Here is a 72,089-nt window from a genome sequence, read left to right on the forward strand (position 1 = left end):
TTACCTCAGATTACTACTTGTATTTGTGGAGTTCAATCTCTAGCACTCTTTTGATCACATCCGTATGGACTATTATTGTGATCTTAGTTATTTAGTATGTCGTTAAGTATGAAGTATGTTTTAAGTATTTGGGATATTTCAGTTTGGTGCATAGTATTGCTAAAGAAAAAAAAAAGAAAAAAATTCATTATCCGCTATGAATATTGCATAATGCTAGATGCATGTTAGAAACATTGCATCTTATATGTCATGAACGGGGGCAAGTACCCTTGTGTTGCATGTCCCGATACTTCAGATGTCCGTCCGATCCCAAGCGGAATCTGGGGGGCGTCACAAACATGTATTAACAAAACCTAAAGACAATATATTTTTAACCATGTAAACATATTTAAACAAAATTCACAAACAATAATCACAATATTTTAAATCCATATCACAACATATTCACAGTATTGTCATAACAATGTTGATTGATTCATCAATGAATACTATGCATAAACTCACAAACTTTTCACAAACTATACAAACAATAATCACAATATTTATGCAATGTCACACCACATCTATCAAAACACACTACAAACAATATATCCATGTTGTTTGAATTAACAATGTCACCTTCTAGTAGTGTTATATTGTTAAACTAGAGAGAGATGGAAGATTATGTGAAACAGTTTCCTATCAGTACAGAACGAGAGAGAATGACCTTGAATAAATGTCTAAATTTTAATCTGATTACTTAACCGTCACAAACTGAATGACATTGACAACTCTCAAGGCCGGAGAGACTTTGAGAGTCGAGCAATTTGACAGACATTTCTTCAAGATTATTCTTCCTCGGGGTGTACAAGACACGAAACTTGTTCACATATTCTTTCATCTCTCTCTAGTTTAATAATATAACACAATACGAATGTGACATTGTTAATTTATGAAAAAAGTAAAAATTAATAGGTATGGAATCAAAAGTTTAGATTTCTCAACATGCAACAAAGTTTTTTATAGTGGTTTTAGATTGGTTGGGGCTATTCTATACAAAATAATTTAATTGTTATTATATATCTTAAGAGATTGTTAATTGATACCTATGTAATTTTAATTCTTATTATATAATTATTATTATAATTGTTATATATAATTTCTTCAAAGGTTATTATATAATTTTAATTATTATCATTCCTAAAGATTAAAAATAATTTTTATACTTAATTTCAAATGTTATTATATAATTTTAATTGAGTGAGTTATTTATAATTAATAAGTAATTATTAATTCTTGTTATTGTATGTATATATTATACTTTATATATAGTTAAGTTATATACCTTTTTTCTTTTTTTAAAAGCAAGTTTTATACTATAGTTATAATTTGAATAATAATCATATTATAACTAAATTAGTATGAATATATTATATATACTTATTAAATGTTAAATATTAAGTCTCATATTAAATGTATATTAAATGTTTTTAGTCTTTACTTAAATTCAGATCCTAAACTTATAATTTTCTTGTCAAAGAATAAATTTAAAAAATACAACAAAATATTATATAAAAAATTCACATAAATACTAAAAACTAAACACAATATATTTCTAACCATATAAACATATTCAATAAAAATTCACAAACAATCATCACAATATTTCAAATCCATATCACAATAACAATAACAATATTCCCACAATAATGTTTTTACACATATTAATTCATCAATGAACACCATAAACTCACAAACTATTCACAAAATTTACAAACTATTCACAATTATTTCAGGAGTAAGCATAAAATCACAACATGTATTAATATATTCCTAAACTTGAGTAAGCAATAAACATGTATTAAAAAAACCTAAAGACAATATATTTCTAACTATGTAAGCATAAAATGTATAAACATATTGCTAAAATTTAAAAATATATCTAGCACTCACAGTATCCTCCTGCAAATCAAAAGCTTCCAACTTGCCAAAACAACCAACCCTTCAAAAAATGCAACACTAACTTATTAGAAATATATATAACAAAGACACAAGACAAATATCATAAAATTCAAGAAAATACAAAAGAAAAATAATTTTTTCTTACCAAAACTCAACTCAACTCTCACTGTAACACTCTCTCACTCTAACTGTCTCTCTCTCTCTCTAATTTGGACTCAACTCTCTCTCACTCTAACTCCCGCTCTCTCTAACTTACGTCCCTCTCTCACTTCTCTCTTCGTTGCGAGCACGGGAGAAGCAGGAATGAGCCGCTACCTCCCGTGCATGTATTCATTAAGGTTTCAAATTATTAGATGGAACGTTCGAACGTTTAAGTTGTACGTTCAAACGTAATATTATCCCACCCAATTTTTAAATGAAGTTCGAACGTTAAAAAAATAGGATAATTTTTTTGCGAAGAACGTTCGATCGTTTTCTATAAACATTCGAACGTGTCTTCCTATGATAGCGCCCGAAATTTAGCGGGAAAATTCCCGCACTTTTATTTTCATGTTTGAACGTTAAGAAATTTGGCGTTCGAACATTTATAAATACCCAGGGATTTTCATCGACTAACGTTTGAATGTTCAGATTATCAGATAGATACCTAGATCGAGTGAGAAATTTCTCAGACTTTTATTTTCATGTTCGAACGTTAAAAAATTTGGCGTTCAAACGTTTATAATTTCATAGTGATTTGCATCAACTAACATTCGAATGTAAAAAATCAACGTCTGAAGGTTTAGATCATCACAAAGATACCTAAATGAAACTTTTAGTTTAATGTTCGAATGCTAGAAAATTTACGTTCGAATGTACCCTTTTAACATCCGAAAGTTTCAGCTCATCACAGAGGTGCGTAAATCGAGCAAGAACTTTCCCGCATTTTTCTCCTAGTGTTTGAACGTATTTTAATTGTACGTTCGAACATGAGAATGAACTCTCATATACCTCCATTAATGTTCGAACGTGAAGTTGAAACGTTCGAACATGTAATGATCATCACAGATAAAACATTCCAGTGGGAATACATTATTAAACTTTGAACGTTAAAAAATCATGTTCGAACGTCAATTTTATTCAATAGTTATTATTCCTTAATATAATAGTTATATATATGTATTTTTTTCTAGATACTCATAATATTTCTCTTCAATATAATTTTTTTTTTAAAGTTGAAAAAAATACTAACTTCTTGTCATTATTTTCTTCTTTCATACAACCCGGTTGTTCGAGATATTCTTTGTTACTTATTAAATTCTATATTATAAACTATATTATAGTATAGTATATATACTATATTATATATATATATATAGTATGATAGCATAATACTTTAGATGAAAACATAATAACATAGTATATGTACTATACCATATATATCAATCAATAATATATAATTAATAAAACGAACAACAAAACTTATATATTTATAATGCACCATATAAAATACTATATGGTAATGATTTTCTTGAATCACATCATCTGAGGGTCATAATTTGTATGTCTTTCAACTTCATCCAACCCAGTTCCATACCGTTCATAAATATTCTCGACTTTCAATGACTATCAGCAGAGGCCCGTACGGCTGGGGCTAGCATTTAATGGACACCTATATCGATGTCTGAAGATACGTATGGCCCACTTCATAGCCACAAACACAACAAATGAAGGTACGCAACTACAACGTGATCACCAAGCTAGCTAGCTAGTTAGTCCTCCATCTATTTATTACTTGTAACACAATCATGGAGGATGTTTGAACATTACTTTGAAAACAAAAGGGATCGATCCTCCCACTAAAGTTGCCTTCTTATTTATTGATCCAATGGCCAGCCTCGTCTTTGATCTCCCTCTATATGAAAAAAGTATTACACTTTATATATAGTTAAGTTATATACTTTTTTTTAAGACATAATTTATACTATACTTATAATTTGAATAATAATCATATTCTAACTAAATTAGTATGAATATAATATATATACTTACTCCATGTTAAATATTAATTCTTATATTATTTGTATATTAAATATTTTTAATCTTTACTTAAATTAAGATCCTAAACTTATAATTTTCTTGTTAAACATATTCAATAAAAATTTAAAAACAATAACAAAAACAATATTCCCACAACAATATTTCTACACATATTAATTCATCAATGAACACCATAAACTCACAAACTATTCACAAAATTCACAAACAATAATCACAATTATTTCAAGAGTAAGTATAAAATCACAACAACATGTATAAACATTGCTAAACTTTAGAAATATAACTAGCGCTCACAAATTCAAAAAAACCAATAATCTAATTGTCATTCATTAAGTAGAGTAATTTGATTCCAATCAATCCATTTAGGAATTTGTACACTAGAATTTTGCGTACTAGATTGTAATAATAAAGTATATCGTTTTGGGCTAATAATAAGAGCTTGTGGTTCTAATGTTGCTTTCATTAGTTTATAATGGATCATATATATAATATATTATATAATATATTATATACTATTAGATATATACTGTACTATATATATAGTACATTATATATAATATACTATTTAATACTTTATATATATAATACACAGTATATATAGATACTATAATATACTATATATTATAATATAATATTATATATAGTATGCTATATGTTATTGTATACATTCTAATATGTAACATATATTAATAATATAATATATTATAGTTAATATTCTTGAAAATAAATCGAGAAACGTTTGAACGTACTAATAATTACGTTCGAACGTTTCATGTATATAAACCCAAAACAAAATAGCGAAACATCATTTTCACCGTTATCTAACTTCGTTCCCATTTGCACGCCGCCACTACTCCGTCCCCATCACCTTCAAACTCCACCACAACCGTCACTAAAAGGTAGGCATTCATCTTTTAATCAAATAATATGTATTTTATTTGAGATTTGGGTTTAGTTTTGTTTAAAACGGGTCAAGTGGTGGTTGGATTTTAAACTCCATTTTCCAGCCACCACAGCTTGTCATTGGCCAAATAGTCACCGTAGAAAAGTTTATTTAAGTGTATACTTCATTTCTACGGTGGCATTTCGTCATTTAGAACCTTGTACACAGGTTTTCGAGATTTCAATAATGGCTGAGTCGACTCAGTCATTCTGTGTCATAACATTCGAACATTTCACCAAGACATTCAAACATACAGCTTTTCAATTACATAGTCGTTAAGTGTCACAACCCCGTCCCAATTCTAGGACGAGATCACAACGCGTGACCTGTTCTTTCCTTATTAATATTAGTATGTATTTTTTTTTTCTACGAGGGTAAAAGGGATAGGCGTGAGCATGTCATGCATGTACACTGCGTTTCTAGTTTAAAAGTAAGCACCTGATAGACAATATATTCAACATATTACCCAAAGGACTCTCAGAGTCCACCATTCATTCATTTAAAACATCGCTAGTTCCAATAAAAAGGGGACTCTGTCCCTACAACACACCCAAAAGACATTAACTATCTTATGTGGGGTTACCATCATCCCACCACAATACCTACATCATGCCCAAGGACATATTGTCTTAAAGTCAAACCAACAGAATGTCACAACATGAGACCCATCATAAAACATAAAACATAACCATTATCATCAAACCAAACCGACAGGGAATTCTAAGCATCAGCCCTTCCCTCCTCAGCAGTGTCTAGCTCCACAGCCTCATCATTCATACCTGGACATTTAAAACAAAACACAAAGTGAGTCTAATACTCAGTAAGCAGTACACCATGCCGTTAACTTATTAATCACATAATATTTTCTTTTGAAAACATGCATACATAAACATTTGCTAATTCTTGACAATGCTTTCATGCGTAACCATTTAAGAATAATTGTACTTTTCATGCATAACTGTACTTTTCATGCATAACTGTACTTTCATGCATAACTGTACTTTTCATGCATAACTGCACTTTTCATGCATAACTGTACTTTTCATGCATAACTGCACTTTTCATGCATAACTACACTTTTCATGCATAACTGCACTTTCCATGCATAACTATACTTTCATGCTTAACTTACTTTCCATGCATAACTGTACTTTCATGCTTAATTGTACTTTTATGCATAACTGTACTTTTTATGCATAACTGCACTTTTAGTGCATAACTGCCCTTTTCATGCATAGCTATACTTTCATGCTTAACTGTACTTTCCATGCATAACTGTACTTTCATGCTTAACTATACTTTTCATGCATAAATATTCCTAAGAAATAACTTTACTTTATGTTTCACTTTCTTGGGCCAGTACACACACTATTACGCCCCATGTGTTGGGGTTAGCGGTCTTTTGGACCTAGATTCTGCCTGCGGCCGCAGGTTGGGAACCCCTTTCATGGGGGGTAGCACTGGGTGCACTACCAGTACTACTTACCCAGCATTGCAATATGCCCATTCCTTTGGTACCCTTTTCATACATGTGGCCGTAACGTACATTCATACATTCATTTTCCTTTCATTTCTTTAGAAAAAATAACGTTTTTATTATCTTCATTTAGTGCCAATGCGTATGCGTTTCTTTGAAAGGAATGTTTCATGTCATGCTACATATAGGTAAGGCATAATTATTTGAGAGAGAGCATGCATAAAATCTCATGATGCATTACCTTACATACACACAATGGTAATTAATAAGGTACTTAATAGGAGTTACCAAGAAAGGCTAATACATATTATACATGCATTTATTCTTTCATAAGAGAAACATTTGAAAGGAGAGAGAGAGAGACTTTTTTATAAGAGAGCTTTGTGTGTAAGGAGTATGGTCATAGCTACTTACCTCGTGGCTTTACAAGTAAGTTCATTGAATCTTGAAAATAAACTCTTATTCAATGAAATGAAATAAACATATTAATATTCATTTCACTTAAGACTTTACTATCCAATACCCATATGTGCTCACTTAAATTCCAAGTAGAATTAAGGCGTCTTCCTTAATCCATTTAGCTACAAACATGGCACTAAGTCAACTCTTAGTATCCTCATTACAATATTTAAGAAAACCTCGTATATTTTGTGAAACATAGCACAAATAGAAAGATACAACTCTTGGCAACTTAAAATTTCTAAGTAAGCTTACTAGTTTAGGTTTAAAACTCTTAGTGGCTTACTTTGGCCATAAACTTGAGGAAAGCATGTTTAAAAATCATAAACTTTAACTCCATTAATTAACAAATAAAAGCATAACTAAAAACATGGCTTAACTCAAGGTAACACAAGAAAGGAACCACAAAATCAGCCTTGGGACACACACAGCTGGAACACACACCAAAACAAGACACACACACATAACTAGAACCATAAAACAAAACACACACACACGACTAGGTCCATAAAACATAGGATAGACACACAGCTAGAACATACCAAAACAAGACTTATATTCATAGCTTCTTCATGTACATATATACACCATAGATAAAATAATCATCACTTGTGACTAACAACTTAAACCAGAAATATGCCATCACAAATGACAAGAAACACACGGCTTCTTGGTCCACATACATACATATATATATATATATATAAATATATTTATCAACAACCAATTAATCAACACCTGAGGCTAACCAAGTTAAACAAGAAATATATCATTTTCGAAGGGTAGCAGAATGCATGGCAAACCATCTCAAAACACTCGGTTTTGACTAGAAAGCAGGGCTCTTAATTACTACCCAATAGAGCAACTAATAGAGGAAACAAAATGAGAAATTTGTCTAGAGGCTACCACAAGATACTCGGCTAACACAAAAATCCGAACACCCCCAATTATAGGACACAGATTTGCTTAGCAATAATCTCCATCGCAAGAAATCTCAGGGAGAGAGCATCACCTAATTTGATCCCCTTTTCAAGCAACGGAAACACAGCAATGAGAAGAGGAAGAGAAAAATCTGAAATCTCAAAGGAGGTTGATTTTCCCCTGGAGATTTACGGTGGGAGACTTGGGCTTACGAAATGGAAGAATCGGCTTGAGGAGAAGAAGAGGTCGCGCGGTTGGGGAAGAGCCAAGCGGTTTCTCATGTGAAGGAACACTTGAGGAGATTTTCTCTCCTTCGGGTGCCTTGGAATTGACGGATGAAGAGAGGTGGGGAAGAAATTGACTGGTTTTTGTCTTGGAGGCCATCGGTGGTGCAAGGGAAAATGAGAGGATTGTGTTTCTCTTTTCCTTGGATCCGACGAGTGGGGGAAGAAAGAGGAATCCACTTAGCTTCTTGAGGAAGCTGACGGGTGAAGAGAGGGATGAGAAAGTCTAATGGCTTGTTGAGGAAGCCAATGTGTAGGAGAAGGAAATGGATTCACTTGGCTTATGGGGAAAGCTACGGGTAAGGGAGAAGGAAAAGTCAATGAATATAAATCAAACTTGTCCCATAAGCTAGGGAATGAATGGTGGAGATCAAATGTTGGAGGTCAAAAAGAGTTTGGGCCATTTCATGAGTAACTAAAATTAAAAGATTTGAAAGAAATATTGTAAGGTTATAAAAATCATAGCCATGAATTATTTAATGACCCATGTAAAAATAAAAGCACACCCATCTTAAAATAATATAATAAATAATAAAAGTCTTTATCTCAAAATATTTAACTTGAAAATATTTTGATAGATGACGCAAGACCTGCGTAGTAAGGTTCGGGTATTACAACTCTCCCCACCTTAAAAATAATCTCGTCCTCGAGATTGACATACCTTAAGGGAAAAGGTGGGATATTTATCCCTCATGTCGTCCTCGTGCTCCTACGTCACCTACTGTTCCGTACTGTGGTTCCATAGTACTTTGACCATCGGGATTGTTTTGTTGCGAAGTACTCGAACCTACCGATCCAAAATTCGGATTGGCGCTTCTTCGTATGAGAAGTCCTTGTGCACCTAGAGAGGCGCATAATCCAGCACATGGGTGGGATTGTGCACATGATTCCGGAGCATTGAGACAAGCAAAACATCATGCATGGCTGAAAATTGTGGAGGTAGTGCAAGCTGATATGCTACTGCTCCAATCTTTTCAAGAATCTCGAACAGGCCAATATATCTTGGGGTTTGCTTGCCCTTCTTGCCGAACCTCATCACTCCCTTCATTGGAGCCACCCGTAGGAATACCTTATCTCATACCTCAAAGTATAGCTCTTTTCTCCTACGATCGACATATTTCTTCTGCCTCTCTTGGGCCAAAGCAAGCCTTTTTCTAATGATAGCCACCTTCTCTTGCATATTTTGAACTAAATCAGGGAGCATTCTTTTCTCACCAACCTCGTCCCAATAAAGGGGTGATCTACATTTGCGTCCATACAAAACTTCGTATGGTGCCGAGTTGATGCTCTCCTGGTGGCTGTTATTATAGGCGAACTCAACCAGTGGCAAGTATTTCATCCAACTCTCCTTAAAATCCAAGATACATGCCCGTAACATATCCTTAAGAATCTGAATTGTCCTTTCGAACTGGCCATCTGTCTGAGGGTGGAAAGCAGTGCTGTAAGCCAACTCTATTCCCAGGTTCCTTTGCCCGTTCCTCCAAAAAGCTGAAGTAAATCGCGAGTCCCTATCCGATATTGTCTTGGATGGAACTCCATGCAGCCTGACTAATTTCCAAACTTACGATTATGCTAATTTGCCCGTCGACTAGGTCATCTAAATAGGACGGAGTGAACTGTCTTGGACAACCTATCGACGATCATCCATGCCGAGTCTTGTCTGTCCAGGATTTAGGAAATCCTGTCACAAAGTCCATGCTAATCTCATCCCATGGGCAAATTGGGATTGGTAATGGTTGTAGTGTTCCTGAAGGCCTTTAATGCTCGGCCTTAACCATCGGGCACGACAGACATTGAGCTACAAAACTAGATACATCCTTCTTCATTCTGCTCCACCAGTAGTGTTGTCTTAGGTCTCGATACATCCTGGTGCTACTCGGATGCACTGTGTATAAAGACCTGTATGCCTCCCTAGGTAGTAGGTCCTGTAATTCGTTCTATGCTGGTACACAAAGTCTCCCCTTGAACCGTAGGGACCCATCTTCAAAAACAATAAGGTCAAGTTGCTTCCCTTCTGAAACCTCTGTCTTGAGCTTTTAGAGGCTAACATCTTCACTCTTAGCAACTTTAATCTGGTCTGATACTGTCGAACTAAGAACCAAGGTACTTAAACTTGCCTGTACATCCCTCACCATCTCCACTCCTAGCTTCTCCATGTCCAACAGAATAATTTCTGAGGGGTGTACATGCTCGCAAGGGTACTAGAAGAAAATTTCCTACTGAGAGCATTTGTTACAACATCAGCCTTGCCGGGATGGTAGTTGATGGTATAGTCATAATCCCTTATCAGCTCCAACAACCTACGTTGTCTCACATTTAATTCTTTCTAGCAAGGGAATATGTAAGACTTGTGGTCCGTGTAGATCTCACAGCGCTCCCCGTACAAGTAATGTCGCCAAACCTTTAAGGCAAAAATAACTGCTACTAGCTTTAGGTCATGGGTCAGGTAGTTGCGCTCGTAATGCTTGAGTTGGCGTGAGGCATATGCCACAACTCTCCCATGGTGCATCAGGACACATCCCAACTCTTGGTGTGACACGTCGCTATTACATTAAGGCTTCTACGTTCGAACATGTATTGTTTTATATTCGGACGTTATTTTTTGAATAATGTACGTCCAAACGTTTAATTATAACGTCCAAACGTAATACTTTTTAAATTTATTTATGCCTCAACATTCGGAAGTTAATCCTTTACGTTCGCACGTAAAACACATATGTTCGAACGTATAACATAAACGTCTGAACGTAAGTCATTTAAGTTTATTTACTGTATACGTTCAAACGTATATGTTATATGTTGCACGCATGTGTTTTACATGCGAACGTAAAGGATACACGTCCCAACGTTTTATCCGAACGTTCCAACGTTTATTTTTCTATGTTCGAACGTTAATGCAGAGCAGCTTAAAATTAACACAAAAAATGCATCAATGTAAATAATTTTTTTTTCTTTCTATTTTCAGGATATGGCTCATCCTCTACATACAAGGAAACGAGGGAGGGAAGGAGCTACTCTGGACACTGCTCGTATCGGCGCTCATACTGTTATGGTAGAGTAAGAGGTCCTAATTAATGAGTTCGACGAACTCACATGGGAGCAGACGAACCTGAGAGATGTTTTCCTCAGTAGAGGCTGGGGAAATATCTGCAAATTGAGAGGGCAGGTATACCCCTCAATGATTTAGGAGTTCTATATGAGGATGTATGACATGCCTCAGGATGCATCCTCGCACACCGTTACTGCCGTGGTGTTTCCATTGAGATTTCACCATATGTCATCGCCGAGCACCTCGAGATTAGTCGAGGAGTTGAGACATCTGCACACGCTACACCCTGTGAGGATGTAGGCACTTCTGCATCATCTACTGGCCGCCCATTTGAGCCAGCATTAGCCAGAGATGAAGACCGGTCAGAGGCCGATGATACTAGCCTCGAGGCTCAGGATGATGACTGAGACGCGGATTTCTACATCCTCACGGGGAAGGACCGCATGCAGATCGAGAGGAGGAACGCCTTCAACCAGAACCATACGCTACCTTTCTTTCGTATGTTGCATCTTATTGTTGCAACAAATGTGGATCCTGTGGCACATAAAACCACATTTAGTCGGCTTTGGGCACAGTTTTTGATACAAGTGGCACGTGGAGATCTCATAGATTTGCCACTGCACATCTTTGAGAGGATCCGTTATGAGGCGAGTATCGTCTCCACGGATAATCTCCCATACGGTCTCCTAATCAGCCGGCTATTACTTACACGGGTAGTGCCAACCCAGGCAGAGGAGCGGGTCAAAGGTCAGATGAGCCCCCTCGACATGACCACGCATCAACGTAGTATTGGACAGGCGAGGGGACGTCAGCCACCCCTTGTAGAAGATCTAGTTCTTCTGATGCAGCCTGAGCCAGGTCATGTGGGGAGTAGTAGTCAGTAGTCGTCGAGTACATCTGCGGGAGATGCGCGGCATGCTTGGGTTGATGAGGTGATCTCATAGCTGACTGCACATATCGATCATAAGATCAATCGATCACTAGCGGCTATAGAGGTGTCTATCTCCGAGATCGCTCATCGTGTAGGTATCCTCAATGACAAGGTTGATACCTTGACTGAGGAGGTACGGAGTTCGAATTTCGTGAACAACGCTATCATCTAAGTGTTGTTTAAGAAATTTGATCCTATTTTGTATTTTGCTTTTATTATATGTAAAGAAAAGTATTATTTAATATTTCTATAGTTTTTTAATTTCAATTCTGAATCTTCTTTAATGTTATATTTTCCATCTTTAATACTAAATCACTGCACTTCAAATATATATAAACATAAATATATATATATTTATATATTACAAATTGTGTATATATAAATATATACAAGTCAATTTTTTAGACTTGTTCACAAATTATGTACCATAAGAATCGCATAATTTTTAAATTAGAGTCATATTTAATTTAAATTTACAATTAACGTTCGAATGTTAGTAATTGACGTTCGAATGTTGGCACAAAACTTTGCACGTTTGAACGTTAATTCCTAACGTTCGAACGTTGGTGCCAAAACATTTCACGCTCGTACTAAGTAGCCACAATGTTCGAACTTATATGTGATGTTTGAATGTATAAAAAATCTCATCTGTCTTTAGTGACGGTTTCCAAAAACCGTCACAAAAAAGGCTTTTTAGTGACAGTTTGGGGACTATCATAATTTTCCAACCGTCACTAAAAAGCAATTGTGTTGTAGTGCATTCCACACAAAATATATGATCAGCCAAATCCCATTAAAAAATGAGATCAGCATTCCATGAGTATATCTTGTCTACTTAAATCATGCACATATTTAAGTATTCATCAAATTTGTAATTGCAAGTCAAACTGTGATGAGAGTTTGATATTTGGTGAAGAAAGATAGTATTCATCATCCTCTTATTCATCATCGCTTTTTGTGGCATGAATTTATTGATTGATAAGTAATGAATCATAAATGATTTTTCAATAATTTAATTTAATATTAGTAAAGGTATTATTAAAAGCTAGTTGTGAGCTCTTCCTGAGTTGAGTATATCAAATAGACTGCTCACGAGCTTAAGAAATATTTCATTCCTCTCTTGTCAACAAAATTTCCCTTTAGAGATTGGTAGTTTGAGGCTCCTTAGGACCTCCTTCGTTATATCTCTTATTTTTATTTTCATGGAAATAATGGAAAATTAGATTTTTTTTTTTAAATTTCTATTCCTAAGATTGTCTTTTAATGTTGATTTGGTGCAAAATATCTACACAAGCTGCAACCAGAGTTCATATATTTTGAAAACCGGTTTAAACCAACCGGACCTGTATATATAAATTTTTAATTTTTATATTATATATAATTTTTTCATATTATATTATATATTATATACTAAATTGCTAATTAATGTAACATGAAATTTTAATCTTATTAAAGTCTATTAATCTTATAGCATAAAATTAATGTAACATTATATATATATAAGTTACACATTACATATACTAGTATAATTAGACACTAGTTATACTATTTTAATCTTATTATATATTCAAGTTTATTAATCTCACTAATAAATTAGATACTACTTATATTATGCTAATATAATTGGACATTAATAAACTAGTAATTAAATACTAAATTCTAATAATTAGGTTTGGTATTGAAAAAAATATAATACTAAACTTATATAGTATTACACGTGTAAACGATAAATCATAAAATTGGGCTAGACTGGAACAAAACCTGAAAGACCAAAAGTTCCATTTTGGTGACGAATCAGTCCATATCAATTCTTAAATTTCCAAAAACCGGTGTACCAGTTCGGTTTTATAATTTGTTCAAAACCAAACTGAACTGGACAGGTTACACCCTTAGTAGTGAGTGATCAAGTCTTGGTCGTTTAACTTGTATTTGAATACGAGTGGATAGTTTTTCATCTAGTTGGATTTTATATTCACAAACTGCTTTATTTAATATTCAGCAAGTTCAAACTTATTCAAGAGTTACTTTATTTTTATAAAATAAATTATTCATGCTATATATTAGAAATTTATCAATAATTTATGAATTTGGTTACTATCCTTAAATTTGTATATATACCTATAAGGCCAATGATAATTTACAAATCTTATATATATAGTTTTCAAAATAAAAGGTATACTTTTGTCAAGTCACATCATCTATTTATGCATTAAATTTTTACGACTGAGTTTAGTCATTTAATTGCATGACCGAACAAGCTGGTCTCTACAATGCACCTAGGGGTGTAAATATTAACCGAGAAATCGAAAAACTAGACTGAACCGGACAAGCCCAAACAAGTGGAACCGGTCCGGTTCGGGATCGGTTCTCTTAGTTCATAAATTGGCTGGTACTGGTGCAGTTTCGGTTTTATGTTTTTTAGGACCGGATTGGACTGGTGGAGGAAAACCGTGGTTACATACCAATACCTGGAGATACAATATAAAGGTCCGAAACTAGGTATCAAAAAAACCTAGTTTTTGCCAGCCAAAAAACAAATCCTCACCTGCAAAAAAAAACCGTTAGCCCAACAAACATAGACAATAAAAGCTAACCAAACCAACACAACAACCAAACAGCACATGATTCTTAACTCTGACAGCACCGCAAAGATGGTAAACCAAGTTTATCCAATCGAGGTAAACCTCGAAGGATCCTAGGCAAATCTCCAACAAAATTCCATTCCATATTACGACCAGCTGCCCCACTCCGAGCCAACCAGTCAACAACTTTATTACCTTCCCTATAAGCGTGCCGAACTACGCAAACCATCGAATCCATAAGAACAAGTGTATCCTCCCAAAAATCTTCCAAATACCATACTCCACAACTTCGCCTATTCCACCAAGAGATTGCCACTTGAGAATCTAATTCTATTTCCACAAAAATAATCCCTAGATTTTTACATGCTTTAAGACCCTGCATCAACGCTAACAACTCTGCTCTATTATTAGAACCGAAACCAATATAAGAATTAAAAGCATGAACCAAGTGGCCTTGATAATTTCTAATAATACCAACCACCCCTGAAGATCCTGTGTTTCCTAGGTAACTACCATATCTGTATTCAATTTAAACCACCCTAGAGCAGGTTTTTGCCAAGCCACAATTTTTAAAAACTGCCTCACGGGGACTTTTGACGTAATTTGCAAAGCATGTAAAATCTGCAATTCATATGTAAAACATTTTTAACCTTTTTCATGTCTTGACTAATTGAGCTCATCCAATTTTTAATAGTATGCCAAACCACACTAACAGATTGAATACACCCCTCCATACGGGCAGTGCATCTTCTAGCCAAAGATGCCAACTAATAATCGACGGAAGTAACCCCACAAGAATCCTCACTTGAGAATCAATTGATGCACGTCTAAACCAGGCCATCACCGTCGAAGTTTTTGTCTTTAAGTATAGCTGAGGGTCAGTTTCAGTTTTTGGGTAACTTTATTTATGCAAAGTGTAATATGATGGACATGCTGGTTTTATGGGTGGACTTGAGGTGGAATAGTATGAATGAGGATCCTTGTTTGTTTGTTGGTGACTTTAACATTATTTGTACGGATTTGGAAAGGAGGGGTGGTCGTTCTTGGCCAATAGCGGCTATGGATGATTTTAACCGATGGATCCATGAGGGTGGTTTAATTGATTTAAGTTCATATGGTAGTAAATTTTCTTGGTGTAATGGTCAGAGTGGATTATTAGCTAGAGCTTGGGCTAAGCTGGATCGTGTTTTATTGGATGCTAATTTAATGTATTTTTACCCTAATGCGTCTTGTTAGTATTTACCAAGGACGACTTCGGATCATTGTCCTATGCTGATAGAATTTCTTAAGGATCCTTGTTCCTATGGTCCTCCTCCATTTCGATTTCAGCAAATGTGAGTTGAGCACCCAGAATTTATAGATTTTGTAAAGTAGGTGTGGTCTGTGCCGGTGGTTGGGACGGGGTTTGTTAATCTTGCTTGTAAGCTTAAAAAGGTTAAGGTGGCTCTTCGTGAATCGAATAAGCGGGTGTTTGGTAGGACCAATGCTCATATTGAATCTTTGGAAGTGAAGGTTGAGGGTCTTGAAGGGTGTCTGTAAAGAGAGTGGGATATAGTTGCCGAGAGGGAGCTTGTGGTGGCTTCGGCTGAGTTGTCCTCTTGGAGATGTAGGGAGGATATCAGATTAGCTCAAATGACTAAAATAAAATGGAACATGAAAGGTGATCGTAATTCTAAATTTTTTCATTTGTGGTTAGCTAATAAAAGACGTAAAAGAATTAAAGGAATGAGAACTCCGGATGGGGTTGAGTTCAATTCACCAGAAGAAATTCATAATGGTGCTGTTGAGTATTTTGCGGAATTCCTTAAAAATACTAATAATTTAAATTATAATTATATATAAGATAATTTTATTATAATTTATAACATAAAATTTTAATCTTAAACATGAAAATTTATTTGATCATATACTTTAAACATAAAATATATATATTAATAACATTTTATGGCCTAATAAATTTTCAACATATTCCTTTTGATAAATACATAATATATTAAAAAAATACATAATATATTTGTAATACTAATATAAATTAGTGTATTAATTACATTTCAGTTTTGTAGTAGTTATATTTATAGGTTTAAGCATTTTTTTTTCACAGCAGATTTCTATTTTCAGTTTTTGTTTTATAGCATATTTTTTTTACATAACATATTTATTTTATAAAGTAGATTTTTGTAAATAGTAACAGATTTTTAATAAAACATATTTTTTTTAAAGCGGTTTTTTTTTTTTTATAAACATATTTTTATGACAAATTCATATTTTATTAAAACTAAAAAACCAGAATGAACAAGACTGAACCGGACCGGAATTGGTAAAACCAGAGGTACCGGTTTAGGAGGGTAACCGGTACGTAATCGATTTTTGAAAATGCAAAACTAGTGCATTCCAATTTGGTCCTAAATTTTGTCTAAAACTAGATCGAACCGGTTACACCCCTAACTGCACCCAAGTTTTCTATAATTAATTGTGGGGGAAGTAGTTGGCTAGCATTAGGGGTGTAACAGGTCCGGTTCGGTCCGGTTTTGGATAAAATCTAGGACCGAACCGGTATGTACTGGTTTTGTATTTTTCAAAACCGATTACACACCGGTTACCCTCCTAAACCGGTACTTCCGGTTTTACCGGTTTCCGGTCCGGTTTTCTGATTTTTTTAAAATGTAAATTTCACAATTTATCATTAAAAATTTGTTTATAAAAAAAAAATTGATTTTAAAAAAATTGTTTTATACTTTTATTAATATATTAGACTATATAATAGTATTAATATTAGACTAATTGGTATAGTTATAAGTTATATATTAATATTAGTTATAAACTTTTTGTGATTTAGTATTAACATTTTATGTAATAATTTATAAATTATGATAAGAAATTATTTTATATATGAATATATATGTTATATATAAAATTTCACATAAAAATTTATAATTATACATTATATATAAAACTTATATATATTAATATTTAATATATAAAAAATATTTTCTATAAAACTTATATATAAAAATATTATTTTTTATTTTTTTAATCAACCAGTCCGGTCCGGTCCAAAAAATTCCGGAACCGGAACCGGCCGGTTTTTACATTTTAAAAACCGGTTCCGGATCGGACTGGTTCAAAACCGGTAAAACCGGTCCGGTTCGGTCCAGTCCGATTTTCCAGTTTTCTGATTTTCCGGTTTAAGTTTACACCCCTAGCTAGTATGCTACTTTCTCATGCGCATGCGTTTTTTTATTCCTTGTCTTGATTATGTTCCCACTAATTAATTGGTCCCATCATCATATTAAATATATTATTATCCTGTTTTGAGTCCTATTTCTTTCTAATATAGCCCCAGATTTGAAACTCATATAAATTAATCTCATCTTGTCATTAGAATTTTTTAAAATTTTTTCACAAAATATAATAAACAATTCAACTTTTTCAAATCCCAAAATAATAATAATATTAAAAAATAATATTCTAACAAGATTTTATTAAATTTATCTAAAACCATCTCAACTCATCTCTAAATCCAAACGATGCCTAGTCTTTGTTTGAGTATCTCTCTCTTTATCGCCTAATTTACCCAACCCATGCAATGGTATGATTGGAGTCAGTCCATCACAATATGTCCCATTATCTATCTATAATAAAAGAGCATTTAGAGCCTTTTCAATTGGAATTTACAATACAAGAAAAACGAGTATTTGTGACGGATTATTTGGGATGAAAATAAACTCATTTCAGTAAGAAATAGTCATCACAGAAAATTACTGACTATAATTAAACAGTTTTCTTGTAGTGTCACCCAGCCATGGCTTTGATCAAAGTCATGTACGTACCTCCACAAATCCTATATTAGACTCAAATGTCTGTGCCACAAATATTGATACTATCATTAAAATAATCCTACTAGAGCATAAAATATTCTTGCTCTTGATCTATATTTACTTTAAATTTCACCCGAATCATTTCGAAACAAAAATCCTTCAGCTCTAATACCATTTGTTTTGTCCAAGTGTATATTTTAATATTGTAAATTAAAGAAGAATATATAACATAAGGAAATAGAAAAGAATAATAAGAAAGACAATAACTGAGGACTAATGTTAGATAATTCTTAAGTTGTGTAAATTTTGCGCACTTTTAAAAGAAAAGTTGAATCTATTATAAAAAAAATTGATTTTTTCATGTGGGTACGTCTTAAATTTCTCATACTTTTTCAAAGAAAATGATTAAAACTTAAGCACTCTAAAATTGTATAAATCATTTTCTATAATTGAGAAAGGCATAATAGAGCATAAATTAAGTACCTATTGATATATTCTTGTCACCCACTATGCATAATGCAGCCATAGTGATTATGGCATCAACTTTTGACCAAAAGAAGATTAATGCCTATCACATATTAATATAAACTAATTAAGGCGATTGTATTGTGGAGAATGGCACTGTGGAAAGGACCATCCACTCTCGTGGAGATACCATCAAGACCAACCAAAAGCTTAAAATTATGAAAATTTAAAAAACAAAATAACATTATCAGGTACTTGGGTGAGGCTTCCTTTTGAAATAGTTCGCTAAGAGTGTTCACTTTTTATTTTTCTTGACAATTCTATGCATGTCTTTCATGTCTCTGTTTTTGCTCAGCGGCACAGCCCATCGGAATTCCACTGGGACGTATAATCTTTGTCTACAATTTTTAAATTCTGTTTAGTGGTGTAGAAACAAGATATTATCTAGGTGAAGCTAGCGTTGAGTTTATCTCCACTAATAGTGAAAATGAGTCAAGTTTGAGCGAGTAGTGAATGGTCAAATCTTGTTCGTTTAACTTTTATTTGAACACTAGTCGAGTTGGAGCTTTTCCACGAGTTGGATTTTATGTCTACAGACAGCTCATTTAATATTTGAGGCGATTTTGAGTTTGTTCGCGAGTTTCTTTATTTAGATAAAATAGATTATTTATGTGATATACTATAAATTTATCAACAGATTTTGATAAACGAATGTTGACTTTTGGTAATATCTTTCTAAATTTACGTATATGAATGATTATCATATATAATACGGAATCAAGTAACATGTTTAGTATTATGAGCATGATTTCCACTAATCTCTTTAAATATTAAAAATATTTTTCTACCATAAATATAGAGATAATACTATAAAAATAATAATACGAGGTTATTCAAGTTCATACAAGTTTTGTACGAGTCGGGCCAAATTTTATAGGACTTGTATCATTTAATAATTTATTGTAATCTTGTGTTCATGAACGCCATTTAATAAACGAATAGATCCAAATTTGAATTCGATTGAGCCGATCTCAAGTCACTTGTCCACCTGTCTTGTTTATTTAGGGCCCTATTCTCTACTCACTACAACATAATTACTTTTTAGTGACGGTTAAGAAATTGTGACAGTTCCCAAACCGTCACTAAAAAGTATTTTCTGTGACACTTTTTGGAAACGGTCACTAAAGGCAGATGAGTTTTTTTTTTTTTTTACGTTCAAACATAGAGCAAATTGACGTTCGAACGTCACATATAAGTTCGAACACTGTGGCTACCTACGTGCGAACGTGAAATGTTTTGGCGCCAACGTTCAAACGTTAGTAAGTTACATTCGAATGTTAATTGTAAATATTTAAATTAAATATGACTCTAATTTAAAAATGATGTGGTTTTTATAGTGCATAAATACATATTTATATACACACAATTTGTAAAATATAATTATATATTTATATGTATAAATATATTTATTTTTATATATATAAATATATATTTATGTTTATATATATTTGAAGTGCAGTGATTTAGTATTAAACTTGAAAAACCTAACATTAAAAAAGATTGAGAATTGAAATTAAAAAATAATAGATATATTAAATAATATTGTTCCTTACATATATTAAAAACAAAATACAAAATATGTATGAATTTCGTAAAAAACACTCACGTGAACGTGTTGTTCATGAAATTCATACTCCGTATCTCCTCAGTCAAGCTCTCAACCTTCTCGTTGAGAGTACCTACACAATGGGCTACCTTAGCGACAGACTCCTCTACAGTCGCGATCTGTCGATCGATATGTGCAATCAACTGTGAGGTCACCGCATCAACCCAAGCAGGCCGCGTATCTCCCGCAGATGTACTTGTCGGCTACTGACTACTACTCCCCACACCAGGCCCAGGTTGCGTCGGATGAACTAGATCCGCTACAGGGGTGGCTGACGTCGAGGATACCCCCTCGCCTGTAAAGTGCTACGTCGATCCGTGCTCATGTCGAGGGTGCTCATCTGATCTATGACCCGCTCCTCCGACTGGAGTGGCAAAAACTAAGGCCTGAACCGATTCAAGATCATTCTTAATTATTTACATTCATATTCGCTCTATATATTATATTTATACATATTACAATTAACATTCTTAATATATTTTCTGTAGCACTTGAGTTCTACAAATGCATAGAATAGATCCGCTCTGACTGTCCACCATCGTGCCGGTTCAAGGTCATTCCACCGTCTTGCTGAAAAAATAATAATTAAAAAATTATAGAATTCATTTATTTTTCTAATATTCATTTATTTCAGTACTAACATTATCCTTCATTCATGTCTATGTTGCTGCTCACACTAATGAGCGTAGTGAGTGGATGGATCCTATCATTGCAGATAATTATGTAAGCAGTGTTAATTTTGTTAAATAAATTATGCAACATGTGAATAGTTTATTTTTTATTTCTATTTCTTTTAATACATTACTTATTAACGATCATTACCATTCAAATTGCAGGAAAAAATGATGGAGATGCACTCGGCTTTTGGGGATTCCTCTCCTAGTGACATAGACATATTCACGCAAGTGTTCGGGTTGCAGTCTAGTGCGGCAAGAGGTTTGGGACAATCTATTAAGCATAGATGTTCATCCTCCTCAACCACATCGACTTCACAAATTAATAATTTTACCAAAGATTTAGAAGTTGCACAGCATGAGAATGAGTATATGAGGTCGATACAGCAAGAGTTAGAGTCTCTCTTAGAACAACAGTCTCATTTATAGATGCGTTTGTATGACCAACAGAGAGACCATGAGTAAAGAATACGTAGTGCAGTCTAAGAGCAAGTGCAGCGGGAGATGATGTAAGGCCTAGTTTTTGTTTGTGAGGCCGGTTCGTGCTCGAGGGCCCAACCCTTTTCCTTGGAGGTGTGCGAACGGTGTCGTTTTGGGGGTGAGTATTTCCTTCCTCAACTTCTCTTCTTTCCCCCCCGATTCTTTCTCCCCCTCTTTCTCTTTCAGTTTCTTTTATTTTTCTAGGTTTCCCTCGCTTAGACGCCTCTCTCACACATAACCCACATTCACTTCCTTCCGTTTTCATTTTATTTTCTTGTCGTTGGTTCTGTTTTGTGGTTCCGAATCTCATGCCCTAAATCTCCTCACTTTCGGTTTTTCCCACAAAATCAGTTTCTCACTCTGTCGCTTCCCTCCATTGTAGCAGACCATTATGTTTCTCTCTCCCGAGTCTGTTTTGTTCTGCAGTTGGTGTTCTCCTTTCAGACTCGGCTCTTCTCTCCGAAACTCGGGGCCCTCATTGTCGGCACTCTCTCTTTCTCTCCAGTGCAATTTTCGTTTTGATTTGCTGTGTAATTGTTGTGCTGCTTGTTCATTAATCGATGAAGCCTTGTAACCATCGAAGCCACCAGTGGTGACATTGTTTCTTGCCGGTAAACCATTTTTCTTTGTTTATCTGTTTCTCTCGCCCGTACATACGCATTCACCTCTATTAATTCATTTCACTCCAATGAAATTCTAGGTCATGTTTTTATTTAGTGTAGTCCTTGGGTTGTTCTTTGGGCATTTTCTTTGTATAAGCGAACATCATGTGTTGGAATGTTCTGAGTTTGGATTTATTTGAGTGGGACATGCAGTGTTTTTAATGGTTTCTCGGGGTTGTGTAGTGACTTTTTTTCTTTTTTATATACTATTCAGGTTTTGTACGACTGATGGAGTGGAGTGTAAATTATTTGGAGTTGCATTGTTGTTGTTTTGGTTGGTTTGTGATGATTGCTTGGAGTTAGGGGCCATTGAAGTGGGGTTGATATTTTGATTGCTTGCGTTTGACGTTGATTTTGGTGGGTGTATTGGACAATTTTGAGATTAGTATATGGTACTTTGGGTTGGAATGCGGGCTGTCCAGATTACTATATGGTTGTCATAGTGAGTTAGTTTTGCTATTATATGGTTTGGGATTATGGGTTTTATTTATTTAGATAGAAGTTGTCAATTGTCTTTTAACACTTAGTTTATATATCTTATTTTATGATTAGGTCACGAGATTGATAGAGGTCATTTTCAAGGCTTAGATAATACGCTGCAAGAGTCAAGTAAGCGGGGTTCCTATGCTGGATTTGCATAAAAAAATAAAAAAAGAAAAATGAACTGAGGTCGGTTTGTAAAATGTGCATGATATGTTTTTAAAAGAAAATGTGAAAACAACTTCAGTATATGTGTTGTGCATTTACTCATGAAAATCTATATGAAAGAGAAAAATACTTTTTGACATGAATAGTGTGGACATGAGCAACATTTGACATGTTTATGAAATGAGCAAAAGAGCGAATATGATATCTGTGAATTTTTGTACGTATGATGTAAAATAATTTAGGTTTGTTTATGATCATATGGAAATGATATGAATATGTTCAATACATGGTTGATATGATATGAATATGAAAAACTTTTGGCATACTTATATGTTTTTGCTCTGATTCTGAATATTGTTATGATATGATGATACTGGTTCACGTGATATGGTTGGTACCAACATGATATGATATGAGTGCAACCACTTTGGAAATAAAGTGGTCTGGCTTCGAGATTGAAAATTGGGAAGTTTCACAATATGATAATGTTTGGTTTGGCCACCGGGGATAGCACAACCCTACCACAGGGATTAAACATGGCATATGATATAATACGCTATGACATGATAAGACGAAGATATTCAGTTATGTTATGTCAAAGTGTTCTGGAATATGAAAATGGTTTATGAATATGAAAAGATTGAAGTGTCGCTCTTATTTTTCTGATAATACGTGTTGAGTTATGCATATGAAAATAAAATGTTTTGCTTCGACATACCAAACTTTCTAAAAAGGGCTAATGTTTGCACACTAGTATAGGTTTTCTGCTTACTGAGTTGTTAATAACTCACCTCTTATCTTCATTATTTCTCAGATGATATTGATGACCCAGCTGGAGGTCAGGAATAGAAATTGGAGTTTGGCTAGATATGGATAGGCGGTCGAGTACATAAAGGTACCATGGTTAGAAGAAGAGTTTGAAGTTCTTTTTGATGTTTAGATTTGTTAGAACTTAAGATGTATCAGTTTATTATGTTAAGATTTAATTTTATTTTGGTTTAGTTGGACCTATGTTTAGTTGGACCTATGGTTTTATCAGTTTGGTATGTTAACTTTACTAGAAGATTGTGGGCCCCTTGATTTATTATTATTGCAGTAAAGACTATGTGGAGTTTGTAATGGGTTTATTTAGAAGATATGAGATTGATTTTGCTTATGAAGTCTTTGGAGATTTTTTTTAGATGTGTTGGGAGACGTGTTTATAAAATTATAAGTGACATGTAGTATTCTCCACCCCACTCGGGTATGGGACGTTATATTTGGTATCAGAGCCTAGTTTGAGGTTCTGTAGACTTTAGTATGTAAGATTTTAGAGTGTAGATGGTGTTTAAGAAATCATTTTCAGATTTATTATGTTAGTGAAGCGAACTATAGGATTGAATATTGGAGATGTGGGAAGTCTTAGAATTCGCAGGCTCTAGAAATGGTTTTGAGGTGTGGTATTTTCACAGGTTTATGAACTAAGTTCATGTTGATTAAGGTTTAGTTTAATTACAGAGTCTTATTAAATAGTCAGATGGGGTAAGGTATTAGATTTTGGCAGATTGACTATTTCTACCGTTGTGTGTATTTTTTTTTTCTCTCTTTTATAGATATTCTTATATTTTTTAAGTATAATATATATGGTTTGTTTTATGAATCCCACTAATTATTTATGTTCATATAAAATCTATTTTTGAATTGATTATTAATGATCCAAGTTATTTTTTCAGGATGCCACCCCGTCGTCGTGAAAGAAGCATGACGGACCTGAATGCAAACGAGAATGAAACGGGTGCTTCCAAGGTACTACGAGCAGCTGCACATCAATTAATTGATGACCTTGTGCAGAATCCCTCGGGGTCGCCAGCGTAACTATAATGAAGGGAGTTGTACCGAAGAGCAATTCAATCGAATGCACCCCCCTTTATTTGATGGGAGAGGCGATCCAACTCTGGCGGAGGATTGGATTCAGGACATTGAGGAGATTTTCCGAGTCCTAACCTGTACAGATGAGCAAAAGGTGGCGTACGCCACATTCAAGCTTACCGGGGAAGCGAAGAGGTGGTGGATCTCTGAAAGAACAATCAGAGAAGCAGAGGGAACAAAGATAGTCAGTTGGCTGCATTTCAAACAAATCTTTCTTGAGCGCTTCTTCCCTAGCTTGTTCCGTGATGACAAGGCTATGGAATTTGCCACCTTGGTGCAGGGAACAATGACGGTACATCAGTATGCAGCTAGGTTTACTGAGCTATCCCAGTTTGCTACTTATTTGATTCCCGATGAGGAAAAGAAGGCGCGCAAATTTGAGCAAGGACTGAATGAGAAACTTTATGAGCGTGTAGTGGGTTTTTAGATTCGTAACTTCTCAAAAATTGTGAATAAGGGCACAGTTTTTGAAAGAACCCTCCAAAGAAGCGTTACATTGCATGAACAAAGAAAAAGGGCTACTCCTACTGGGTATCATTCTGACATGGACCAGGGATCATGGAAAAAGAGGAATGAAGGTAGTAGCACGAGTAAGAGGCTGGTTCTGGGCTCCCAACAAGCATATTAGTGTTGAACTTGCAACCAAGTACATGCCATAGTATGCAGGATGGAGGCAGGACTATGCTTCCGTTGTGGCAAACCAGGTCACTATCTCAAGGACTGCCCATTGCAATTAAACAGCAACAGGCCACCACCTCCCAGAGCAGAAGGGACAGCGCGAGGCAACTTCTAGCGTACTACTGCGCCTGCACGGGTTTTTGCTCTGACACTTGGAGAGGCTGAGGGTAGGAATGACGTGATCACCGGTATGACTCATTTGTTTTGTTTTAAAGATTTTATGTTATTACTACTTCTTTTTGGTTGGTTTTGGTTAAGGCTTTGAATATTTTGGTTCATGTATAAGACTGTTTGTGGCCAAAGGTACTCTTTCTTTGTTTTCTAATAACGCGTTTGTGTTATTTGACTCGGGAGCGACACATTCTTTTGTTTCCACAGCTTACTCTAGATTTTGCACTTTAGAAACTAAAAGGTTGAAGTGCAAGTTAGTGGTCGCGACCCCAACAGGAAATTCGGTAGTCTGTAGTGAGATTCTACCTGGATGCCCTCTATCTATAGATAGAAGACTGATGCCAGCAGATTTAATAGTGTTCCACATGGTTGGGTTTGATATGATTTTGGGTATGGATTGGCTGGCTTCTTATCATGCCAGTATTGATTGTTCTAAAAATGAGGTGGTGTTCAGACCCCCTAATGAAAGTGAGTTTCGGTTCACAGGGTCAAAAGTGAGATTGGTTCCACCCATTATTTCTGCCATTCAGGTTGGAAAACTGTTGCGTGATAGTTGTCAGGGATTCCTAGCCTGTGTGGTAGAAGCACGAAAGGAAGAGTTGAAGTTGGAACAGATACCTACTGTGAGTGACTATCCAGAGGTTTTCCCAGAAGATTTAACTGGACTTCCACCCGAGCGAGAGGTAGGGTTTGCTATTGAACTAGTCCCAGGCATGGCACCCCTTTCAAAAGCACCTTACCAAATGGCGCCGTCTGAATTAGTGGAACTCAAGGAACAGTTGCAAGATTGGTTGGATAAGGGTTTCATCAGGCCCAGTGTATCACCTTGGGGAGCTCCAGTTTTCTTTGTGAAGAAGAAGGATGGATCTACGAGAATGTGTATCGATTACATGGAACTTAATCAGGTGACCATAAAGAATAAGTACCCGCTACCCCGTATAGAAGATTTGTTTGATCAGCTTCAAGGTGCTCAGGTATTTTCAAAGATTGATCTTCGATCGGGTTACCATCAATTGAAGATCAGGGCGGAAGACTTGGCTAAGACGGCTTTCAGGACTCGATATGGCCATTATGAGTTTTTGGTCATGCCTTTTGGCTTGACTAACGCCCCAGCAGTATTCATGGATTTGATGAACCGGGTGTTTAATGAATTTTTAGGTAAATTTGTAGTGGTTTTTATTGATGATATACTGATATATTTCAAAAGCAAGACCGAGCATGAAGAACATTTGAAGTTGGTAATGGGGACACTCAGAGATAAACAGTTGTTTGCTAAGTTGAAGAAGTGCGAATTTTGGCTTGATTCAATCACGTTTCTGGGACATGTAGTTTTGAAAGATGGCATTTCAGTGGACCCAGGAAAAGTGGAAGTAGTGGTTAATTGGTTGGCACCGAAGAATGTTCACGAGGTTAGAAGCTTTTTGGGATTGGCAGGTTATTAGCGTCGATTCATTGATGGGTTTTCCAGGATAGCAGTTCCTCTCACTGCACTCACGAGGAAAAATAATAAGTTTGAATGGACAGCAAAGTATGAAGAAAGCTTCTAGGAGTTGAAACAGAGAGTAGTGACAGCTCCGGTGTTAACAGTTCCCACAACTAGAGGTGGATTTGTTGTCTATAGCGATGCATCTAGGCTTGGATTGGGGTGTGTACTGATGCAACATGGGAAGGCTATAGCTTATGCCTCATGTCAGCTAAAAGTGTATGAGCAAAATTATCCCACACATGATCTGGAACTCGCGGTTGTCATTTTTGCACTCAAGCTTTGGAGACACTACTTGTATGGGGAAAAGTGTGAAATTTATATGGACCACAAGAGTTTGAAATATTTCTTTACCCAGAAGGAATTAAATATGAGGCAGAGGAGATGACTTGAGTTGATCAAGGATTATGATTGCACCATTAATTATTGCCCAGGCAAAGCTAATGTTGTAGCCGACGCCCTAAGCAGGAAGTCAATGGGACTGATGGTTGCAGCCTTTACCACTCAGCATAGGTTGTTGATGGACTTAGAAAGAGCCGGTATTGAAGTCATTGCTAGTGATAAAAATGCTTTCATGGCCAGTTTAGTAGTTCAACCTGCCTTGATAGATAGAATCAAAGCTGCTCAGAAAGTGGACTCAGGGTTGGTAAAGCTAATGGAAGAAGTCGGGAACGGGGACAGACCTGATTTTAGCATTTCCGAGGATGGAGTTTTGAGGTTTAGAGGTAGAGTATGCATACCTGCTGATGATGAACTAAAAAGGATAATTCTTGAAGAGGCACACCGTTCTTTGTACACTGTTCACCCAAGGAGTACCAAGATGTATCGAGACTTGAGAGAGTCTTTTTGGTGGAATGGTATGAAAAGGGAAATTGCAAAATTTGTGGAACAATGTCTAACTTGCCAACAGGTGAAAGCGGAGCATCAGAGACCTACAGGATTATTACAGCCACTCCAGATTCCAGAGAGGAAGTGGGAGCACATCTCCATGGACTTTGTGACAGGTCTACCAAGGACTTTAAGGGGACAAGATGCTATATGGGTGATCGTGGATCTCTTAACGAAGACGACCTGTTTTGTGCCCATTAAAGTTTCTTATAAACTGGAGAAACTAGCTGAGCTGTATGTGCGGGAGATAGTGAGGTTGCATGGAGTACCGGTATCCATTGTGTCGGATAGAGATCCCCGTTTTACTTCTAAGTTTTGGCGAAACTTACAAGAGGCAATGGGTACTAAGTTAAGTTTCAGTACTGCTTTTCACCCTCAGACATATGGACAGTCAGAAAGAACTATTCAGATTTTAGAAGACATGTTGAGGGCATGTGTGATGGATTTTAAGGGAACTTGGATGCGACATTTACCATTGGTTGAGTTTGCATATAATAATAGTTTCCAGGCTAGCATTGGGATGGCACCCTACGAGATTTTGTATGGCAGAAGATGTAGATCTCCATTGTATTGGGATGAAGTAGGTGAAAGGAAACTTATAGGGCCAGAGATTATTCAGCAGACCACCGAGAAGATAGATACCATTCGGGCTAGAATGAAAGCAGCTCAAAGCCGACAGAAGAGTTATGCAGATAAACGCCGCTGCTAGTTAGAGTTTGAGGTTGGAGATAAGGTATTTTTGAGGATTGCACAGATGAAAGGAGTTATGAGATTCGGAAAGAAGGGTAAGTTGAGCCCTAGATATATTGGACCGTTTGAGATTCTTGATCAGATTGGATTAGTGGCGTACAGGGTGGCTCTACCACTGGCATTCTCAGGAGTGCATAACGTGTTCCATGTGTCTATGTTGAGGAAGTACATCCATGATCCCACCCACATTATAGATCATGAACCCTTTCAAATTCAAAAGGATATGACCTACACCGAGGAACCAGTGCGGATTTTGGACAAGAAAGAGCAAGTGTTACGAACTTGAACTATTCCGTTGGTTAAAGTATTGTGGAATAATCATGCTATTAGTGAAGCATCTTGGGAATTCGAGGAAGAGATGCGAGTTAAGTATCCTCACTTGTTCGAAAGGAATTTTTGTAAGGGGAGGAGGATGTAAGGCCCAGTTTTTGTTTGTGAGGCCGGTTCGTGCTCGAGGGCCCAGCCCTTTTCCTTGGAGGTGTGCGAACGGCGTCATTTTGGGGTTGAGTATTTCCTTCCTCAACTTCTCTTCTTTCCCCCCCGATTCTTTCTCCCCCTCTTTCTCTTTCAGTTTCTTTTATTTTTCTGGGTTTCCCTCGCTCAGACGCCTCTCTCACACGTAACCCACATTCACTTCCTTCCGTTTTAATTTTATTTTCTTGTTGTTGATTTTGTTTTGTGGTTCCAAATCTCATGCCCTAAATCTCCTCCCTTTCGATTTTTCCCTCAAAATCAGTTTCTCACTCTGTCGCTTCCCTCCATTACAGCAGACCACTGTGTTTCTCTCTCCCGAGTCTGTTTTGTTATGCAGTTGGTGTTCTCCTTTCAGACTCGGCTCTTCTCTCCTCTTGTGCTGTGTTTCATCTTCAGCTATATCTTTTTCTCCCTCTCTCTCTCATTTTATACCTTAATTTTGAAACTCAGGACCCTCATTGTCGGCACTCTCTCTTTCTCTCCAATGTAGTTTTCCTTTTGGTTTGCTATGTAATTGTTGTGCTGCTTGTTCATTCATCCCTGAAGCCTTGTAACCATCGAAGCCACCACTGGTGACATTTTTTCTTGCTGGTAACCCATTTTTCTTTGGTTCTCTGTTTCTCTCGCCCGTACATACGCATTCACCTCTATTAATTCATTTCACTCCAATGAAATTCTAGGTCATGTTTTTATTTAGTGTAGTTCGTGGGTTGTTCTTTGGGCATTTTCTTTGTATAAGCGAACATCATGTGTTGGAATGTTCTGAGTTTGGATTTACTTGAGTGCGACATGCAGTGTTTTTAATGGGTTCTCGGGGTTGTGTAGTGACTTTTTCTTTTTATATACTATTCAAGTTTTGTACGACTGATGGAGTGGAGTGTAAATTATTTGGAGTTGCATTGTTGTTGTTTTGGTTTGTCTGTGATGATTGCTTGGAGTTAGGGGCCATTGAAGTGGGGTTGATATTTTGATTGCTTGCGTTTGACGTTGATTTTAGTGGGTGTATTGGACAATTTTGAGATTAGTATATGGTACTTAGGGTTGGAATGCGAGCTTTCCAGGTTACTATATGGTTGTCATAGTGAGTTGTTTTTGCTATTATATGGTTTGGGATTATTGGTTTTATTTATTTAGATAGAAGTTGTGTCAATTGTCTTTTAACACTTGGTTTATATATCTTATTTTATGAATTGGTGACGAGACTGATAGAGGTCATTTTCAAGGCTTAGATAGCTGCAAGAGTCAAGTAAGCGGGATTCCTATGCTAGATTTGCTTAAAAAAAAAATGAACTGGGGTTGATTTGTAAAATGTGCATGATATGTTTTTAACAGAAATGTGCATGATATGAATAGTGTGGACATGTTTATGAAATGAGCAAAAGAGCGAATATGATATCTGTGAATTTTTGTACGTATGATATAAAATAATTTGGGTTTGTTTATGATCAAATGGAAATGATATGAATATGAAAAGCCTTTGGCATACTTATCTGTTTTTACTCTGATTCTGAATATGGTTATGATATGATGATACTGGTTCACGTGATATGGTTGGTACCAACATGATATGATATGAGTGCAACCACTTTGGAAACAAAGTGGTCTTTTATGTGTTCTTTCCTGTGTGCACACTTAGGGCTCCGAGGTTGAAAAGGGGAAGTTTCACAATATGATACTGCCTGGTTTGGCCATCAGGGATAGCACAACCCTACCACAGGGGGTTAAACATGGTATATGATATGATACGTTATGATATGATAAGATGAAGATATTCAGTTATGTTATGCCAATGTGTTCTGGAATATGAAAATGGTTTATGAATATGAAAAGATTGAAGTGTCGCTCTTATTTTTTTGATAATACGTGTTGAGTTATGCATATGAAAATAAAATGTTTTGCTTCTTCATATCAAACTTTCTAAAAAGGGCTCATGTTTGTACACTTGTATAGGTTTTCTGCTTACTGAATTGTTGATAACTCACCCATTATCTTCATTATTTTTCAGATGATATTGATGACCCAGCTGAGGGTCAGGAATAGAAATTGGAGTTTGGCCAGATATGGATAGGCGGTCTTAGGTACCATGGTTAGAAGAAGAGTTTGAAGTTCTTTTTGATGTTTAGATTTATTAGAACTTAAGATGTATAAGTTTATTATGTTAAGATTTAATTTTATTTTGGTTTAGTAGGACCTATGGTTTTATCAGTTTGGTATGTTATCATTACCGGAAAAATGTGGATCCCTTGATTTATTATTATTGCAGTAAAGACTGTATAGAGTTTGTAATGGGTTTATTTAGAAGAAATGAGATTGATTTTGCTTATGAAGTCTTTGGAAATTTTTTTTAGATGTGTTGGGAGACATGTTTATAAGTGACATGTAGTATTCTCCACCCCACTCGGGTATGGGGCGTTACAGATGATGGTGCAAATGGAGCGTATTATACCGTTGCAACAGAATCGCGGTGGGCGGGGAAAAAAGAAGAAATAAATTTTATTAGGGTGTATAACTAATTTTAATATCTAATTTTGAAATTTTATAAGACATTGTTAGTTGTTAACTGATGGTGTGTAATATGATACAATTGGTATGTTTTTAAATTTTATGAAATTAATATTTATGATCTGTACATTAGAATGTAAATTGAAAACGTTCGAACATTGGTTCACATTCGAACCAACGTTCAAACGTACTCACCCTTAAATGAACAAAACGTTCGAACAAACCTCCGAACGTACCACTTGCATTCGAACGCTTCTTCGTTAACATTCGAAATAACGTCTGAACGTTAAACTCGTTACGTTTGAACATTGGTCCGTTAAATTGTAATTAACATTTGGACACATAAACATTCGAACGTAAATATGATACGTTCGAACTACAATCAACGAACGTCAACTTCTGTCATTTGAACGCCAATCAGTCGGGTTGCCATTCGAAGGTTCAATTAGACGTCTGAACGTGACTTTCTATGACAGATCTCAACAGTCACAAAAAAGGGAACATTCGAACGTTAAACCAAATGGAACACCTCCAACCGTCACTAAAAATATTCTTAGTGACGGTTCAATAGTAAACCGTCACCAATTGTTTTATGTGACGCACATTAGGTGACGGTCGTGATTCAAACCGTCACCAAATATCTTTAGTGACGTTTTGGTAATTTTTGGTGACGGTTTCCTTTGTCACAAAAGACAAATTGTGTTGTAGTGACTTGGAGAGGTTGACTGCATCTTATTCTTTCGAGACTTCAAAGGAAAATTATGAAAAAGGTTCGTTTAGAGCATTTGCATCCGGTTCCCAAAACATTTTCCTAAAATTTATCTAAAAAAATACTCCCTAAAATTTTTTCTAAATTTTATTCATCTTTCAAAAACCTCCTACATCTCATTTCCTATTATTTCTCTATTTTTTTATTACTTTTTTTTCTCTTACTTCCATTTACAAACTTAACTACTCAATATTTTATATTTTTTCTTATGTTTTGAATTATTACTCTCTAGCGAATATTTTAAACAAAAATTTAACTTACTTTTTTGTGGCTACGATAATATTTTTAAAATTAATTTTTTTTTTTTACATTTTTGTAATTATTTAAATTATTTTTAAAATTATTATTTAAAATTATAACAAATGTGAGCATGAGAAAAGTATGAATGATTAGAAGAATAATTTATTTTATTTATTATAATAGATAAAAAAATTATTTAAGGGATGAATAATGATTCTCTATATTTAGGCAACCATTGTTCACATCCCAAAAGCTTTCCCTAAAATAGGGATCTAGATGGAGGGAAGTTTTGGGTGCAAACCCTAAACTTTCCCCCAAAATATAAAGATAAATGACATATGGAGAAATGGATGAGAATGCTCTTAAAGCTATTTTAGCTAGCTATATTAGCTATCGGCACTGAAACAAAAAGCACAAATTGTTGGAAATGTTTTTAAATAGTTTCAATAGTATTAGTTTTAATTTGTCAACAATAACAAGAAAAGGTTGACAAAAAATTCTATAACGAAATCATGGACTTCATAGAGTTTGAACAATCTGTCAAGTATATGTTTGGTGGGTCATTATAACCATGCGCCTTATCTTCCTCTCTGCTCATTGAGCTTCATGCTAAGAAAGCAGCATACCCTACTATGTCATTTAAAAGGTAAACAATTTAAGAACATCAACTTCTTAAAAAGGCAAACAATTGATTGAGTGCATGACATTCAACTATTATTATTTGTTCCCCAAACTTTTCTTGGAGTGGCAGCCCATCAAACATCTATACCGAATTAACAAAACTCAAATGTCATGGAATAAACAAGAATTTGATAAAGTCAATATGAGAATCTAAACAATCATTATTATTGAAAAATAAAAAGAAAAACAAAACCATTTCAGAACATCATGAAACTATGCTGTCTGCAAATCGGTAAATTCTATAACATACAAATAGGATAAAAAAAAGTTTGCTTATTATGTTAAAGATTAAAACTTTGGACCGAGTATTTTCACCCCATCAAAAAGTAGTACTAAAATCTGAAGTTTATATATATATATTACATGCATATTATACATTATATGTGAAAACTAAGATCTATTAGCCTCTGTCACATATATACTTACAAGAGAAATTTGAGTCTAAATTTGTTTCATCTATTAATTGATATTTTCAGTAGCAATGTAGCATATTTCTTTATATATATCCATGCATGTTAATAGAGGAACTAGATTGTCAGTTAAAAAAAAAAAAAAAGGAAATAGATTTAACCAAATTGCAAGGACTCGGGGCCAAAATTATGCAGTCCAAGTTGGGGAGTTTCTCTGCAATGCTACATAGTCGATTTCAGTGGCAGTCTTAGTAATGCTACGCAGTCAATTTTAATGGCCCTGTAAAAAGAGGGATTTTTGGAGAAGAGAAAAAACGGGGATGAGGGGGGGGGGTGCTAAAAAATTCGACTCTGAATCTAGCTCTATTCTGACTCTCACAAAACGGAGTCAGAGTCAGATTTATTTTTAATTTTCAATCGGAGTAGGAGTCGGAGTCAGAGTCGAATGTATTGTTGGATCGACTCCAACTCTGATCAGATCCTACTCCGACTTTATGCTCTGACTTCAACTCCGATTCCGACTTTGCCCTCCGATTTCGTCTCCAACTCCGACTCCGATATTGTATATATGTTATAAAAATATATATTTATCTATTAATTTATCATATATACTAATATAGTATATATAATTAGAACTCATATAGTTGAATCCAATAATATACTAGCATGAGTTAATTATTATAAAATAATATACTTATACTATAACATAAATAGACTAATGATAATTTAGTATATGGAAACATTATAGTATTACTATACTACATAATCAAGTATAGAAATAAGTTAATACTAATTTACTAAAGTATAATAATATGAAATTAGATACAAGAAACTTTAGTATATAAATAAGTTAGAAATTAGTAGAATAACATGTAATTAGAAATTAAAGTATAAGTCTAGAATAGAAATAAATTAGACACTAGTATAGAAATAACTAATAAGTCTAATATAATAAGTGTTTCCCATATAACTAACACAAGAGGGGGTGAATTGGGTTATGTTTAAAAATTAATAATTATAAGCCAAATACACAATATAAAATATGAACAAAATACGAAGTAATAGGAAATATAAAGAGCAAAGGTAAAAGAGAAGCAAACTCAGTATTTTAATGAGGTTCAGCCCCACTGCCTACTTCCTCACCTCAAGCTACCCCTTGAGGATTTCTGAATTCACTACTCAACATCACTCAGGTGGAGATAGAAACCTATTATATCTTTGAGTAATACCGTTACAAAAAATCTATGTAGAACATCCTCTACACTTAAAATCAACTTGTATGTGGTGATTCAACTAATCCTTGTGTAAAACCTCTTCTACACGCACAAGGGTTATACACACCTTTTACTGATACAAGAGTTGATAGTAAGTAGGTTATCAGAAAACACTCAATGAACATCAATCACTTTTCAAAATTTTCAAACAAAACATGCACACGTGAAATATGTTAATCAATCATTTTTTAAATTTTCAAAATTCAAACTTTTAATCATGTCATACACATATGAAAGATGTCAATCAATCATCTTTCAAAAATTCAAATTTCTAACTTTTTATTTTTAAATATATAATGCACATGTGGAAAATACAATTTGATGTTTTATGTGAAAATATTAATTTTGAGCCTTAATCCAATTTCGAATTTTATCAAGAGATGTATAAAATTATTCTAAGAGTTTTATTTGTAGATTTTTTCCCTTTCTTGCTCATGCTTGATTTGTTGATATACTTGGCTCCATTGTGGAAACAACTTGAGCTTGAGACTCCTTTAAACTTGAATTCATTTGTTATCATCAAAATCCATATGTAAATATATAATTATATGAAGCTTGAAACCCTTGGGTGCAACAATAAGTTTCCTTTTTCTAAGAAAGTAAATTTATATTAAAAACTAAAAGGATGATACATGAGGAGGGGGTAGGGTTCCCCAAAAAATGCCCCAGTACAATAACTACAGTGTAAAAGTGGTAGAAAAAAGGAAAATAAAATGAATTTTGAGACCAATTTCTTGGTCCCCACCCATTCCCTACAAAGAGGGTGATGTCTTAAAAGACGGTAGTTAGTAGTAGTTCACAAAGTTATGCGAACTACAAAATAACTGCTGATGGTGATGGAACCTCTGCTGGAAGTGGTGAAAGTTGTGGGTGCACTGTAGTTTGTTTTCTTGAGTTGTTTTTTGGAGAGATCCATTGCCCCTTTTTCAAGATCATCGGTTAAGGAAAGTGATCACATATTCGAAAGCACGGCATCGAATGGACTAATCTACAACCAGTCATCTGTCTTCCCAAGTATCTGTGGTGGCATGTGGCAACCACATGCCGGTGGTAGGGAGGCGAGGTAGGGCAGATATGGAAGATCACGGCATGGGGAATCTGTTGGTACGACGACTGTAACCAATTGAGGTGTCGTGGCGTGTCGGCGCGTGACGACCACTCGCGTGAAGGCCACGCTTTGAGCTTTTTGGCGCGATTCTGCTCCGTCCCAGTAGATCGGTGGCTGTAGGATTGTGTGGTGGGGTGTGTGTCGACTGATGGCGGCCGAAGTGCAATAAATCTGACCAAAACCGAATCGGTGGAGGGAGCAGGAAAAAAATACTACTATGAAAGTATATACATATTGCGGTAATGGAAAGGAAAAAGAGAGGACAACAAAAGCACTCGAAGGATTGAGTTTTGTAGAGAGAATGGAGAGTTTCTCTTTCTAGAGAGAACCGGTGCCTAGCGGAAGATGTTAAAAAATGCCACCACATGAGTGCTTGGCCACATTAATTTAACAAGAAAAAATATATTTGCAAGTCGACAACGTGGATAACAAATATAACAAAATGCTTACATGGCATGAGTTGATTTAAAAAACAATTAAATTTAAATCTCACAAATCACAATCTTGCCATATAAATAATGTAATAATGTTTTCTATATATCAACTTCCAAATTGAAGAGTTCATTCAACTTATAACATACCAAATCCAATAAATGAGGTTCCTTAGATTCAAGCATATTTTATAAAAATAAAATACACCAAAAACTTGCGACTTAACAGACAGATTTTCTGGAAAACTAAAAAATTCAATATAGCAGAAGTTAATTTGTAAAAAGTTTTGTATAACCTAAATATGGCTTGCAACTCTTCAATATAGCAGAAAGTTTTTTCGTCTATGCATTAGTTGATTTTGTAGTTATGCCAGACTCCAAGGACTTGTGTTCAAGTCTCCTTTTTCTTTTAACTCTTTTTCCACTCTGTTTTTTCTCTGATTCCTCTTATCATTTATTTTATTATTATTCTCTTAATATTTTTTATATGATATCAAATAATTAATTCAATATTAAGCCAATGAGTACAACGGTACGTAGCGGATGATAAAAGATGATAACAAAATACAATAATATAAAAATGATAATAAAAGAATGACGCGTGGCATTACTTCAAAGATAAAAATCACGTCCACGTTATCTATCGTGTTGGCTCTATTTGCCTAGAGTCACAAACTTCACAAAGAAACTTGCAACCTGCAGCTACTGTCCAAGGGATGAGTAGTGCATTAGATACTACACCCTGTGGTGGAGTACCTGCAATGATCAGAACAGAAGAAACAAAAAGTAATGGTGGGCGCATAACACAACAGTTGTTTGATAAAGTTAGCTAGGAACGAAGTGGACAAAAATATTCATTTATGTACGGTGAACAGAATTGGTCTAGTTTGGTTCTTTTCTATTTTTAGCATTTGTGCTTTATGTATATGTTATAAATAAGAAACCTTTGATAATACTAATATGTAATGAGAAAAGTGATTCCTCTCTTCACTATTGTTGCCTCCCCTCGAGTATTCCTCTCAACTCATCAATCTGTTTTCATCACTTCAACATATTCATCAGTCCTTTTTCATTTCTTTAACATGGTATCAGAGCAGGGTCACTGTCCTTTCATCGAAATGGCTGATGAAGGATCCTCTGTTAATACCTCTCACAACTCCTCTCCATCTGAAAACCCCAACAACCCCTTCTTCTTGCACCACAGTGACAATGCCAACACTGTGGCAGTCACCCCACACTTGACAGGACCTAATTACATTTCATGGAACCATTCATTCACACTAGCCATCTTCATCAAGAACAAACTTGGGTTCCTTGATTGAACCATCGAAACACCTAGCCTCACAGACTCTCTCTACATGCCTTGGTTGAGGTGTAACAACCTCATCCTCTCATGGATTCTAAACTCCATCTCTATGGAGATTGCATCTAATGTTCTATACATTAGCTCTACCAAAACAATATGGGATAAACTCAAGGCATGATTTGCACAGATAATGTAAGGATTTATCAACTTCAACAACAACTTGCCTCCATCACATAGGGTTTTCAATCTTTAAGTGATTACTTTACTCAACTCAATGCTGCTTGGGAAGAACGGCACACCTATAGACCCCTTCCTCATTGTTCTTCTGAGCTATGCACTTGCAACATTGTGAAATCCCATGTTGTGGCTCAACAAATAGATTGTGTTTTTAAATTTCAAATAAGAATGAATGACATCTTTGATAGCATCAGAGGGTAGATTATTTTGATGACTCCTATACCATCTCTGGATATGATTTTTTCACTTGTTTTTCAGGAAGAAAGGCAAAGGGAAACTCGTGCCCTCTTGCTACCTAACCATGAAACCTCAGCCTTGGCTGCATTCCATTCTCAGGCTAAGAAAAGAGACAAGGTTGAGGTAACATGTTACCAATGTGGTAAGAGTGGACATACTAAGGACAAGTGCTATTTATTGATTGGTTTCCCTCCCAACTTCAAATTTTCTAAGTCAAAAGGATGATTCTCATCTGGGCAAGCTTGGCACTCTACAAACCAAGTCACAACACAAAATCATGAGAAAGCACCCATGGAAGGATCACAGTTGCCATTACTGAAGCTCAGATTCAACAACTCCTTGCACTTGTCAATGCTAAGACATCTCAGCTCAATGTTGGTAACCTTCCATTCCCTAACCAAGAAAAATCTGCAGATACCACAACTAGAGCCACTCATTCCTCCAACATGGCAAGTACAAATTTACACCCATCTATTGCTTATTCCTTGCCAGATTCCTCCATTTTCTCTACACTTCACCATGAACACTTTACATCTTTTTTAAACCACTACTCAACCAACTCACAAATTGTAACTTGGATTCTTGATACTGGAGTTATAGACCAAATGGTCTGTTTTACATCACTGCTCACTTCCATCACTTGTGAGACCCAATCCTTTGTTCAATTACCTAACAAAACACAAGTCAAGGTGACTCACATTGGGACTGTGAAGCTGTCTGATTCCTTAACTCTCAATAAGGTACTCTGTGTACCCTCATTCACCTTCAACTTAATCTCTATTAGCAAACTCACTCACAACACCTCACTTTGCCTTGTTTTTCTAAGCAAACTTTGCTTCATACAGGCCTCTCTTCATGGATGGTGATTGGACTTGCTAGGGTTTAATTCCTTCCAACCACACTGTTATCTAAAATCAGTTTCTAGTCATGTTTTCCAAGCAAACCACCAGCAGGAATTTGATCTTTGACACTTTAGATTAGGACACACTTCTCAACAGAGAATGAAAGTAATTCAATCTTGTGTTCCCAATGTAAAAGTTGACAAAGATATGTAATGCACCATTTGCCATTTGGATAAACAGAAAAGAAAGAATTTCAAGCTTACTGACTCTTGCACCTGAGCTCCTTTTGAACTGGTCCATTGTGACATTTGGAGCCCATACTCAGAAGCTTCAATCCAAGGTGATCATTATTTCTTGACTATAGATGATGACCACTCTTGGGTCACTTAGGTGTATTTAATGAAATTAAAATCTAAAATAAGGACCCTTTTGTAGAACTTTGTTCATATGATTAACACTCAGTTCAGTGCCAAAATAAAACAAATCAGATCTGACAATGGACTAGAATTCAACATGCCCATTTTCTACAATTATAAAGGAATTTTGCACCAAAAGACATGTGTCTATACCCCTCAACGAAATGGGGTGGTTGAGAGAAAACATCAACACCTCCTATGTGTGGCTAGGGCCCTCATCTTTCAAGCTTCCCTACCCCTACAATTATGGGGAGATGTTGTCGTGCTAGCCACTCACCTCATTAACAAAATACCAACTCCCACTTTGAATAATAAATCACCCTATGAAGTCATTTTCTCAACAGTCCCATCATACACACATCTAAGGGTGTTTGGGGATGCATTTGTTTTGCATCTACCCTTAAGCATAACAGACCAAACAGAGTCCTAGAGCCAAGAGAGGCATGTTTCTTGGCTATCCAGCTGGTGTTAAGGGCTATAAGCTCTATGACTTAGAGAATCCTTCATGTTTCACTTCCAGGGATGCCATTTTCTATGAATCCACCTTCCCTTTTCAAGATTCTAACTCCAACACCATCCATACTACGCATCCACCAGGTTTGGTCCTTCCTTCACCATTGTCAGAATCAACTTTTTCTTATCCTGAAACTGTTCTACACCCACACACTCATACAGATCCCTCATCAACTGATTCACTTGACAACAATTCCTTATCACTTGAACAGTCTCCAACTACTCAACCTCATACACCCTCACCTTAAACCCTTCATTCATCACCTTATACTAGTGATTTAGTGCATGATGACATACCCCATAGAAGGTTAGATCGAGTTAGACTTAAACCCACCTACCCACAACACTATCATTGTCAACTTGCCTCAACTGCTCACCCCATCCATCAACACTTAACCTACAAAAACCTGTCACATTCATCTTTAGATTTCTTAACTGATGCAACAAGTTATAGGAGACTAATTGGGAGGTTAATTAATTTAACCATATATTACTTATGCTGTTAGGATTCTTAGCCAATTCATGTACAAGCCATCTCATATTCACATGGTTGCAGCTCACAGGGTCCTAAGGTATGAGAAGGGCTCCATAAGACAAGGTATTCTCCTGTCCTCACAGTCAACTGTGCACATAAAGGCCTTTAGTGACTCTGATTGGGGCAACTTGCCCAAAAACCAAAAGGTCCATAACAGGTTTTTGCACCTTCATTGGAGATTCCCTAGTCAGTTGGAAGTCTAAGAAATAGGCCACCATCTCTCGATCTTCTACAGAGGCTGAGTATAAGGCCTTGGCTTATACCAGTTGTGAAATTGTGTGGATAATCTCTCTGCTCAAGGACTTTAATATAGACCATCCCAAGCCAGCACTCTTATATTGTGACAGCCAATCATCAATCCACTTAACCAAGAATTCAGTTTTTCATGAGAGGGCTAAACACATGGAATTGGATTGCCACTTTGTTAGGGAAAATATATTGTCTAAGATCCTTACACCTATAGCCTCCAAATTCCAACTGGTAGACATATTCACCACGACCCTCGTTGTTGCCACCTTTTATTTTCTAATATCCAAGATGGGCACCTTAAAAATCCATGCCCATCTTGAGAGGGAGTCACAAACTTCACAAAGAAACTTGCAACCTGCAGCTATTGTCCAAGGGATGAGCAGTGCATCAGATAGAGCACCTTGAGGTGGTGTACCTGTAGTGATCAGAGAAGAAGAAACAAAAAGCAATGTTGTTGTCCAAGGGTTGAGTTGTGCATCAGATAATGCACCATGTGGTGGAGTGCCTGCAGTGATTAGAATAGAAGAAACAAAAAGTAATGGTGGGCACATGACACAGCAGCTGTTTGATAAAGTTAGCTAGGAATGTAGTGGACAAAAATATTCATTTGTGTACTGTGAACATAATTGGTCTCCTTTGGTTCTTTTCTATTTTTAGCATTTGTGCTTTATGTAACAGCCCACTAGAAATTCATTGGTGGAATTCCTATTGACTTTAGGAACCTCGTGAAAAGTCCATAGGTTTTTACAAATCGATCAATCGCGCAGGTTTTAGTGTGTCAACATAGTCAGTGTAATCACTCGCTAGGGTGCTAGAAATATGAGTTTAATTATTTGAGGTAGTTAGAAGTAAAAGAATGTGTTTTGGTCTACGCCATTAGACTCAGTTGATTATTTAGGATTTTATGGCACAATAGTCGGTTTTCATAATTTCGGACGAAACTATTGTTTGAAATTGTGAAATTATATTTAGGGGCACTTCGGGGCTGAATTTTAATAAACAATTTTCACTATAGGTTAATATGAATATTTAGAATTTTTCAGTACTTAGTTTATTATTTTTCTTGGAGTGAATAGTAACCTCGATAAGCTCACCCAATGCAGTATTTTTAAAATCACAATGTGGAATATTCAAATTAGGTTAGAGAAGTTTTATTTAGACACTTGACAAGATTTTAGCCACACATAGTGAATAATATTAGAGACTTGGCACAAAGAGGAACCATTAGATGGATTTGTGAAGGAAGTCAAAGTGTGAGATCATGCCACCTAAGCAAAGCTTTGTTTCATCTGATCAATCAAATTGTGCCAAACTAAAGAAGGTTTCAATCCTAGCGAAACCCTAAATGGTTGGAATCCAATTAAAACCCCAAAAGTTTGGTTGAAACCGAAATCCTAAACAACTCAAACCCTAAAGTTGGCCTCCAAACCCTTTTTAATCTGATTTCTAGCATTGTGTTTAATCACTTGATTAAATCACTTCCACATGCTATTAATTAATCAAATCCTTGTTATGACATCATTATCCAACCTTTTAAAGCTTTGAAATTTGATTGGGCCAAGAAAAATTGATTTTGGGCTTGATAGCATCTCAAACCCTAACCAAACCCCCTTTAAATCCCAAATTGAAGCCCACTTGGTTGGGGCCCACCTAGGCCCACGAAATTGGCCAACTTGGCAAAACTTCTTGAAGAAGTTTTCTCCCCCACATGGCAGACCATTCACTGCCATTGGCTGCACCCAATAGTGCTTTGATGTGAAGAAGAAGTCCACTCCATCAACCTCCATCTCTCACAGCTGCTGCAGGCAGTCCATGCCTCTCACTATTCTCCATTTTATGTCACATAGCCACCTCCAATCAAGGGTCACTCAAGCCCATAACTTCCCCCTCCAGAAGTCTAAAGTCGTGCAAGACACACTTCTCTCCATTTTCTGACTTCTTTTTCCTGTTCTTAGAGAGAAACCCAAAAGAGCTCTCTCGGACGGATTTCTGGGTCTTTTTACGTGGCCATTTTCGACCATTTGTAAGTATTTTCTCATGATGATTCCTTCATAAAAGTTCTTCTTCTTTGCATCTAGGTCGGTCCAAAGTATTTTTAACCATGGAAAGGTAATTCTGGGTGTGAAACTGGAGAGTATGATATGTTTTGGAATTTTTGACCAAGCTAATGGAACTCCTAGTGGAACTCCTTTGTTCACGCTGGAGTGTCTAAATAGGTGTGAAATTCCCTAGGTTGATGAAGTACAATCAACAGGTTGCGAATGGGGCCTAACTAGCTGGTCACCGGAGCGCGCCAGGCACTAATGCCAATGGAGCCACACATTGTGTAAGGGGCCACAAAAACTGTGGAGCATACACTATATTAGACACAGCAATTGTGACACGTAGAATACATAGGGCCATAACAACTGTGGAGTACGTATTAACGCACTCACAACTGGTATAGACACCTGTGTTGTGATGCGGTAATCGGCAGGGACACACGGCTCAAGGGGACCCGTGTCGCACCCGTATGGTCACTTTATGATTAAGTCTTTTGAAAAAGATTCCAAGTTCATGTATTTCACGTTCAAGTCATGTTTCACGTTATGCTATGTTCAAGTTTACGTTCATGTTAAGTTTCAAGTTCATGTCAATCATGGTAACCCCATGAGATAAGATTACTCAATCATGGTGACCCCATGAGACAAGAATATGTTTCAAGTTCATATTTATATCATGTTATGTTCAAGTTCACGTTCATGTTATGTCATGTTTAAGTTCACGTTATGTTTCAAGTTCACATTTATGTTATGTCATGCTCAGGTTCATGTTATGTTCAAGTTCATGTTCAAATTATATATGTTCACGTTCATGCTATGTTTCAAGTCCATGTTATGTTTCAAGTTCACGTTCATGCTATGTTGCTAGTCTATGTTATGTTTTAAGTTCACGTACATGCCATGTCACGTCAAGCTAAGTTTCAGTTTCAGTTCAAGTTATGTCATTTATGCGATGCTATAAGTCAAGTTATGCTATGCTTACTTATGATTTTGATTACCATGGTAGGCGATGTGTCAAGATCAGAGCAAGGAGCAGACACTGGCAGACTGGAGAAGGTTGACTAGACGTCGTAGACGCAACGCGGAGCTTGTAGCCTCCATAGTTTGGTCTTTGGATAGTATTCCGGCATCGTTAGTCGAGTTACACGAGTTACTCAACAAACTAGCCCAATAGTGTATTTTGGCAATGTAATTATAGAGCCAGGTCTCCGTTGTTTTGTGATTACAATCTTCTGAGACTCGTGCTATCATCGTGGATGTTTTAAGTATGCATGGTTTATGTTTTAACTATTTGGGATATTATAAGTTTGGTGCATAGTATTGCTAAAAACAAAATATATCCGCTGTGAATATTGCATAATGCTAGATGCATGTTAGGAACGTTGCATCTTATATGTCATGAACGGGGGCAGGTAACCTTGTGTTGCATGTCCCGACGCTTCGGATGTCCGTTTGATCCCGAGTCGAATCTGGGGGCTTCACACTTTATGTATATGTTCTATATAAGAAACCTTTGATACTGCTGATATGTAATGAGAAAAGTGATTCTTCTCTTCACTATTGCTATCTTGCCTCGAGTATTCCTCTCAACTCATCAATCTATTTTCATCACTTCAACATATGCATCAATCCTTTTTCATTTCTTTTAACATAGAGCAACTTCTCGTTGCAAGAATTTCAAATGTCTCTATCATTTAATTAAATTCATGATAGTAGGGTAGATGGCTTAGTTTTTTATGGCATTAATATATAGTTGACTGAAACTTCAAAGACTTTTTATGTACAATCATCACACAAGTCTTTTTCCACTCTGTAACTCTATTTTTTCTTTTATTCCTCTGATTCAATTCCGCAGCTGGTCCCATTGATTCAATTTCCCCTCACGCAAGGGTTTATCACCCTTGCACCGCCGTGCATGGCTACCCAAGCCACTGCACCACCGCCTGAGCCTCCTCTGGCCACCCCCACGTCCAGCTGAGCCACCTAGCTCCCTCACTCTCTCTCACTCTCCCACGGCTCCTCTCCACTTCACAGCCTAGATCCGCTGCCCTAGGCCACCGTGGGGCTACCCCAGCACCACCACAAGTTCCACCACACCTCCTTCAACCCCTCCATGGCTAGCCACGACTAGCCAAGCCTTCCCCTTCCATTTCCATGCTTTGAGGCACACGGGTTTCCCTTGGAAACCCATGACTCTGCCGTGCTCCGCCACCCCAGCCACCATGAAGACCACCCTCAGCCTCCCTTGGCCTCCCCTAGCCTAGCTCTAAGCCCAAACCGCCACTTTATGTGGTAGACAGCCACCACACATGGTGGATAGCCACTGTACGTGGGTTAGCCACCATGCACAATCCTTCTGACGTCATCAACCGTGACGGTCAGCGAACAATGCACGGGTCAATCTCGTCAATGGTATAACTCTCTATCCCTCGTTATTTATGTTAGATATTATTAGTTGGTTGGCTAGGTTGTGGACTGTGCTGTTAGTATTTCTGGAGTTCATTGTGTAGTATGGAGATATGATGCGTTGTGTATGAGAAATGTTGGGCATAGTTGGGAATTGTGTTGTAATGGAGGTGTGGCATCTTGTAGATTGGAAGGAGAGTGCACATAAAGTGTACTCTTATGGCGTAGTGTGGGATAAGGAAAGTATATGTAAAATATACCCTCCTGGCGTAGTGTGGAATGGGAAGAATATATGTGGAGTGTACTCCATGTGATGGAGTGATACACTATATGGCGTGTACGCCATAGTGGTGATGGGTCGTAGTGTGTGTGAAGGGAGTACACTTGGAGTGTACTCCACAAGGTGCAAAGATACACCGTGCAGCGTGTCATAGAGATAAGGTTGGTTGTGTAGTTATTGGGCGTAAAGTGTGGTGAGTAGTGTCGGGAACTATGAAACAGTATCTCGGAGTAGTCATGATGTGGCCTGTAGTCTGAGGTGATGAGTGTCATCGTGAAGTTTACTCATGGCTGGGAGTATGTGTCATGTGACAAAATAAGTGTAAGAGTGTGCAACGGAATCATGACGGGGCCATGTCACGAAGTGACATGGTTAAGCAAGAAGTCGTGCTTGTGATGAGTTAGGAGTTGGTGTAGAAATGAAGTAATAGGATGTCAGGTGACGTAACAAGGTCACGGTGTAGCTTGAGAGTAGTCTCGAGCTATATGACGTGACATAAGGCGTAGTGGTGAATGGAGTCTTGTCGTGTCAAGTGTTGGGATGAACTATCAAAAGAGACAGGTAGCATGAAGCGTCATGCTAGCCGAGTTAAAAGAAGGTTGGTACTGGAGTATGGAGCTTGTCCCTACAAGCATGCAATCAACGTGTTATATGTTGGTCTTAGGTGATAAAGGGGTAAGATACATGTGTAATCTGGTAAGACACATGTGCCAGATGGATTCACCATATGTAATGGGTAATCTGTCCTAAACATGGTTACACGGTGCTTAAGCCTCAGAGTTGGCTTAGAGTCGTGTGACGTGTATGGATGGGAATGAGGATTAGTGTGAGCTAAGATGCACAAAGGTTGTAATGGGTGTATTTTTCCAAGATTGGGATGCGTGACTCTGTCGGTCGGAATCATGCGTCGAAATGTGGTTAGTAGGAAGAGTAAGACGAAGGTTTTAGTGTCGTAATTCTAAGGTGAATCATGGGTTCACTTTAGTGGATGGGCACTCGAGATAAGACCTTGAGTTTGGAAGATGTAGTGACCGTAAGTGAACTCTGAAGGTTTTAGCTTAGTAAAAGGCATGTTAGAGCACAAGATAGAAGGAGAGTGTTCCAAGTGAAGTGTATCTGAATTTCTAGCTTAAGTTGCTTATGCATTAGATAGAAAATGATGTTAAGGTTATGTGTATGCATGTAGGTTGCCATCTTACAAGCACATGAATGGACTACATGATATGAAAGTAGCATGGAGTTCAGGTAAGTGTTACGTTTATACTCTTCTAGAGCTTTCTAAAATATACGAAATGAAAAAAAATTATTTTTCCTTTACGATGTTTTGAAACGACACGAAAGATGTTTTACGAAAAACAATGCTAAGTATTCAAAGGTATACTTATGTATGACCCTCCTTGCCAGCCCATTTTTATGCACTCAAAGTATTAATTGTACGCATGTAAATGGATGACTATACGTTGTATCTATTATATGTATTTTCCAAGAAAAGAAAAGAAATATTGAGGCTTGTGCCTCGAGCTTTAAACTGATGCTCTAAACGATGCGAAGCAAGTGTTTTAAAAGGTCCCCATGAACTAATGTTAAAATGCCCCATGAACTGATGCTTTAAATGATGCCATGAAAGATGATGTTTAAGCCCATGCTCTTAAATGATGTTTCTTCATGAATAAACTATTAAATGAAAAGGACTGAATGAAAGGAAAGGACTGAACTGAAAGAAATGACTGGAATGAAATGCATGAAAATACGTAATGGCCATATGAATGAAAGAAAAGGGTATCGAATGAATGGGCAGATTGCAATGCTGGGTAAGTAGTATTGGTAGTGCACCCAGTGCTGCCCCCTAACTGAAAAGGGATTCCCAATATATGGCCACAGGCAGAGTCCGGCTCCAAAGGAAGACTGCTAACCCCAACACACGGAGCCTAACAATATGTACCGGCCAATGAAAGTGATAAGAAAGAATGTATAAATGCTTGAACTCTTTAAGAAATGAAGACACTCATGGGAGATACGTTTTACAAAAAGAAAGCCCATTTTTAAAGAAAAACCCTGTCCAATGATGTTTTCAAAAGAATGCTTGTATGCATGTATGTATAGTATGTATTCAATGATGAATGCATGAATGAAAACCTATGTTATTATATTTTAACTGTATGAAGTAATGCTTATGAGTTATAGACTCATTTTAGTTTTCATGTATGCCCCTGCCCCCCACAGGAACCAAATGAGAAGTACGCGTCAGGACAGACAAGGCCCATGGGGAAGAGCACGGAAGCCTGGGCATGAGGGTTTAATTATATGAGAGGCTTTTTTTATTTTAAGATTAATGTTTTCCACTATAAACCTCTTTTATTCCCAAAGCAAATTTTATTTTATAATGTAGAGTCTTGCACCCTGGGTATGGAAGTAAAAAGTTTTAAATCGGACGGTAATTCCCGTCGTCATTTCTAAAATTATTTTATAAAAAGTCCCACCACAAGGATGGCCGTTATAGGCACTATGGAATCAAAGAGAAGAAACTAGATTGGCTCAACAAATGAAAACTAGTTGGATTGACAAAGGTGAAGCATCGGCCCAGTTCTTTAAATCCTTTGCTTCAAAGTCAAAAATGATGGTGCATGAAATGAGATCGTGGGATGGTAATACTCTCAAGTCTTCGGACGATATTCATTTGGGTGTAGTTAATTTTTTCCAAGATTTTCTTCAAGCTAGGCCATAGAGGGAATTACCAAATTTTTCTGAATTTGTTAGTGTTGATGTTTTTGAGCATGAAATACAGATGCTAATGATGCTCCCTTCAATCCAAGAAGTAAAAGAGGCTTTGTTTTCAATCGCGATAGATAGTAGTCCTAGTCTGGATGGGTTTGGGTCGGGCTTTTATAGATTGTGTTGGGATATTGTGCAGCTAATGTGGTTGAGGCTATTAGAGATTTTTTTTCATGGCATTCCTTTCCCAAGGTTCCATTCAGCCTCTTATGTTGTTTTAATTCTGAAAGTGTCAACTCCTACTTGGTTTGATAAGGCCTATCAGTTTGTGTTCAGTGATTTACAAAGTGTGCTATAACATTCTTGTCAAGAGATTCCTATTCTGAGTAGATTGTTGTCTTCGGAACAATGTGCTTTCTTGCCTAGTCGTAATAATTTTTAGAACATTTCTTTGCTCAAGAAATGGGTCATCAAATTAATAAGCTTGTTTGGGATGGTAATGTGATGATTAAAGTGGGTATGGCAAAAGCACATGATAGCATCGATTGGGAATTCTTGTTGCATGTGATGAGATCCTTTGGTTTTTTTCAGGGTGTTTGTGGGATAATTCGGTAGAGTGCATTACAACTCCTGATTTTCAGTGGTCATGAATGGTACACAGAAGGGATTTTTTCCAAGTGGCTGTGGTCTGAGCCAAGGAGATCCCCAGTCATTGTATATATTTATATTGGTCAAAGAAATATTGTCCAGGTTTCTGAAATATAATTTTGATTCTAGAAATATAGAGGCCTTTAGTCATCCTCAAGGAGCTCCACTTGTTTCACACTTATTGTATGCTGATAATATTATAGTCTTTGCTAATGGAGGTCGCTCTTCACTGAAAAATATTAGGACATTTTTTGAAAGTATGAGGACTGTTTGGGCCAGGTTGTTAGTAAGGAAAAATTGTCTATTATTTTCTCAAAGCATATATATGTTGTTAGACAAAGGAGGCTGCTACATTTGACAAGGTTTTCGGAAGGTTCTTTCCTTGTGAAATATTTGGGAGCTCATCTGATTTCTAGACGTCTTAAGGTGGCTCATTTAGATGGTCGTGTGGCTAGTATTAGAGGAAAACTAGGGGGTTGGCGTCATCGCATTATGTCGAATGGTGCTCTGATTCTTCTGTTGTGACATGTTGTTGCTAGTATACCCGTTCATCTATTCTTGGTGGTACATGCGCCTAAGTCAGTTCTGACTAAATTAAATCGGCTTATGAGTAGTTTCTTTTGGGGGTCTTTGGAGAGCAAGCGAAAAAGGAAGTGGAAATCTTGGAATTTTCTTCGTAAACTGACAAGGGAGGGGGGGTGTGGGCTTGCATAGTCTGGAGGAAGTTCAAACGTCCTTCTTCATGAAGTTTGCTTGGAAAGGTTTGCTTAAAATTCTTTATGGTCTCAATTTTTTAAAGCCAAGTACGTTAAAGGCAAACATATTTCTTTGGCTGAGGCTCATAAAGGAACTCAATTCTGGAAAGATGTCATGCTTTGTGTACCAAAAGTTCTCAATAATGCGAGATGATGAATTTGGGATGGAAATGCTTCTTTCAGCCAAGATAAGTGGCTGGAGAGTGGTCCTCTTGTGAATAAGTTTCATGTTATTATTCGGCCATTAATGCTAAAAGTGTGTGAGTGCATGATCGAAAATGGATGGGATGTGGAGTTATTATGGGGTCTGGTGTGAGATAGTAATTTGGAAGAGGTTTTAGATTGCCTTTGGGAGTATAAGGAAGGTGCCGATTTGCTTGTTTGGACTCCAAACTTGAATGGTGAATTCTCTTCAAAAAGCGCTTGGGAGAGTGTGTGAGAGTTAAAGCTTCAAAAATGAATTGGTCAGATTGCAAAAATCAATTTTGGTTGACACAAACGTGGTTTTATGGCTCCGTGTTAGTTGATGTCATACTTTGAAGTCACATGAATCACGACTTTGTTGAGCTCGAGATTCAACTCTATGTGGACCCAATACGCTTATTTCTTACTGTTGTTTGGAGGTACTGGGCCTTTTTCTACTTACTATATGAAAATTTCATAAAACCTGCCCCATCTGCTTGAATCACTACCAAACGTCGTCACATTAGTTTAGATTGTTTTGCAAGTGTGAGGCCCAGTTATAGAGCAAGATCGCAAAGCCTACCTAATGGTTTGGAGCCCAAGACAACACAAAATTCTCATCTCATCTTATCATTACACATTTTTTAAATCTACATATAAAATATAATAAACAGTTCAACTTTTTTAAATTCCAATTCAACTTTTTCAAATCCCAAAACAATTATAATATTAAAACATAATATTTTAAACTTTCAAACAAAATACAAAATTCTCATCTCAAAATCCTAGATTTTGTAATTGGAATTTGTCAAGAGTGCCCAACTTCGTAGCGATAATGAGTTCCCCAAGAAAATACAGTAATCAAATGTCAGTACTAATAATGTGCTCTCCCAAAAAATACTGAGTGACAATGTGGAAGGCAATGAATGCTTGTCTTAGTGTTGATGATAGAGTAAGTAAGTTGGGTATTCTTATGGTATCAAAATGTGAATGCTGTGCAAGGGGAATTTGAATGACCATGATCACGTCTTGGCTACTGGTGCTGTAGCTAAGTAGATTTGGCATAGAATTTCTATGGAAGTGGACATGCCATTTTATCCCTAATTATAGGCTTTGAAAGGATACAGTGGAACTGGGTATGCCATTTGTCCCAAATAGGCTTTGGAAGGATACAGTGGAGTCTTGGTTCCAACGTGCTGCTCATTCATCCCAAAAAGGTTGCTTAATCGGCCTTATTCAGTCTATTTTAACTTGGTCTCTATGGCTGTAGAGCTGCAAAGCACGAATGGAAGGAAAATCAGTTTTTGTGAAAGCTTTATGGAACTCAGTTAAGGCTGCTATTGTCACAACCCCGTCCCAATTCTAGGACGGGATCGCAATGCGTGACCTGTTCTTTCCTTATTAATATTAGTATGTATTTTCTTTTTCTTTTTTTTTCTACGAGGGTAAAAGGGATAGGCGTGAACATGTCATGCATGTACACTGCGTTTCTAGTTTAAAAGTAAGCACCTGATAGACAATATATTCAACATATTACCCAAAGGACTCTCAGAGTCCACCATTCATTCATTTAAAACATCGCTAGTTCCAATAAAAAGGGGACTCTGTCCCTACAACACACCCAAAAGACATTAACCTTCTTATGTGGGGTTACCATCACCCCACTATAGAAGTTACACTATAACCATCAGCCCACCACAATACCTACATCATGCCCAAGGACATATTGTCTTAAAGTCAAACCAACAGAATGTCACAACATGAGACCCATCATAAAACATAAAACATAACCATTATCATCAGACCAAACCGACAGGGAATTCTAAGCATCAGCCCTTCCCTCCTCAGCAGTGCCTAGCTCCACAGCCTCATCATTCATACCTGGACATTTAAAACATAAACACAAAGTGAGTCTAATACTCAGTAAGCAGTACACCATGCTGTTAACTTATTAATCACATAATCTTTTCTTTTGAAAACATGCATACATAAACATTTGCTAATTCTTGACAATGCTTTCATGCGTAACAATTTGAGAATAACTGTACTTTTCATGCATAACTGTACTTTCCATGCATAACTGTACTTTTCATGCATAACTGTACTTTCATGCATAACTGTACTTTCATGCTTAACTGTAGTTTCATGCATAACTATAGTTTCATGCTTAACTGTACTTTTCATGCATAAACATTCCTAAGAAATAACTTTACTTTATGTTTCACTTTCTTGGGCCAGTACACACTATTACGCCCTGTGTGTTGGGGTTAGCGGTCTTTTGGACCTAGATTCCGCCCGCGGCCGCAGGTTGGGAACCCCTTTCATGGGGGGCAGCACTAGGTGCACTACTAGTACTACTTACCCAGCATTGCAATCTGCCCATTCCTATGGTACCCTTTTCATATATGTGGCCGTTACGTACATTCATACATTCATGCTTTCATTCCTTTTCCTTTCCTTTCTTTAGAAAAACTAACGTTTTCATTATCTTCATTTAGTGCCAATACGTATGCGTTTCTTTGAAATGAATGTTTCATGTCATGCCACATATAGGTAAGACATAATTATTTGAGATAGAGCATGCATAAAATCTCATGATGCATTACCTTACATACACACAATGGTAATTAATAAGGTACTTAACAGGGGTTACCAAGAAAGGCTTATACATACTATACATGCATCTATTCTTTCATAAGAGAAACATTTGGAATGAGAGGGAGAGACTTTTTCATAAGAGAGTTTTGTGTGTAAGGAGCATGGTCATAACTACTTACCTCGTGGCTTTACAAGTAAGTTCCTTGAATCTTGAAAATAAACTCCTATTCAATGAAATGAAATAAACATATTAATATTCATTTCACTTAAGACTTTACTATCCAATACCCATACGTGCTCACTTAAATTCCAAGTGGAATTAAAGCGTCTTCCTTGACCCATTTAGCTACATACATGGCACTAAGTCAACTCTTAGTATCCTCCTTCCAATATTTAAGAAAACCTCATATATTTTCTGAAAACAGTACCAATAAAAAGATACAACTCTTGGCAACTTAAAATTTCTAAGTAAGCTTACTAGCTTAGGTTTAAAACTCTTAGTGGCTTATTTAGGCCATAACCTTGAGGAAAGCATGTTTAAAAATCATAAATGTTGACTCCATTAATTTAACAAATAAAAGCATAGCTAAAAACATGGCTTAACTAAAGGTAACACAAGAAAGGAACCACAAAATCAGCCTTGGGACACACGGTTGGAACACACACACCAAAACAGGACATAAACACATACGGCTGGAAAACATACACCAAAACGGAGTATACCCCACAGCTCCTTCATATACGTATATACAAAATGGATAAAAATCATCACTTGTGACTAACAAGCTTAAACCAGAAAATATGCCATCTCAATGATAAGAAACACACGGCTTCTTGGTCCACATACATATATATATATATCAACAAACCAATTAATCAACACTTGAGGCTAACCAAGTTAACTAAGAAAATAAACCATTTCAATAATAGGAAACACACGGTAAAACCACGTCAAGACACTCGGTTTGCCCATAAAACAAGGCTTTCGGTCACCACTCACTAGGGCAGCTAATAGAAGAAACAAATGAGAATTAAACCCATAAATTATTACACAACAATCGGTTCACACAATAAATCGAAAACCCTGAAATCACAAGAATCACAAGGAAGGTATAATACTTGTTTGGGTCCCTTAGAAGCCACGAAAGTACACGGCAACGAGAAGAGGAAGAGCAACACTGAAAGATTTTGGGGAGGTTGATTTTCCTTAGAGATTTTAGGTGGAAATCTTAGGTTTAGGAAGTGGAAGAATCGGCTTGAGGAAAAGAAGAGGTTGCGCGATTGGGGAAAAGCCAAAGGGTTCTTCGTGTGAAGGAAGACTTGAGAAGTTTTCTTTCCTTTGTGTGCCTTGGGTCCGACGGGTGAAGAGAAATGAGGAAGGAGTCTATTTGTCTTGCCTTAGAAGCCGTCAGTGGGGTAAAGGAGAAGGAGAGGGTTTTGTTTCTCTTGTCCAGCGTGTAGGAGAAGGAAGAGAATCCAAATGGCTTATAGAGGAAGCCAACGGGTGAAAAGAAAAAGGAATTAATTAGCTTCTTGAGGAAGCTTCGATTAGAGAGAAGAAAAGTCAATAAATTTAGGGCTCGTTTGTTTTCAGAGATGAGATGAGATGAGATGAGATGAGTTGAGATGAGTTGAGATTAAAGTTAAAAATTTGAATAAAATATTGTTAGAATATATTTTTTAATATTATTGTGATTTTGGAATTTGAAAAAGTTGAATTGTTTATTTTATTTTGTGTGGGGATTTGGAAAAGTTGTAATGATGAAGTGAGTTGAGATGAGATGAGATGTTTCCTGAAAACAAACTCAATCACTTGTCCCATGAGATAAGGAATGGACGGTGGAGATAAAAAGAGTTTGGATCATTTCTTGCGTAATTAAAATTAAAGGATTTGAAAGAAATATTGTAAGGTCATAAAAATCATATCCATGAATTCTTTAATGACCCATTTAAAAATAAAAGCACACCCATCTTAAAATAATATAATAAATAATAAAAGTCTTTATCTCAAAATATTTAACTTAAAAATATTTTAATAGACGACGCAAGACCTATGTAGTAGGGTTCGGGTATTACAACTATTGCTTGGGTTGGGCTACGGCTAAAAGCAGGAATACAATGCGGTGGGGGATGAGAAGGTGTTGGCAACTTTGTCCATATCGTTTAAAGACCCCAAGAAAAACAAAATGTGCGTATTATTAAATGGCAAAAGCCAGCTAGTGGATGGTTCGAATTGGCCATATGGGAGCAGGAGGTGTTATCAGAGATGATGAAGGGAAGTTGAAGTTGGCTTTTTCCATAGGTTTGGGTCATGGTACGAACAATGTTGCGGAACTTAGGGCACTTCTTCATGGCTTGAGACATTGTAGAGAGTTTGGCATAATGAAGGTGGAAGTGGAGTTGGACTCCATGTTAGTTGTACACTGGATGGAGGAAAAACGCTATGGGATCTGATATCTTGAGGATTATTGGGAAGAAATCCAAGTAATTCTTTCTTCTAGGCAGTTTGTGGTACGTCATATTTTTAGGAAATGCAATGCTGGCGCTGATTTCCTTGCTCGCATGGCTTCTAGGTTGCCCAGAACATGGTTGCTATATGCTAATATTCCTCATCTACTCAAGGGTATTTTGAAATTAGACAAGTTAGGCCTTCTGTTTTTGAGATGCTAGTTTCTTTGGTAAGTCTGGGTTGTTCATTTGCTTCCTTGTAAGTGGCTTTCCTGAGAAACACTGGTTATGACGTTATGCGCTCAACCCACCACACTGAGAATTGAAGCCAAATATTTGCTATGAGAAATATCCATTATTGCTTGGTTTATAACTTCGTGTCCTCCTTCAACCTGAGAACAAGAGTAGTAGCTCTTGTTACAAATTTTATATTATACACCTACAAAGATCACATTGCATAATTGCCAAAATCAATTTTCTACAATGATGTTGGCTTATAGAATTCACTATAACTCCAACAATTCTTCTACGCATCAAGCTCTTATATATATATATATATTCTCAATCAGTAAAACAGGGGATTTTTTTTTTCTATACAAAATTCTCTCTTTGCTTGGAGATTTAAAAATTTAGACAAACACTAGTTATGACGTTATGAAGACTCTGAAGTGGTAGGCCATTCTTTGGAAAGGACCTCAACTTTTGGCGATTATAGATGCGAAGCTCTAGGAGTGAGGGAGGCAAGCCATCCTTTGGAAGGGACTCCTGCTTCTCGCAGTCCGAGATAGACAGTCTTTTAAGAGAGGCGATTCTCTTAAGCCCTCAGAAGAAAGGCATTCCAAATTTGAGGAGTCTGAGATGATGAGGTTGGTTAGAGAGGCAGGCAACGTCAACTCTGTAAAGGATACCATATGCTGACATCCACCAATCTCAAGTTGATTAAGAAAAGTGAGGTTGTCGAGCCCCCAATCGAACAAGGCTTCAGTGATTTTGAGATCAGATATCTGAAGTATTATTAGGTTTGTGGGAAGACCTTCTACTAGAAATGATAGAATGTTGTTGGGCAGTGCTAGTATTTTCTTACAGTATAATATATCAAGTTTCCTCCATTAAAGAATTTGAGATTTTCACAGCAAGAGACACTGATGCTTTCAAGATACGAGTTATCATGAAAATTTTGACTTCAGCTTTGGACAATTGACAATCAGTTTTGTAATGCTCAACGTCTCAAGAAGAGATGGGATGCTAATATACACAAGACAAGTCCTGTTGTACATCATTGCTTTTGGTATGGATTCCAAGGATTTGCTTTTGTTGATCCTGATTGTTTTGATCATATGGATAACACAAACATATATAGTAGCTAATAACAAGCTACTTCAATCTGTTTGGCAGTTTGAATAAATTGTAATGATCAGATGAGATGAGTTGAGATGATTTTGTAATCCAGCCTAATTCGATCACAAGGTATGGACTCCATGCAATAAATGATCATGTACCTCCAAGGATGATTTTTTCAATCACAATCCACAACGAGAAATGCTTTAGCCTAAAAAGATCAATAAATTTATAAACTGACATAACTTGATGTTGTATTTTATATTGTACAGTTACTTTTATTATAATGTAAATATAACGTACCATATAAAATCATGTCAGTTTAGAAATTTACTTTTGTAAGATCTTTTAATGCATGTAGCACCTCTCAAAATCAATATAGCAGAAATTAATTTTTATGGCTTGCAATTCTTTTTATAATAAAGTGATGATCATCCGTCTACCTAGCTAAGAGCTCTAACAAAACAAAACTGATGATCTCACCAGTTGAGTCTCAATCGAAGGTCCTTAGTCGACAATGAGAATGCATTATCATATGGATAACACAAACATACCGTATCTAACTGTAAAAATATGTAAAAACAGAAACAGAGAACTTGAGAACTAGAGAACTTGAGAAAGAATTCAGAGATAATCAATGTGATTTCTCATTACAATGTATTGATATTTCTTAATCTTTGGTGTTGTACATGACTACTATTTATATGCAGTAATTGGCAATGTAAGCCATCTGATCTCAACTAACTTTAACTAACTGTTTTCAACTAACTTTAACTAACTGTAACTGACTTAACAATTTCTTCATCTCTTCTGAGTTTGGCTTCCCGTGACTTTAATTCTAATGATTCAATTTGCTCTTGTATATTCCAACACCCCCCCTCAAGAGGGGAATGGATATTGATCATTCCCATCTTGCGGATTAAATGATGAAAGTGTAGAGAACCAAGTGGTTTAGTCAGTATGTCTGCCAGTTGATGTTTAGAGGGAATATGAATAATCTTGATCAGTCCTTCTTGCAACTTTTCTAGAACCAAATGGCAATCTAGCTGGATGTGCTTTGTCCTTTCATGTTGGACAGGATTTGATGCAATTTCAGAAGCTGGTTTGCTATCAGTGTAGAGCAGAACAGCTTGTGAATGGGGAATGTGCAAATCAGCCAGTAGATAGATCAACCATTGAATTTCACATGTGGTGGATGCTAGAGCTCTATATTCAGATTCAGCTGAGGATCGACTAACAGTTGGTTGTTTCTTTGACTTCCATGAGATGGGAGAGTCTCCAATAAACACTGTGAAACCAGTGATGCTTTTTCTGGTGTCAATACATCCACCCCAGTCACTGTCTGAATAAGCTTTTAAATGGAGAGAAGAGTCTGTAGACAGAAAAATTCCTTGACCTGGTGTTGCTTTGATGTACCTAAGGACCCTCTCAGCAGCTTGAAGGTGTTTGGCACTGGGATTAGCCATGAATTGGCTTAATGCTTGTACTGAGTAAGATAGATCAGGTCTGGTTATGGTAAGATACAATAGACGACCAACAAGTCTTCTGTATAATGCAGGGTCTGACAGAGGAGTAGATGAATCATTAGCACTAAGCTTTAAGGTAGATTCCATAGGGAAAGCCACAGGTTTGCATCCTGAAAATCCACTGTCTTGCAAGATGTCCAAAGCATATTTGCGTTGGCACAAAGATATGCCTTTAGCTGATCTGGCCACTTCAATCCCCAAAAAATATTTCAATTCCCCCAAATCTTTTATTGTGAAAGAGTCATCTAAAAACTGTTTAATAGAAGCTACTTCATCAAGGTTGTTAGAGGCAACGATAACATCATCAACATAGATCAAAAGTGCCATAAAACTTGTTGAATTGTGCTTGATGAATAAAGAAGAATCAGACTTTGCTTGTGTGAAACCAAACTGAAGCAAGGAGGATGACAGTTTAGAGAACCACTGTCTTGATGCCTGTTTGAGACCATATAGACTCTTTTTGAGTTTGCAAACTCTAGGATCAGTTGGTGAAGAGTACCCTGGTGGCAGCTGCATGTACACCTCTTCATTCAAGTCTCCATGGAGGAAAGCATTGTTTACATCAAGTTGATGTAAATGCCAATGCTTAATGGCAGCAATTGATAATAATGTGCGTACTGTTGTCATTTTAGCCACAGGGGAAAAAGTGTCAAAAAAATCAAGGCCTTCTTGTTGAGTGTATCCTTTTGCCACCAATCTAGCCTTGTATCTTTCAATTGTGCCATCAGATTTGTATTTAACACGATAGACCCACTTACATCCTATAGCAGTCTTATTTGGAGGTAAAATTGCAAGGTCCCAAGTTTTATTTAACTCAAGAGCTTTAATCTCATATGACATAGCAGTTTGCCATTGAGGATGTGAGCTAGCTTGTTTGAAAGTCTTTGGTTCGAAAGTAGAAGATAAAGCAGAAGAAAAAACTCTATGTTTAGGAGACAATTTTGTAGTAGAGAGAAAATGTGCAATAGAGTATGGCTTACCAGGAGAAGGAAAACAGCAATTGAAAGATGCCTGAGATGCTGAAGTAGGCTTAACCATATTACCACAATAAAAGTTCTGCAAATATGGGGGAGGATTCCTTACTCTCTCAGATTTTCTAGTATTTATAGGTTCATGGTTGGTTTGGGAAATGAGAGCTGCTGCAATTTCAGAAGATGGTTTGGAAGATGTTGCAATCTGAGTAGGTATGTGATCTGATTCATGAGTTTCAGGAGGTATTGCAATTTGAGATGAGGGTAAGATTTGAGGTATTGCAATATCAGGAGATGAAATGGAAGGCACTGTAATGTCAGAAGGTGAAATGGGAGTTATTGAGAAATCATATAGTGAAGGAAAATCAGGAAATACAAAGGGTGTGTGATTGGTGTTTGGTATGGAAGGAAAAACAGATTCATGAAATGTAACATTTCTAGAGACAAAAATTTTAAGAGTAAGAAGATCAAGCACCTTATATCCTTTGATATTAGGTGGATAGCCAAGAAACAAGCATTTTGAGGCTCTAGGTTGAAATTTTCCTCGATTGTTTTGGATTGTACTAGCAAAGCACAAGCAACCAAAAACTTTGAAATAGTTGTATGCAGGTGGTTTTTGAAAAAGGAGAGTATAAGGTGTATTATTTTCTAGCACAGATGAGGGAATTCGATTAATAATATGTGTAGCAGTTAACACACATTCACTCCAATATGATAAAGGTAATTTGGATTGAAAAAGAAGGGCTCTAGCTACATTTAACAAATGCTGATGCTTTCTCTCAACTCTGCCATTTTGCTCAGGAGTTTCTACACAAGATAGTTGATGAATCATGCCATATTTTTGATAGAGAGTAGGCATTTTGAATTCTTGGCCATTATCTGTTCTAAGTGTTTGGATTTGGGTATTGAATTGAGTTTGAACATAAGCAATGAAGTTGATGAGTAAGGATCTAGTTTCTGATTTTGTTTTCATAAGATAAAGCCAAGTGAAACGTGTATGGTCATCTACAATTGTAAGAAAGAATCTGTATCCAGAATGAGAAATTGTTGAGAATGGACCCCAAATGTCACAATGCACTAATTGAAAAGCTTTATTTGCATTGTTTTGTGATACAGGAAAAGATAGCTTCTTTTGTCGAGCTAGAGGACAGATCTCACAAACATGATTATGAGAAGATTTTACAGAAGGATCAATGGAACTTATGATTTTCAATCTGTCAGAAGGAAGATGTCCCAACCGAGAATGCCATATGTCAGGATTGATGGTAGAAGTATTGGCCAAGAAAGAATTATTTGAGTCAGGTAATCCCTTTTGTGTGTTAGCAGGAAAATTAATGAGGTGGTATAGGCCAGCTCTAACTTCAGCAAGCCCAATCATCTTCCATTTGTTGAGGTCCTGCAAGACACATTTAGATTGAAAAAGAAATAAAGCAATAGAGTTTTCTTTAGTCAAACTTGAAGCAGAAATAAGATTGATATGAAAAGAAGGAACATAGAGAGCATTGTATAGCACTAAATCAGAGGAGAGTTTGACATTTCCTGTAAAACTAATAGGAACAGATTGACCATTTGGTAAATGGACTGAAGAGGGTTTGGAGGGTATTTTTATCGAAGTGAATAGATGGGGAGAACAGATCATATGATATGTTGCTCCAGTATCCAATATCCAAGGACAGTTGTTGCTCAAAGAATTTGTAACCAAACAAGAGTTGAAGTGATTACCTGATGTGGAGGCAGTATTGACTGCAGAATTGGAATTAATAGAAGAGTTAGACAAGCTATTAGCAAGAGTGATCAGATTCTGTATTTGCTCTTGAGAAAAAGGTATGTTTGGGATGGTTGAGTTTTGCTCCAAAGAAGATGCACTGTTTGCGTTAGGCAATCGTGTTGAATTAAATCTTTTTCCTCGAGGGCCTTTCCACCCTGGTGGATAACCTATGATCTGGAAACACTTGTCTGCAAGGTGGCCAGAGAATCCACAGTGAGAGCAAGTGATTTAAGGTTTTCCTTTGAATTTGCTAAATTTAGAGACATTGGAAAGGATTTGTCTTGGTGGTTGTGCAGCAGCCATAGCATGAGAATCAAGAGGAAGCCCTACTGCATTTGTCAAAGATCTTTGACTTTCTTCTTGTAGTAACAAAGAAAAGACTTTCCCCATTGAAGGTAAATGAGAAAGAAGCAGTTGGCTTCGAATAGCTGAATAAGATTCATGTAAACCAATCAAGAACTTCATCACATAGTCAGCTTGTTGGCGATCAGCAAGATTCTTTAAAATGGCACAAGTGCAAGTATTCAAGATTCCACAATTGCACTTAGGAAGAGGACGATAGCTAATGTATTCATCCCATAAAGTTTTGAAATCACTGAAATATTCAGTGATTGAGTTTGAACCTTGAGAAATAGAACTTAAAGATTTCTCTAATGTAAAAACTCAAGGGCCATCACTTCGAAGGTATCTAACCTTTAGTTCATCCCAAATATCATAAGCAGTATTGAAATAGAGAAGACTTCCCCGAATTTCTTTTGCAATTGAATTCATCAACCAAGATAAAACAAGGTTGTTTGCTCGCAGCCAAGCAACTTGAAGTTTAGTGTTGTCAGGACTGGGTTGAGGCAGGCTTCCATCAACAAAGGCAAGCTTGTTCTTTACAGTCAGAGCAATCGAGATTGATCTACTCCATGCAACATAATTTGCACCATTGAAAATTTCGGAAACGAGGAGAGCTCCAGGGTTGTCACTGGGATGCAGATAGTAAGGGCTTGATGAATCATCAGATGGATTCATTAAGGATGAATCAGAGAATTTCATCATATTGACTGAGGATTCCATATTCGCAGGAGATTCCATAGCAGCAAGAATAACAAGAAATGTAAAGAAAAGTATAAAGGATCAAGAAGAATTTGATCAAGAAAGCAGCGGAAGTTTTGATACTCGATGATACCATGTAAAAATATGTAAAAACAGAAACAGAGAACTTGAGAACTAGAGAACTTGAGAAAGAATTCAGAGATAATCAATGTGATTTCTCATTACAATGTATTGATATTTCTTAATCTTTGGTGCTGTACATGACTACTATTTATATGCAGTAATTGGCAATGTAAGCCATCTGATCTCAACTAACTTTAACTAACTGTTTTCAACTAACTTTAACTAACTGTAATTGACTTAACAATTTCTTCATCTCTTCTGAGTTTGGCTTCCCGTGACTTTAATTCTAATGATTCAATTTGCTCTTGTATATTCCAACACATTAATCTTTGATAAAATAACTGTAGTAAAAAATATTAGAAAATATTGTTAATTCCTTTTTATTAAGTACCATATATATGTCTTCGATCGTGAGTAATCTGTCTCCCTTACAAACCGCAATAATTATCTTAGCATTTAAGATTTGAATATGACAATATAATTCTCTTGGTATGAACTTGCATTAATTAATCTTGAATGACATTCTCTAGGTCCTTCTTTATGTATTCTAGCTTGTATCCCATTTTTGGAAGAATTATTAAGAACTCTTATCACGTACGTGCTTTCATTTTTGTTTTTCTTGTTGGGTCTTTGTCTTATTTGTTAGCGTTAAGATATTAAATAATCCTTATGATTTATTCAACGGATATATATATATATATATATATATATATATATATATATATTAGTTCCTCAAGGCTAAAAATTGAACTTTATATTCATGAATGACTGGGATTTTTAATATGACCATTAAGATCAAAATGAAAGAGATATGAACGTGACTTTGAGAAAAGAGTGGTGCTACAGTTACCAAAAACTTGTCTCCAAAGATGTCTCGAATGGTGTATTTTATTTTTTTATTTTTCTTTTCATTTTTTTCATGTATTTTTTAAATCATCATAAACATTTTTTTAAAAAATAAAAAATTCACAACATCATTAAAAACACTTCTTTAATCATTAAATAAAAATAAAAATAATTTCGGGAGAAATCTTGGGGACCCATTTTCGGGATCCCAAGCATTTCTCTTGAGAAAATTACACCATTAAGAAAAATGACTTTGACTTTAAATTCTAGAATAAGGAATACTTAATATATTATAAACTTGGGATAAAGTAATAATTAACATTTTTCATGCACTCTCCGTTAAAACTCTAGTAGTAAAGATTGTGCCACGTCAGCTATTTTTTATCATTAATTATAATTATTACAATGAATGCTTACAAATTTCTCCAAGTTTATATATCTTGGTTCAAACTCGGATAAGTTAATTGTAAGCTGCGTTCATTGATTGCAGTTTTCAGTTGCCATCAAAAGGTTTTGTTGAATAATTTGCTAATTTGGGGATGATGAGAGAGGGCACAATGCCTGCTTATATAAACAAATTAGACTTCACACAAGCAAATAATTATAACTCTTCGGTACTAATACACTACAAATAAAAATGCTTCTTTTGGTGGCCAGGTATTTGCGATGAGAATGAGTGTTTTCGTCGCATATATAGGGGCGGAACCAGAAGTTAATTCAATAGTTACGCCCTTGTGCATATATATACCTGACAACAAATAATCGTTTCTCTTTTAGTTTTTTTTTTTTTTTGAAAAAAAAAAGAGTAGGAAAGTCACATGTCTAATAGTGACCTCCTCCCAGTTTTATTAATAATGCCCTTTCTTATGGCGGATAAATACCGTGGTAATAAGAAAAGGCCAGTAGGAAAACCAACAGGACTGCAGCCAAGGAAAACAATCTATGACAATCTTATGACAAAAACAAAGGAAAATAGAAAAACCCACAAAAAACCAGAGAAAAAAAACCTAATCTTTCAGAGCTGGGAGACCTAAGAAGTCCAACTGGAGCAAACCACGAAGAATCCGCGGAAGAGCGTAATTATTAGAATAGACCAAATCTGCACCTAAAGCCCCTTCCTTGGCTAACCAATCCGCCACCATATTACCTTCACGAAACACATGTAGAAACTGGTAATGAAGAGTACGAGTCAACCCAATAATTTTTTCCTAGAAATCCTCAAGGTACCACACACCCTCGCATCCACCAAGAAATAATCACCATGAAATCCATTTCTATAATCACATTAGAAATATTTAAAGAAATGCAAATTCTCAAACCTTGAAAGAGCGCAAGAAGTTCCGCTTTGTTATTTGAACCATAACCAATAGGAGAGGCATAAGCCTTGACAAAACATCCTGACTCATTCCGAATAACCCCACCAATACCACAAGGTCCCAGATTTCCAAGGCTACTACCATCCGTGTGTAGTTTATACCAACCTGACGGCGGCTTAATCCACTTAACCAATTTGCAACAAGGAGCTTTCGGCACGATCGGTTTCATCCGCAAGGTGTCCAAGATCTTCTCATCCCAATTAGACAAACACAAAGGATTTTTTGCCCCAAGACAAAGGGAACCAAGGCAAACACAAATAGAATGAACAACAACTTCAAGAGTTTCTCGAATACCTTCCATTCTTGCCAGACATCTTCGCCTCCATAGTCTCCAAGTAACAATGATAGGAATGATGCCAACAATAAAGCCCACCAGAGAAGAAGAGCTAGCATGCCTAAACCAAGTTCCAGAGTTTTGCATCCAAGATCTACCAAGAGGAATACCAAACAGAGTGCCAAAGAAAGACCAAACTTTGTGCGGAAATTCACCCTAAAAAAGAACATGGTTGATATTTTCAATATGACCAACATTACAACAATCACATTTAGAAATAAGGGGAATACCAATACGGCGCAAGCGTTCATCCACACTCAAAGCCATATGCCAAGCCCTCCAAAAATGAATACGCATTTTTAAGGGAAGACATTTATGCCAAATCCAATCATGCCAATCAAGGGGAGAACCTCTAATGTGAATACAATGCCAAGCAGATTTTGTAGAGAACATACATGTCTCCGTCGGAGTCCAAACAAGAACATCTTTTCCGGGCTTAGGCCCGGCTAAAGAGTCTTAAAATATCATCCACCTTCTCCTGCACAACTAAACTCTCCAGAAAATCCACATCCCAAGTATCCAACAATCTACACTCTTTAATTTTTAGCAAAGATGAATCCACAAGCAGCATCTCATTAATGAAAGGACCATTATCCCTCCATTTATCATACCAGAAAAAAATCTCTCCCTTTCTACTCTTCCATTTTGAGTTATTCAGCAAACACGGAATACAATTAGCAACCATTCTCCAAAATCTTGTGCCTTTCGTGTCTCCTACTAATGCCCAAGGCTTCGAACCCACATATTTAGCTTTGAAAAAATTGGCCCATAAAGAATTATCTTGTAGTAGATTCCAAGCAAAACGCATGTGTAAAGCTTTTTGCATGTCATGGAGATGCCGTAACCCAAGACCACATTCTTCCACAGAATTGCAAATATGTCTCCAAGTCATCCGTTTCCTTTTCTCCTACCCTCCAGATTCCCCCCAAAAGAAAGAGCTCATCAATCTATGAATCTTGTTAATAGTAGCTTGAGGGACCTATAAAATAGCAAAGAGGTGAATCATCATGCTAGAAATAACATGTCTTAGTAGAACAAGTTTGCCACCCGTAAAAAGTAGCCTCATCTTCCACCCATTGATTTTTTGTCTAACTTTATTCACCATGCCTTCTAGATGACACTGCTCAAGGCACCCCACAATAATCGGCACATCTAGATATCTGAAAGGGAAGGTCCCCTTCATGAACACAGTACGACGTAAAAGCCGATGCTTGCGCATGGGAGAAAAATGCTTCGAACAATACAACGCAAATTTTTGAACATTGATAGCCTAACCCGACCATCTAGACCACGGCCTCTCGGAAAGAAACCCTTGACCGTACCATTCATCATACTGAGTACCATGGACTAGAAATACAAGAATGCAACAATTCATAAAATTCAGAAGAGAAGCCAAACCTGCGCAAAACTGTAATAAAAAAAGCCCAGTCCAGACAACATAAGCTTTTGCCATATCCACTTGCAGCTAATATTACCCCCATGAGTACGTTTGTTCATAGAGTGAACTATTTCCTGGGTAAGGCTAATATTCTCGAAAATACTCCTTCCCGAAATAAAAGCTCTTTGCTCCAAAGATATCAGTCGAGGCAGGAGACCTATTAATCTATTCACAATAATCTTGGAGCAAATTTTATAAAAAACAGAACAAAGACTAATAGGACAAAATTTGTCAAAACCTGTAGGTGAATCTACCTTTGGTATTAAAACCAAATATGAGGCCGTGAAGAATCTGGGAAGTTGGTTGGACAAAAAAAATTCCAAAACTGCATTCCACTTTAATCACCTCCCAGCAACTTTTATAGAAACCCGACCTAAAACCATCAGGACCCAGAGCACTTTGAGACGGGATGGAAGAAAAGGTCTCAAAAACTTCCTCTATAGAAGGAGCACGTAGAAGGGAGACATTTTCCTCCTTTGAGATGACTGAATCAATTAGTTGTTCTAGCCTAGGAGGCTCAACCGTTTGATCCCCTTGAAGAAAAGAAGAAAAATATTCCACTGCCCCTAGATGGAGGACTTCCGGCGTCTCATACACAACCCCATTTGAACGCATTTCAAGCACTCTTTTTCTCCTCTTATTAACAAGGCAAGCATGAAAAAACTTGGAATTATGATCCCCATCCACCTTCCATTTTTATTTTGCCAAATTCGAGACTGCCATATGTAACTCCTTCTCAAAATTTTCCTCCCAATTTACTTGAAGCTGTTGCTCAATCTCCTGAACCTGTTTTTCTAGAAAATCAATATGGCCCAAAGTATGACCAAAGACCCACTTATTCCACTCCCTTAACACCACCTTAGTATGCTTTAATTTTCTAGTCAGAATCTGAAAGGCCAAACCCTCCACCCGAGATGCCCAACCAATCTGAACACAATCCAGAAAACTATGGTGATTCACCCACATTTGTTGAAAGCGGAATGGGGCCGAGCCATAGAAGAATGGATCCTTTTTAAGCTCAATAAACATAGGAGCATGATCTGAAGTAGAACAAGACAAATAAGAGCAATTAGCATTAGAAAACAAAGAAAGGAAGGAACTATCCATGAGAGCTCAATCAAGATGTGCCCATGAGCGGGCAAGCCCCGATTGCTCATTATACCATGTAAACATACTTCCTTTCGTAGCCATTTCCATCAAACCTCCTTGATGAATCCAATTATTAAAATCCTTCATAGCTATACTAGGTCGAGGCCTACCACGCCTCATTTCAGAATCATTACGGATAATATTAAAATTACCAGCAAACACACAAGGATATGATCCCAAATTTTGAAAATTGAGATCATCCCAAAGTTGTTGCCTCTCCACCGTAATACATTTAGCATAAACCACAGTGAACAGAAACATCTCAGCTCCTTCACCTACTAGCATGGAAATAAATTGCATTCCCATTCGAACCTCCTGCACCACATAAGTACTATTCCAGAAAATCCAGATTTTACCCCCATCATCTTCATTAGAAATGACACTATCAAAATTCAAACAGTGTGCCAATTTACGAGCTTCCTCTAAATTATGAAAAGGTTCTAAGAGCGCAACAACTTTCGGCTTCAACTTACCAATCAATTTCTTAACTCTACTCCTGGAGGTCCCAATCCCTCTAATATTCCATACGAAAATGGAATCAATCAGTAAACCAGCCACCAATATTTCTTCTACCACGGGATCAGAATTTTCGAGAAGCACAGAAACCTATTGCACCGGTTCTTCCCCAGATTCTGGAATAGCCTTAACTCCCTCTGGATTTTCTTTCTTCCCACGCCGAACCTGCCCAGTCTTCTCAAGTTTTCCAACTCTGCATGTCCGTGTGTTATGTCCCTACATTTTGCACGTAGCGCAATATGCAGGAAGAGTCTCGTAAACAGCTTCTTGTTTACAACTAGCAGGTAAACCTGGCACCCCTATTTAGAAGTGATTCAACGGAGATTTCGTTCTATCCACTTCCACACACAATCGTGCTTCATCGGTTTTCATAGCGCATCGAGTCGGATTATCCCGACGTATGAAGGTCCTGATAAGTGCCATAAGGATTTTCAAAAAGGCTTCACGGTAATAGTTAGGAGGGAGACCCGGTAGAGAAAGCCACACCGGCACCGTTGACGGTTCTGCATCTTCATTAAACTCTAGAGACCAGCGAAAGACACAATAAAACTATCGTTAATCTCACAAACATCCCTAGATAGAGCTTTAGAAAAATTTGCTTCGTTAACCATGCGTACTAAAACATTCTGAGGACGTTGCATAGAGGAAACCACTAGTAAAGCCGAAAGTCCCCAACGGCTATGAATGAATGCACGGACAGCGTCCAGAGAAGGCCGTTGTTTCAAAAACTTGAGGACCACAGACTATCTAAACGATTCAGCAGATCATTCTATTTCCTCTTTGGAAAAATGGAAATATATCTCACCATCTACCATCTTAGGGGCACGGGGTGGCAGCACCATCTCAGGGATGGGCTGTGGAACAGTAGCAACCAGGTCGACAAAAGAAGGTCGACTTGTGCCACCACCATCAGCGGCTACCATGCAGCCTCAAGAGGAGGCCAAAGTCAAACGGTGTAATGCAGAAATCCTATTCACCCGTAGAGAGAAAAAAGGGTAAAAATGGAAATACTTTTTTATGTACCCTATTCACCCGTAGGTCTTGTATAATGTGTTGCATGAATGTTTGTGAAAATATTATTTATCATTCATTAACGTATTGCATGAACATTTGTAAGAGTATTGTTTGCCATTCATTGAGTTTGCATATAACTAGAGTGGCCATTTTGGTATAACAAAAACTTTAGGTGTGTTTCATGAACATTTATGGGAGAATCATTTGCCATTCATTGAATTGTTACGTGGACATTTGTAGGAATACCATTTGCCCTTATTTGAGTGTTCATAGAATAAAACCTTGCATACTACTATTTCTTATTCTCTGTTTGACATTGCTTATGGTTTTAATCCACTTACTCCTTTAAATTTGATGCTTTTGCTTGTTGATAACAGGAATAGCTTGGATGAACCTTTTTGAATTCTTGAGAAAATTAAAGAAAATGCAAATAAAGTGGATCTTCCATGTGAGTATCATGTTTCTACTATTCTCAATGTTTTTAACTTTTTTCCCTTTGATCCAGGAGGAGATTCGAGGTTGAATCCTTTTGAGGAGACGGGGAATGATGGGTACCAAAGTCGGCCTAGACTTAAAGATCCTTTGCAAGTTCCAGATAGGCCAATTACAAAATCAAGAGCTAAGAAGATCAAGGAAGCAATGCAAGGATTGCTGCAATCCACTTGGGACGAGTCTAGAAAGAGACGAATATTCAATATGGGTTTGAGAGAAGGAGATCCAGTGATCATCCACGTGATACAAGCTATGGATCAGTGCAACATAAATTAGGGCCTATTATTATGATTATGTGATTGAAGGCCATCAACTTGTTTATTTCATTAAAGGAGCTTATTTTATTAGTTATAAGAATTAGTCTAGAATAATTGGGTTTGAGGATGCTTGGCCCACATATGTCTTATTTCTTATGAACTAGGATTTTTGGAAAGGTCTTGTATTTTGGCCAAGGGCTAAATTGGAAAGTTACATTTTAGGAACTAGGGTTTCAAGAGGTACTGTAGCGAGTTACTGTAGCAGTGGTACTTTAGCGATGACACTATTCATCTAGGGGTAGTGTCGGAAGAAAAGGCTTTATGTTGGCTAGGGTTTTAATTAGGTTTAGGTTTAAATACTCTTTGTAGCCTGATTTTAATCAGTTTATAAAATTTGATGAATTTACACATTGTGAGTTCAGTTTATCTCCTTTTGTTCTTAATTGAACTTTTGAACTTATCAAAAGTAAATCACAACCTTCGTAGCGTTCCTCCTTGTAATCTGGGTTCTTGAGACAGGTTCTTCAACGAGTCTAGATTTTAATATAATATAGGTTCTTGAAAAGAGTTCTCATCGGGTCTAGATTCCTTATCCATTGACTTGAGTTTGGCTTTCTTGGGTGAGTTTTCAAATTGATTGTAGGTTCAAGGGATTCATTGACGTGGAGGATCCCTATGGTTTTTGGTAGAGGTCTCTATAGTAGTGATGCTCGTTCTAAACTTTTAAATTTCAAAATAAAAATAATATTCTAATAATAATTTATTCAACTTTCAACTTTCACCTCATCTCATCGCTCAAACTTGTCATGTGGGGAATAGAAAACTCAGAACAAAAGTCTCAATAGTCAATTCACTTACGGGAATGAATAATGGACCGAAAGTTTGAGCCCATGTTCCTTGGGATTTGTCATGTAGGGGATTGCAGAAAATGAGGGTGCTCATTCACCAACTTTTAAGAAAATCTATGACCACTAATACCCAACTTTTAAAGCAACCAAAATTAAATAAGCTAAATCATCAATTTGTATTAGGGAAGACCTTCTGATCAAGCCTTGACACATCAGCTTAAATATTAATTAATAACATTAGGAAACAACCATGATATGTTTTCCTCAATGCTTTCACATGTAAATACTTTGTTCCCTCCAAAAAACAATGCCAATGGAACTGCTAAAAGTACTTTGTTTGAAATACATACATATATATACTAATATAGATCATATAGATATTTCCCTCTTCTTATAATAAACTTCATTTCCTTCTCAATGTTTTCTTCGTTTCCTTTTTTCTTTCGTTCTTGACTAGAGAGATTCGGAGCAAAAGAAATACAAAATAAATGGCTGATGCATTTCATGAAGATTGTGATTATCTATTCAAGACAGTACTTACTGGAGACTCTGGGGTTGGGAAGTCAAATCTTATCTGAAGGTTTGCAAAAGAGGAATTCCAGTTAGATTCCAAGCCCACTATTGGGGTTGAATTTGCATACTGGAATATAAAGTTTGCAATCCTTTCTTTATCTGTGTTTTCTTATTCTTTATAACCCACCTTTCGTTTAGATTAATCAAACTTCTTCTATATAGATTTGTTCCAAATATATAGATTATGAAAAAGAAATTAATAAATCCAGAAAAATATATAAGAATTATAAAATAGCTAAGCTGAGGGATTTTCTTGTTTTATTATTATTGGATAAACTCAGCTAAAGTTGCTTAGGGTGGGTTCTGTTTAAACTCAGCAAGAGAACTTTCTCCATAGATATTTTCCCCTATGTTGTAATCATAATTAAGAAGAGAAAGATAATATTAATCCAAGTCAAAGAGAAATCTGATTTGGGTAATTCACAGAAACATCTGCAGTACAAGAGAATCTTAATGTGAAGGAAGCATTCTCGCATAAGATCATGAAAATCAACATTGAACGAGAAAATGTAAAACTTAAAAACTCAAAGCAACAAATAGTCTTATTATTTTTTATGAAATGGCAATCACCTTGGTTGGTTGTAAAATGGACTGTTCTGTTAAATAGTTGTACAACATAAAGGGAATACTGTCCTTTGTTCATCCTTGTACTAAAACTAATGCAGATTGCATTTTGTCTTTGTATCAATTCATTTAGAAAATCAAAATGGAAGAACTCCACAAAAAGAAAGATTTTCAAAACATTGATTACAACAATTTCATTGGATTTCTACAACCTGTAGTGTAACGCCCTTCCTTGTGGTGGGACTTTTTACAAAATATTTTTATAAAGGATGACGGGAATTACCGTTCGATTTAAAACCTTTTACATGCATACCTAGGGTGCAAGACTCCACGTTTATAAATTAAAATGTGCTTTGACAATAAAAGAGGTTTACAGCGGAGAATATAAATCTTGAAATAAAAAGGCCTCTCATATATTTAAAACTCATGCCTAGACTTTCGAGCTCTTCCCCATGGGCCATGTCCGTCCTGATCATGGAGTTCCTGTGGAGGGGAGGGACATGCATAAAAACTAAAATGAGTCGAAAACTCATAAGCATTACTTCATACAATTAAAATATAACAACATAAGTTTTCATTCATGCATTCATCATTCATACATACTATTACGTGCATACATACGTGCTTTCATTTGAAAACGTCACTGGATGGGGTTTTCTTTTAAAGTGGCTTTCCTTTCTTGTAAACGTGTCCCCCGTCAG

General features: G+C 36.5%; 1 protein-coding gene and 1 long non-coding RNA gene across 3 annotated transcripts; one reads left to right on the plus strand and one right to left on the minus strand.

Annotated features, from left to right (window-relative positions):
* Window positions 1–5,390: 5,390 nt before the first annotated feature.
* LOC108981606 lies at window positions 5,391–8,015 on the minus strand. Of its 2 annotated transcripts, none has more exons than XR_004798425.1 (2): window positions 7,873–8,015; window positions 5,391–5,703 (listed from the first exon to the last, which is right to left on the minus strand). It is a non-coding gene; the product is annotated as an uncharacterized LOC108981606 (long non-coding RNA). The 2 variants fall into 2 exon arrangements; XR_001994583.2 differs by lacking the exon at window positions 7,873–8,015 and adding an exon at window positions 6,816–6,913.
* A 16,765-nt stretch (window positions 8,016–24,780) lies between these two features.
* LOC108981600 lies at window positions 24,781–25,375 on the plus strand. The gene is made up of 2 exons (XM_018952832.1): window positions 24,781–24,825; window positions 24,995–25,375. Exons 1-2 carry the CDS (start codon window positions 24,781–24,783, stop codon window positions 25,373–25,375), a joined length of 426 nt encoding a protein of 141 aa, XP_018808377.1.
* The last annotated feature ends 46,714 nt before the right edge of the window (window positions 25,376–72,089 follow it).

This window comes from Juglans regia, chromosome 15 (genome assembly GCF_001411555.2).
Source record: "Juglans regia cultivar Chandler chromosome 15, Walnut 2.0, whole genome shotgun sequence".
In the NCBI taxonomy this organism is placed as follows: domain Eukaryota; kingdom Viridiplantae; phylum Streptophyta; class Magnoliopsida; order Fagales; family Juglandaceae; genus Juglans; species Juglans regia.

Excerpts from the sequence above, each read along its gene's own strand:
- LOC108981600 (XM_018952832.1), top strand. The coding sequence starts at position 24,781 with ATGACGGACCTGAATGCAAACGAGAATGAAACGGGTGCTTCCAAG. Across the intron at positions 24,826-24,994 it reads ATGAAACGGGTGCTTCCAAG|GACATTGAGGAGATTTTCCG; the intron begins GTACTACGAGCA and ends GATTGGATTCAG.